Here is a 55,196-nt window from a genome sequence, read left to right on the forward strand (position 1 = left end):
TGGTTTCTAAGAGATGTAATACCAATCATTCAAATTATATTTAACTGACTCGACTTGAATTTTTTTTAAATCAAATTAAAATTATAAAATATGATTTATCAATTCGAATAATTCAAACACTTTTAATCTGAATCAATCGAATGTTTACTGAAATTGGACTTTGACAAGCCTTGTAGAAGCCCACTTAGTTGTACCGACGAAACGAGCCTCCAATCATAGCCCATACGCCCTAGAAGGCGGATAAAATGAAGGAAACTGTCTAGAAATAAACACAGAAAGTAATGAAAAATTTTATGTATCCAAAGATTCAAATGACAAAAAAACTCTAAATTATACCAGAAATTTAGATCAACTAGCTCATGATAGCATGCTGATTTAATAAAAAAAAGTATGGATGAATTTCAATATTTCATTCATCATTAAGTTGCAGGGTTCACTCACTATTTATACAAGTCTAATTAGTTAACTTGTTAACTACTTACCAACAGCCTATAAACAATTAATTTCTAGGATGCACGAATCAAGCAACTTCGGTGGTAAAAGAATTATTGTTAGTCTTTGAGGTCTCGGATAAAAGCACTAGGAATGTCGAGGGTGAGAGTATTCAATGTCAAATGGTAGAGAGTTGTCTGTGAACAAATATTATCTTTTACTTATCTCGTATTAATAAAAAATAATTTCTAGGATTGTTCACTGTTCTATTTTAATCGAGTTAATCGATCAAACTAAAATTTAGTTTGACTAATCGACCGGGTAATCAAATGTTAGATTGATTAACAATAGTTTTTTTTTCAAAGTATAGTTATCAATTAATTCGATTCGAATAAAAAATTTTAAAGTCTAATTATTTTTAATTGAAAATATTAAATATTTGAATGCATTATATATATATATATATTCGAAATCCATTAACACAATTAACTGATTTTTTTCCTTTAATTGTTAATTGAAAATATTAAATATTTGAATGTACTATATATATAATATATTAAGTTGAAAGCCCTTAACATAATTAACTGATTTTTTTCTTTAATTGTTAATTGTACTATTTTTTTAATCATTAGTTGAACAAAATAATTTTTGGTTAATTTGAGTTTAATAGAGATGTTTTTTTTATTTTAAAATTTAATTAGGTTTTGATAATTTAGTCAGCCTTATGTGGTTAAAAATAATTGAATATTAATTCTTGATGAGTTTGAGCTTTATATAAATATATATATATAATATTTTTTATTAATTCAGTTAATTCATTGATTTTATTTCGAATTAATTGTTAATTGAATATTGAAAAAAATTAAACGTTCTCCAATAGAACTAATTTCGTTAGCTAACAGTTTAATCAAACTAATTCAATTCGATCTAATTAATTCGATTAAAACTAAAAAATTAGCATCCTTAATTTTCACTAACTCAATTCAATCAATAACTAAATTAACTGGTTGAACACTCCTACCAAATTCTACAACAACCTATCATATATTTACAAATATCTTTTTATAGATGGGTAAAATACATAATTCTTTATTGAACTTTACTCTCTCCTATTTTACTCACTATACTTTCAAATTTTCTAATTTACTCACTGACCTTTCGAAAATAATAAAATAATTCAAAGTGATCAAAACATGTGCACTTCGAAAGTTCAGTGAGTAAATTAGAAAAAAAAACTAAATTACAATGAGTAAAATAAGAGAGAGAGTAAAGTTCAGTAAAGAATGATGTGATTTACCTTTTATATATATATAGGCTAGAATCGACTTATATAATATAAAATCAAAAAGTTTTACACATTTTTAGGATCTAAGGGAAATCAAAAGTTGAGATTAACACGAAAATGAGAAGATATTCCTTAAAAAACAATGAGTTAATATTGACCTTCGATTTTCCCTCATCCAATGATTAAAAAAATCGATATTTCGGGGGATAGAAGAGGTATAGAGATTTCTAGTGGGGAAAATAATTAAAAGTAATTGACAAATGGGGTATCAGATTCCATTTTATGGAATTCAATACAGGATTATAATCATTTTACCCGTTTCAAAAGAGCAAATATTTAGAGAATATTATCATTATTGCAATTAATAAAGATTCCACATCAGCAAAAAAAGGCTTACGTTTGACGTGCTCTAATGAGATCAGAGAAGTCAAAAGTGATAAAAGTCTAAGGTGGGTCACACATATCGCACCCCATCACAAGCTTTCTATTGAAGCTACCAAATTACACCCAACTCCCTCCTCCAATTTACCCTACTAATTCAACAATCCCGTCACACCCATAACGGCATTTCAGACATTTCACCCACCGTTTCTACAAATATTTATGTACTCTGAACCAATCGGTCAATCAAGCCTCATTATCCAACGTTGTTGTGAATCTTTGGAAGCCGTGAAATCATTGCCAAAATCTCTTTCCAACGCCGTCGTTTTTGTTCCTTTCATCATCGTCGTCGTCATCTTATCTTCTGCTCCATCTGCATTGGCTCAATGTGAAGAGGAGATCGTCGCTGATGGATGCCATGACAAGGGGGAATCCATGAAGCTGAAAGTGATTGCCTTCGTCGCAATTTTGGTATCCAGCGTGATCGGTGTGTCTTTACCGCTGTTTTCTCGTTACATACCGTCACTTGCACCCGACCGGAACCTGTTCACCGTCGTTATGGCGTTCTTTTCCGGTGTTATTCTAGCGACGGGTACATGCACGTGTTGCCGGATCATTTCAACGACCTGACGACTGACGTCCGACTGTTTGCCCAGTAATCCATGGAAGGAGTTCCCTTTCACGACTTCCGTCTCAATGTTGTCGGCTTTTTTCAGCCTTATGGTGGATTCATTTGCCATTAGTGTATACTAGAAACGTTGCTGTCCAGCTAACAATGGAGGTACACAGGAAGATGGGAATAGAACAATAGAGAATCTTGAACACGGACATGGCAGTGCACTGGACACAATCAAAGTTGCCATCTTTGTGTTTAAAATGATATAAATTCCATAAATGCAGGTATTAGAGTTGGGAATTGTGGTTCATTCAGTGGTGATTGGTCTTGCAATGGGAGCCTCTGACAATCAGTGCGCCATTCGATCACTCATTGCTGATCTTTGCTTCCACCAAATGTTCGAGGGAATGGGACTGGGCGGATGCATACTACAGGTGATTCAACTTAGACCATTTTTATAAATTATAATGTTTTTAGCCTACATTATTGATGAACATCATGTTTGATCCCCAGGCTGAATACAAGTTCCAAATGAAAGCAATCATGGTATTCCTCTTTTCAGTCACGACTCCACTTGGAATCGTTCTGGGAATTGGTTTGACGAAGGTTTGTACAGCCAGACGAGCCCGACCGCACTTATCATGGTCGGACTACTTAACGCTAGCTAAGCAGGGTTGCTAAATTACATGGCACTGGTTGATCTCCTTGCAGCTGATTTCCGGGGCCCCAAGCTTCAAACAAATATGAAACTCCATGCTTGGTCATATGTCGCAGTTTTACTTGGTTCTGGGTTTATGTCCTAGAAGGCAAAATGGGCCTAGTCATTTCAACATGCCTGTTTTCCTTTTGTAGGTATTCTTGAATTGTTTTAGGCAACAATAATGGTTGAATTTTGAGCATTATTATTATAATCAAAAACTGTTTAACGTTACATCAGATGTGTCTTTAAGGCAGCGCATACGTCCACAAAGTTTCTTTGGTAAAAGCTCTAAGGATATGCTATAAATAAACAAAGAAATATTGTATTAAAAAATACCCTTTCCTCAAGACGATATGATATCGACAGGCTGCTTTCGGCGGATGGAAGATTTTGCATTTCCTCCATTTACCATCTCTCGTTGCTCATGATCTGCCTTGTTGTCTTAAGTTTGTTAGGCCAAAAAAAAAAAACTTAGAGATCTTCAAGTTGACTTTTCATCCCTCGAGTACTATACAAATTTTATATTATCGAACAATCATGACCGGGTATTTAAGTTGTAGGCGCGTTTTTTATGTTGCGTTGCGTTTATCGCGATTGCGGACATAACGAGTGCTATTGTCGTTATTGCGGGTACCGCAATCATGCAATATTGGTCTCAGGCGGCACTTCTACCTCTATATAACGACCGTTATTCCGATAGTGGACCGTTGTTACTGTAACATCCCAAAATCAGGGCTAGTGACTAAAATGTAAGTTTTGAAATCATACCTACTTAAATGAGAATTTTTTGAAACAGGATTGAATAACAAAGTTTGGAAATGAAAAGGGCATAATGGTTATTTGAGAAGAAAATAATTAAAAATTGTATGAGGAGAGTATTATAAACATGTGGAAAGGGAAAGAAAGAGTAAGAGATATCCAGAGCATTCTTCAGCTTTCTTCTTCCTCTTCACCGTGGGTTCTTCTTGCATAAGGTGAGTATGTTTTCTATAGATTAATTATTTCATTTTAAGGTTGGTTTTGATCATTGGAGTGTTAAGAAAGCTTAAGGAAAGGTTATAGTGGTGTAAAACAAAAAGATGGACAAGTTATGGAGGATTTAATAAAAGGAGGATTTAAGTGAACTGGTGAGAAATAAGTTATAAATGGATTTTTAAGCCATATTTGACTTGTCAATGATCTAATTAAGAAGTTAGAAATGTTAGAAATGAAATTATAACATGTTGAAAATATAGTGAAATTCTTGGTTTCAAGATTAATGTTTAGATATTGAAGACAATGATGTGTTATATGGATATAAATTGATCTCAATAAGTATAGTTGAAGTTAATGGTATGAAAGGAGTTCAAATGGGAGGTTTAAGGAAGTATTGGTAAAATTTTTGGATTAGGGAAGCATAATCTGGGTTAGTAGTATCGGTATCGGTTGAGTTAGTACCGATACTACAAGGTAAAATATGTGATAATTATGCGTAGGGTATCGATACTACATGAACAATATCGATACCGTAAGGCAAAAGTAGGATAAATATTCGTAGGGTATCAATGATGAAGTGGTAGTATCGGTACCATGGGTATCGACACCAATGGGGAGGTATCAGTACCATTTCTTGCAATGAAATTACATAATCAAAAATGGATATCGATACCGTGAAAGGGTATCTATACTAAAAGTATAGAGGTATCAGTACTGTGCTAGTAGTACCGATACTACCTAAGTTGGAATTAAGGAATCAGTGCTTTGTTTAGTTATATTAGTAAGAATCTTTTCGAGTAATTCAAATCCCGATATTTATTAGATTGTATATTCGTGTAGATAACGATTGAGAACAAAGTCCGGACAAGTTGATCAAGTAATAGTCATCGAGGAAAAAGATAAGAGATCAGTATTGACTAGTGAGGCCAGGTGAGTGTATCTTATTTTTGATATAGGATTATATGGAAATTTGGACTTGCGATAAGTCTATTTCCTATAATTATAGTGCATAAAGTTATGAATACAAGCATGTGAATGACATGATTTTTATGTATGCATGATTATGTTGATATGTTCTCGCATGTGCTATATGATTTATGTAAATATACGATTATGTGATAATATGAGAATATAATATAAGTTATGTAATTATATGATCATAAGAGATAAGTCATGTGACAACATATATATGATACATGAAAATATGAGATAAACTATATGTATATATGATGAGCCATGTGAATATATAACTATGAGAAGACATAAGAACAAGTTATAAGCCATGTGATATGCGATATGTGAATTATATGAAAATTTTCTACGTGTAAGTGAACTACGTGTCTATGTGAATATGTGAAATGATATAAAAGATAATGCCCATGTTATGTGACATGAGAACTAGAGGTATAGTTGGCATGCCAAGAGTCGAGGGTTCTACGTGGTCCTTCAGGACATATATGTAATCCTTTGGAATATATATGCAGTACTTTGGTACACCTATTTGGTCCATTGGAATATGTATGTGATCCTTAAGGAGTGGTCCTTCGGGATATATGTGTTATATGTGGTCTTTTGGGATATTTCTACGCGGTCCTTCGGGACAAATTCTATATGCCCCTAGTGAGAACTTATACGAGCTGTGGTGACAACATATGTGCACAACCTCAATGTACTCACATATCTTTAGTTCTCACAAGTGTACATGAGCTATTAAAAGACATAATATAAATGAAGTATATGTGTTGTCATGTGTTTTGCTGTGTGAAATGTATGATATGATGTATATAAGTGTTAAGTACAAGTTTAAATGATAAAAGAGATTAATGAGAATAATATATGATAATGTTAAGAATGTAGAAGATGATATATGTTCATGTATGTATTTGCTACATGAAATAGTATATGATTTTGTATGATATGATAGAATTAAATGTTCATGCATTGTTAGGAATTTTAGTTACATTATATGTTTTATATGTCTCACTAAGTCAACGACTTAGCGTGTGAGTGTTTCACACGTAGGTTTCGAGGAGACTATGGAGCAAAGAGGAGCAAGACAGACCAAAGCTCATATCATAAATGTATTTGAATAGTATGCATTTTGTTATAAGAAATATAGTTGGTATGTAACTAAAAGAAAAGATTTGAATTGTATATGTTCTGATTCGTTTTGTATGCTTTTAATTGAAATTGTATAAATTATGAAGTTTTATTTAAAATAAGTTGGAACTTTCCTTGTTTTTTTCACAAGCATATGATTTAAAATATCAATGTGACACTTCGAACTTGTCATGACCTTAGACGAGAAATTGGTAAGAGGAGGAGAGGAATTAGGGATTACAGATATGAAAAATGGGAAATTGAAAAATGAATTGGGAATTCGGGAGTTACCTGTTATTGGGGCAGATGAGGAGGCTGATAATTGGGTTAAACGGCAGATGGGCAAGGCAGTTGGGCTGAAGATGGTAACTGGGTTGGAAGGCAATTAGCAGATCAGATAAGAAGGCCACAGCTGGATGCTGAGGTGGACCAGGCGGTTATGCTGTTAGAAAAATATACAGCTATCAATAAATAATTACACTATCTGATGAATATATATGAAATGTACCAGAACAATGGAATTATGAATGAAAATTTACGGAATTCCTTTATTAAATCTACAATTCTTCTCTTTTCCTTAAACTTTTTCTCACCATTTTCAGGGAAAACCTGACAATTGGTAATCAGAGCTAGATTAGTGATCCCAAAAAGTTTTTTTAAGCTGGGTAAGACAAAGAAAATGAAGAAGAGTGGAACCATAGAGACATCAGAACAATCAGTGGAAGTTGGAAATGAAGAGACCTTACCGTCTTGGTGGGCTGGTCAGAAAAGTGAGCTGGAAGCAAGGATACAAACATTGGAAACTGGAGTGATTGAGAATAGAGGATATTTGCAGAGAATATTGCAGATGGTGAACCAGGCAGCTGAGGAAAAAGATTCACCTTTATCTGATAAAGGCCGATTGCAAGCAGCTGAAGATCAAACAAAAAAAGGAGGTAAGGAACCATGCTTAATTACAGTTCTTAATGAGCATGAGAAATATACTTTCAGGAATGATGAACCTGAAATATTATCATCTAGACATGTTGTTATTCCTCAAAAGTGTGAAAGTCTATTTAATGATATTATGGATGTGCAAAAATTGAAAATAGAAGAAAATACAGTGGACTTAGGGGAGTCATCTGTTGGTGGAGAGGGTAAGTCAAATTATGTTTTCAGGCCAAAAATAGAAATTCAGATGTTTGATGGAACAAACCCAAGAGGCTGGGTAAGGAAATGTCAGAAATATTTTTCCATTTTTAAAGTACCTGAATACCAGAAAATAGAATTAGCTACAATGTACTTAATTGGAAAAACTGAGATTTGGTTTGATGGTATATAGCCCAGAAGCATAAGTGAACCGGCATGAGTTTGCAGCATATATATGTCATAGATTTGGTGATCATAATTGTAATAACATTGTGGAGGAGTTTAACAAGCTGATTCAAAAGAACTCTGTAGAAGATTATCATGAGAAGTTTGAGGAGTTGAGATCTTATATGTTGCAGTACAACCCATTCTTGGAGGAAGTGTATTTTGTTTCTAGTTTTTTGAGTGGGTTGAAAGAAGAAATTAAGCACAGAGTGAAAGTTCATAATCCAACAACTCTGGCTGCTGCTTTCAGACTAGCAAAATTGGTTGAGTTGACTTGGGAGGTGGAAAGTAAGAAGTTGAGGTTTCAACCAAGAATGACACCTACAGGGCATAGTTTCATCTACAAATCTCCTAACCCTACTCTGAATCAACCTCAAAGAGAAGTTGCTCAGAATACTAATAAGAGTAGACAGTCTTTGGTGGAGTACAGAAGAACACATGGATTGTGCTATAAATGTGGTGAGAAATTCAGTCTAGGACATCAATGTAAAGTTAAGCAGCTGAATTATATGGAGGAGATAGAGGATACATGAGAGTTTGTGAATGTGGAAACAGAAGACAATGAGGCTAAAGTAACAAAATCTATGGAAGATGAACTTGAAATCTTTATTAATGCTATAACAGGACAGGCAGATCATAACACTCTAAGAATTCAAGGTCATATCTCAGGAAAACCTTTGAACATTCTGATAGATAGTGGAAGTACTCACAGCTTTATAACTGGTCAGTGGTCTAAAGAGGGAGTGGAATTAGAGCAGACTCATCCTTTAACCATTACAGTTGCTAATAGAGAAAAATTGTATAGTTTAGCTATTAGTAAAAAATTAAGATGGGGAATGTAAGGTTCTCAGTTTGAACATGATTTCAGAGTTTTAGCTTTGGAAGGTAGTGATATGGTATTAGGGGTAGATTGGCTGAGAAAATATAGTCCATTATTAATGGATTTTAATAATATGACCTTGAGCTTCCAGAAGGATGGGAAAGATGTTACTTTGAAAAGAGGGCCGAGTTCAACTACTGTTAGATTGATATCAAACAGTAAGCTGCAGAAATTGATGGAAAAAAATAATGATATCACAGGAGAAATCTTTATGTTAAGTGGGGAGATTAGTTGTAATGAAGTACCTGCTGAATTAAAAGGGTTACTGGAGGAATACTCAGTTGTTTTTGAAGAACCAAGAGGAATGCCACCCCAAAGGGAACATGACCATTCAATCATATTAAAAGAGGGTGATGAGGCAGTAAACATCATACCTTATAGAATGCCCTACCATCAGAAGTCAGAGATTGAAAATCAAGTTAAAGAGATGTTATCTTCTTCTATAATTCAGACAAGTAAAAGTCCATTTGCCTCACCTTGTTTGTTAGTTTAGAATAAAGATGGAAGTTGGAGGATGTGTATAGATTACAGGCAGTTGAATGCCTTAACTATAAAAAATAAGTTCCATATTCCTGTGGTGGAGGATTTATTAGATGAGTTGAGTGGGGCATCTTATTTTTCTAAATTGGATTTGAGGTTAGGGTACTGGCATATTAGAATTACTCCTGAAGACATTCCTAAGACAACCTTTAGGCTCATCATGGTCATTTTGAGTTTAAAGTTATGCCTTTTGGGTTGACAAATGCTCCAGCAACCTTTCAGGCTTTAATGAACAAGGTATTTGAGGCCTATTTAAGAAAGTTTGTATTGGTTTTTTTATGATATAATTGTTTACAGTATTGATTTGGAAAGTCATAATAGGCATCTCAGAATTATTTTGGAAGTTTTAAAGCAGAATCAGTTGTTTGTAAAAGAACCAAGTGTTTCTTTGGTCAAAGGGAAGTGGAGTATTTAGGCTACATTATATCTAGCCAAGGAGTAGCTACTGATCCAGCAAAGATTCAGGCAATGCAGCAATGGAAATTGCCAAAAAATTTAAAATCTTTAAGAGGATTCCTGGGCTTGACAGAATATTATAGGAGATTTATTAAAGGGTATGGTGAGATTGTTAAACCTTTGACCACTATGCTAAAAAAGGATCAGTTTCAGTGGACATAAGAAAGCAAATCTACCTTTGAAATACTTAAGACTGCAATGTGTCAGACTGCAATGTGTCAGACACCTATTTTAGCATTGCCTAATTTCACTAAAGGTTTCTGTTTGGAAACAGATGCAAGCTCTAAGGGAATTGGAGCAGTTTTATCTCAAGAAGGCATACCAGTGGCCTATCTCAACAAGGCCTTAGGACCTAAACAACTAGATTTGTCCATTTATGAGAAGGAGTATTTAGTCATACTAATGGTCATTTCTAAGTGGAGGCATTACTTGGAAGGGGGTCCTTCATTATTAAAACAAATCATGAGGCTTTAAAGCATTTGTTAGAACATAAGTTAACTACTTCTATACAGAAGAAAGGGCTCACAAAGTTGTTAGGACTGGATTGTGTTATTCAGTATAGAAAAGGCAGACATAATTTGGCAGCAGATGCCTTATCTAGAAGAGATGAGAATGAGGTGGAATTACAACAATTAACAGCTACTGTTATTATTCCAACTTGGGTCCAAGAGGTTGAGCAGAGTTATCAGAATAATTTAGTGGCTACAAAAATGATTACTCAGTTAGCTGTCTCTGTTCCAGATGTAACAGAATGGACTTATTCCAAAGAAGATTTAAGGAGGGGTAAGGTTTACATTGGGCAGACCAGTTCCTTAAGAAAGCATATCATAGAAATTCTACATGACTCACCCCAAGGTGGACATTTAGGAATCCAAGCTTCTTACCATAGAGTGAAGTCCTATTTTTACTGGAAAGGAATGAAGAGGATGATTAAGGATTATGTACAGCAGTGTGACATTTGTCAAAGGATAAATGATGAACATGTTTTGAAACCAGGTTTACTTCAACCACTTCCTATTCCACAACAAGCTTGGGAATTTGTCACTATGGATTTTATTGAAGAACTTCCAACCTCTAACAAGTATAATTGCATATTGGTTATCATTGACAAATTTACTAAATATGTACATTTTATACCCCTGGTACACCCATTTACTGCAACACATGTAGCTAAAGTCTATTTGGACCAAGTGTACAAATTACATGGGCAGCCAAAAATAGCTTTATCTGACAGAGATAAGATTTTTACAAGTCTTTTCTGGACAAAATTACTTAAGCTATTGGGAACTAATACTATCTTCACTACAGCCTACCATCCAGAAACTGATGGTCAAACAGAAAGATTAAACCAATGTTTGGAGCAATATTTGAGGGGGATGTGTTTTATGAAACCTACAAGTTGGAGTAAATGGTTGTCCCAGGCAGAATGGTGGTATAATACCAGCTTCCACACTGCTTTGGGAAAAACTCCATTTACAGCTCTCTATGGGTATACTCCTCCTACTATGACTTGGTCAACAGACTCAAGGGTAGCAGATGAACAAAAATTATTACAGGAGAGAGATAGTATGAATACAATACTATATGAGAAGCTTGACAAAGCACAATAGCGCATGAAGCATTATGCAGACAAAAAACGTAGTGACAGAGTTTTGCAAGTGGGGGATGAAGTTTACCTTAAACTTAAACCATATAAGCAGTCATCTGTGGCACTGAGGAAGAATCTAAAGCTCTCAGCCAGGTATTATGGACCCTACAAGGTTATAGAAAAAATTGGATCAGTGGCTTATAAATTGCAATTACCGAAAAATTTGAAAATACACCATGTCTTCCATATTAGCCTTTTGAAAAAGAAAATTGGACAGGAAGTAGTTACCTCTAGAGATCCACCAGAGCTCAATACTGAGGGTCAACTTCTTGTTTATCCTCTCCTGGTATTAGACAAACGCATAGTGGGAAGAAACAAAACGACAGTCACTCAGTTATTAATTCAGTGGGTGAACTTTGGACCGGAGAACGCTACCTAGGAGGATTTCAACCTGCTGAAGTCGTAATTTCCTGATTTCGATCCTTGGGGACAAGCATCGACTGTAGAAGGGGGCATTGTCATGACCTTAGACTAGAAATTGGGAAGAAGAGGAGAGGAATTAGGGATTACAGATATAAAAAATGGGAAATTGAAAAATGAATTGGGAATTCCGGAGTTACCTGTTATTAGGGTAGATGAGGAGGTTGATAATTGGGTTAAACGGCAGATGGGCACTGCAGTTGGGCTGAAGATGGTAACTGGGCTGAAAGGCAATTAGCAAATCAGACAAGAAGGCCATAGCTGGATGCTGAGGTGGATCAGGCGGTTATGCTGTTAGAAAAATATATAACTGTCAATAAATAATTGCACTATCTAATGAATATATATGAAATGTACCAGAACAATGGAATTATGAATGAAAATTTACGGAATTCCTTTCTGAAATCTACAATTCTTCTCTTTTCCTTAAACTTTTTCTCACCATTTTCAGGGAAAACCTGACAATGTTACAGTTACATCCCTGATCATAACATATCAATTCACTGCAACATCAATTGACAAGTACATTTAAATACTGCTCACTAGAATCATCTATAAGACCTTGAGGGATTATTCTGGGTCTAAAGCTAGTCTTAAACATAGAAAAGGCTTCTACTGTTTCTGTTTTTATCCAAACGTTCAAGTGGATCAATAGTTAAAGCTGATCAGAGAATGAGCAAGTGACTAACATTAGTGACCACGTATCAAAAGAATTATAAAGGAAAAAGTTGAAGAGCTGAGAATTATTGAAAAATTTGAACAATGTGAAAGAAAGGAGATATAAAAGGCAAATAATTTTGTCTTATTCAAAGAATAAAATAAAATGGGGAGGCCATAATAGACTCAAAGTGTCCCCTCATGCATTAAAAAAATGCACTCATTGCTATTCAAGACCTTTAGCATATGGCTTTGGCTCTTTGCGAGTGGCTTTGGTGTTTTAAACCCTGTAAAATGTAAATGGCTACTTATTTACCCCCAGACTTCTCATAGAGAGAATGAGGAATTTAGTCATATTTGCAGAAGTGTGTTTCCTGGATATTTCTCGACCCACTGTAGTCAACAAAAGCAAGGTCATAAGTGGGAATACATAGTTGGATAATACTTTGTTTACTATATATACAACCATGGTTAGTTAACCCTACTTTGGTTTGAAAGTTGAGTTAGTCCCATGAGGAACTTTACCTGTTAATGGAGACACCAAAGTTTTGAAGTTGATATGCGTGCTCTTCTTTTTTGGTTTTGTCCAAAAGTGATTATGATGGTAAACAAAGCATCGCCACATCTCACAAAGCAGGTAAGAGCACGTTTGCTTATGTATTTTGTCATTGGGGCATTGGTTGGTTAATGAGTGGGGCTAATGAGGCTTGTGGCTGAGGGCACTTGAAGAATCAATTTAATCAATCCTATAGGAATGGAAATAATATTAATTTATTTACTACGGACGGTTGCGTACATCGACTTCCTAATGCCGATTGGTTTTCAGGAATATGGTATGAGATCATTAAGCAAGCAAGGGACCTATCAGTTACCAGGAATAACTCAGGTCTTTCTAGTGGCTTAACTGCAGGGCAAATGCACAAGAGACGTGGACTTTTCATCATTGATCAAGCACTCTGATAGATAGTGATTGATCACTGTGGCACGTCGATCGGTTGTGTGTTTGGGAATACAGTGACTTTAAGGATTGTACTACGAAGAAATATGGTGGGAACAGTACCAATCCTTTAATGAACAAAATATCCAATGATTGATCAACGGTTCCTGCAGGAACCCTTTGGAAGCTATCAAAGTTCAACATAAATCACTATTAAACCAGAGCCTTCAGTTAATGAAGATAAACTATATATGATTAAAATCACTAGTTGGACTAGAAAATTTGTTTAAAGCTCCTAAACAACTTCAACATATCCACATTGTTAGTGGCTTAAGACCTTAATGAAGCTAAGGTCAGCGCCAAAATAACAAGCATGCGGGTCACTAATATTCTAATGGCACCTTCCACCATTATTATTATTATTATTATAAAACAAATAAACTATTTGTCATTGACAACAAGGCATTGTGAAGTTTTTGAAAAATATCAGTAAAGACAGAAACTGCAACTTGTTCTTTTTTCTCAGTAAGATGTGCGGAATGAGTTTATCTTGTTTGAACCAATCACAGGGAAATTGATGACCTCACCAAAGAAATTGAAAGGAAAGAAAAATGTAGGGTTGTTTAAGTGGAAGAGAAAGTGGAGACAGTGCACATTTGGTACAGGTGATGTTGCCAAAATTTTGGCATTCCATGATGGAGAAGCCTAAAAAAGTTTGAAACTAGATGCTGATATGGTACCCTTGTGTGGTCACACATTTTCCAAGAGATCCCAACCATTACTAAAGCAACCAGTTGTTTAAATCAATAAAAGTACAAATAAAAACACTCTTGTTACCATTTCCATGGTTGTATTTTCTTTTGAATGACTGAAATTTCACTAAGATCAAGAGCCCGGTGAACCTGCTGGTTTTTAAGACTTTAACAAGAGTTTGCTAGGAGCACTGCAATGTATGTTCTTCTTAACATGTACCATATTATGCCTTAGTTTAATTATGAATTAGGAAATAAATATGTTAATGTAGAGAGAGAGTTGGTATATTGGAGTTGAATTGACTTGCTGTGCAATTGAATGCAAGAATGGTGCACCAGCCACCCAAGGTTACTACTATACAGGACCCACTTGAGCCATTAGGCGTACCAATTCAAATTGTTGCACTCTCAGATGATGTTTGGCACCAAATGGATTAGGTGTTGAATCCAGTCCCCTTCCGTACGTAACACTGGCCCTTCATCATCTGTATATTACTAGCTATAGCAACAACTATAGGGCAGGCATGAATGAGAATAAAGAAAAACCATTTGTGCAAGCCATTTATGGTCCCTCTACTTTTTTTACTTTTCAAAGCTTCTTTGTTGTTTTCTATAATTGGTAGGACCCCAAAAAACTTGGCTCGTCCTCCAATTTCCCAATGATGAATCAAATCAAGGGTATTCTCGTTTATTGTAGAAACAGTTCCAGTTTTAGCCAATACACAGGACGAAACCTGTATGGTGTATATATGCTTGATTCTTGTTTTGTCTCTGAAAGGTGTTTAATCATATGCATGGCATTGCCAGAGCTAAGAAGGATTACAACCTGCTAACATCTATGAACTTAATAGCTTAACATTGTGAGAACCGATATTTCGATATGATAACATTTCATATACTTAATTTTCGTTAATCGGTTTCCATCATGGATGTTCCCTTAATGTGAACGTACCGCCAACATCGATGGACATGGCAAAGTTCATCTTACATCACACAGTATAGTCAAATTTATCAGTGATGTATGTTAAGTTGCTCATATTCGGCACCTGAAATCATGGATGAACAGACAATTTGACCATTTAACTTCACCAAATAGCATATATTATGGCACTCACACGCCATCAACTTGTGGGAATGGGCCTATTCCAGCTCTGTATAGTCTTTTTCTCCCCCACAAAACTTACTATCATTCAATCATGTCTTGTTCAACTCCTTTTCTGGCAGCTTTAATTTTCAGGTGTTGCCTAGAAAGTTTAGCTTTGATTCTTTTTTTCTTTCATTTCTATGAAATATAATCATATTATGTATTTTCATGCATCAAAGGTTTTTCACATATCTTACCATGCATTCCTTCTCGGTCTTCTGCAAATTTAGAAATGTGAGGATAATGGAAGCAGCCTTCATGGATAAAATTTTGTTGCCTTCGGCATCGGCAAAGCCTAGCTAGGAAGGGAATAAGGCATCAACAAATCTGCAAGGACTAGAACATAGGAATGTTAAAGCTATATTCTATAGCTCCAAATATAATATCTGTCATCATTTTGCACGCATGCACATACATCAAGTTTAATGATAAATTAACAGATATAGCAATAGTGCAGAATACTTTTCCAAATATTATTTTACCTAACCTTTCTTTAGAAGCTTTGTATTGACTCTTTATTCCAACAACCCCCCCCCCCCAAAAAAAACAAAACTCCCATCCAGTAATTTGTTTACCTTTTTTAAGAAAATAGCATCCTAGCTAGAGCTAGTCTTTTAGTGGCGAATAACCTAATTAATCTTTTGTTGAGGTATTTTGCACATAAATGTTTTTTTTTTTTTGGATAATTAAGCTTTATTACCCAAAATAGTAGATCCCTACTACAAAACAATACATCAGGATGTCAAAAGAATGGGGAGTCTATTTACAAACAAAATTAATCAATACCCCAATTACGACATAGATCTAAATTGATGCTATCGTTTCTATTGATGGACCTATCACTTAAAACAGTACCTACAATCATCTTAACGTTGTTGACGATTTCCTCATTACTTCGGCTTTTCCCTGTAAAAAACCTTTGATTTCGTTCCTCCCAAATGGTGTAATTAAAACCGCACCAAGAGAGTCTCAAAATAGTCGAAATCAAGGACTTACCCTTCCAAGAAGATGCTGCCCATTCCAACAGATCAGACCATGAGGAGAAAGCAGAATTTAACCCGGACAGTTAGAGCAGAGAACTCCAAATGGAAGCTGTAAACCTGCACGTAGCAAATAGGTGGTCTCTAGTTTCAATTTCATCATGGCAGAATATACAATCAACATTAGAAATAATCCTGAATCGTTGCAATCTGTCCTTGGTTGGGAGACGATCCAGAATGATCATCCAAGAAATAATACTATGTTTCGAGACATGGAGAGAAAACCAGATCAGCTTATGCCAAGAGACTTTTCTATTTTTAGGCCGAATATCTTCCCAGATTTGCGCGGTGTTAGTTGCAGAAGAAAGCGTTAACGTTCTGGTTATGGTTCGTAATTTTAAAATACGCTTAAAAATCCAGCTTGCATTATGCGGTTCAGACATGGTCCAGAAATCCTTGTTCTTGATGATATTACTGTGAGTCCATGCTACCCAAAGAGAACCTTCACCAGCAAAAAATTTTCTGGTGAGTTGAATCAAGCTCGCACAATTCCAGGTTTTAATATCCTTAAGTCCTAAACCACCTTCAGACTTTGGGTTACAAATTTTCCTCTAGCTCACCCTTGCTCCTGCAGCTTTTGAATCTGAACCCTTCCAAAAGAATCTTGAGCACAGTTGTTCAATTTTCTTGATAATAGAAGGAGGCAAAACAAGTTGTCAACACCAATAGTTTGCAACGCTATAAAGAACAGTCTTGATGAGATCCACCCTTCCTGCATAACTCATATTTTTGCTAGACCATTGTTGAATTCTGTTTTTGATATTGTCTATAAGAGCTTGACAATCTTTTTCAGTAAGTTTCTTGGTTACTAAAGGAACACCCAAGTAACGCACGGGAAGTCTTCCTTGTTTAAAGCCAGTAAAACTTATGATAGATTCAATGATGTGATGAGATATACCAGCCGTGCAGAGTTCACATTTTCCAACATTAAGCTTCAATCCAGAAAATTCATAGAAGCAGACCAGGACTGTAATGACACCCAAAATAGATTCAAGCTTACCTTTGCAGAAAATTAGTAAGTCGTCAGCAAAAGACAAGTGAGCGAGCCCAATATTCTTGCATTTAGGATGAAAAGAAAACATCCCTTTAGAAGCAGCAGTGTTGAGAAGATTGGACAGGACATTCATAATCAGAACAAATAAAATGGGGGAAAGAGGATCGTCTTGTCTTATTCCCTTAGGACCCTTGAAATAACCGATCAAAGTTCCATTGAATGTAATAGAGTACCTAGCATTCGAATAGAAAGCAATAATCCAGTCAATGACTTTAGATGGAAATTCCATAGAATTTAGAACGGCCGAAATGAAATCCTAATTTATGGAGTCAAAGGCTTTTTGAAGATCAATTTTTAAAGCATATCGTGGAGATAAAGATTTCCTCCCATACCCTTTGACAATCTCTTGTGCAAGAAGAGTATTATCAACTATACTTCTTCTCTTGACAAATACAGATTGATTTGGAGCTATAATCCCTGGAAGCAGAGAAGTTATCCTATCAACAAGGATCTTAGTAATTGCTTTGTAAATCACTGAACAACATGATATAGGACGGAAATCAGAAACTTTGCTTGGATTTGGCATTTTAGGAATTAATGCAATAGTGGTCGAGTTAAAGGTTGGATAAATAAAAGATTCCTGGAAGAAATATTTGACAGCTTTAAGAACATCATTTCCAACCACCGACCAAGCTTTTTTGAAGAACAAGACGGAATAACCATCGGGGCCTGGAGCCTTATCATTGCCTTGACTGAATATGGCTTCTTTAATCTCCTCATTGGTAACTTCTTTAGCAAGCATTTCCTTATCTTCCAAGGAAGAAATTGAGTGCACCAAATCTTTAAGAATAGAAGGTGGACAAACTCGAGTATTAGGATCTTGAGTACCTAATAATTTTGTGAAATAATCAATAAGTTCCACTGACATATCTTCAAAAGAATCAAGTCTATCCCCCTAATGATTGACCAAGACTCTTATTGTCTGTCTTTTGTTCTTGGAAGCAATGACAGAATGAAAAAATTTTGTACAACGGTCACCTTCTTTAATCCAATGAACCTTAGCTTTTTGTTTCAAAAACATCGATTCAGCTTCTTCTAACAAGATAAAATCTCTCTGCAGTTCAAGTTCTTTCTCCAAAGGTTCATCACCGTTTAAGGTATGGAGTTGTTGCAATTCAAGTTCCTCTCTCTTTTGAATGCTCTAGCAGTAATGTCGCTAAAACAGTCGTTGTTAAGTAGGGGTGTATTCGGTTCGGTTCGGTTCGGTTTTTTACTAAAAATAGAACCGAACCAAAATAACGGTTTTTCAATATTTAAACAGAAACTGAATAGTTAAAAAACCGAAAAAACCGAAACCGATTTTTTCGGTTCGGTTCGGTTTTTTCGGTTCGGTTCGGTTTATCGTTTTTCAATGAAAAAATCACTTGAAACTATAATTTTTTTTACAAAAATTGCCTATTCGGTTCAATATGGAACAAATGGGTTCCATATGGAAAACCCGAACCGAACCGAATCAAAAAATAAAGCCTTTAAACCGAACCGAAAACCGAACCGTTTAAAGCCAAACCGAACCGAACCGAACCGTTTTACTCGGTTCGTGTCGGTTTTTCGGTTTTCTCGGTTTCGTTGCTCACCCCTATTGTTAAGATGTTTAAGACTAGTTTTGAGGCGTTTAAGCTTTGTGAATAAGATCTTCATTGGGTTGCCTTCAATCTCCAAATTCCAGGATTGACTCACAGTATCAAGAAAGTTTGGGTGGAGTGTGCAATAATTAAAAAATTTAAAAGGTTTTGGTCTATTCACATGGATCTCTTTACTTAAATTCACCAAAGTCATGCAGTGATCAGAAGGACCCGGAGCCATGAACTCCACATAAGAAAGGGGGAAATATTCAAACCATAAAGGATTGATTAAAACTCTGTTTAATTTCCGAGCCAAGAAATTATCTCTTTGCTTGTTGCTCCATGAAAATGTAGGACCAAAATAAGGATGATCTTGCAACTGAAGTTCATGAGTTGTTTCTTGAAAATTTAACGTTTCAGAAGAGGTGATCATACCCGTAAGTTCACTGTCAGAGCTCTCATAATTGTGCAGAATCACATTGAAATCACCTCCCAAGATCCAGGGGAGGTTACTAAAATTAGATTCAATATGCCTAAGATCATGCCAAAGCTGTCTTCTAAAAATCCATTGTTACCACCATAGATAGCAGTAATAATGTAAGGAACATCCTGAAATATTCCTTTAACAGTGATGGTTTGAGCCGAAACATAGCATAAAGAGATATCAATATCTTTTCGCCACAGTAACCATAATCTTCCATTCACAGAAAAATCGTAGTTGGTAATGCAATTCCAATTTTCAAAAGTAGTAGCAAGAATGTTTGCATATTTATCCAGTTTCACGCGAGTTTCCATCAAACAGAGAATTGTAATATTATTTTTGACAGCCCTTTTAAGGACACTGTATTGCTTAAGAGGGTTATTTAACCCTCTTACATTCCAGAATGTTAAATTCATGTCCCGAGGAGCACATGTCTCCTCCCTTACTACGTATTGTAGACGATTTGCGTTTATCCAAGTGAGACTTTTTCTTCAATTTGAGGTCTTTAATCAGTTCAGCAACCCCAGATGTAGAAGCTCGGGTTTTTTTAACTTGATTTTTAGAAGAAGGCTGAACCTCATCAATCGAACTGAGTAACTCAAATCTATTGGAAGATCCTGTAAAACCTTTGTTTGCTAAAGGTGGCCTACCCCTACCCCTCTTAGCTTGTTTCGGGGAATTAGAAGAAGAAACAGTTTCCTTGTCAAACTCAGAAGGCTTAATATTTACTTCTTCTCTTAAGTCAGGAGCAGTTCCTGGGTCTATTGCAGCGAGAGAAGAATCTGTGGGAAGATTAAGATTACTAGAAACAACCATATCAGTAACTTGATTGTGCGAATCAGAGCCTAGTACAAGTCCTCCTTCATTATCCTAACTGGGAATAACAGCAGGCTGAACAAGTTCAGAGGAAGTTAAATTTTGAATATCAGCCGTATTAACTTCAGGGTCAAGGGAGGCAGAAATAACAGATTCTTTTCTCCTCCAAACAAGTGAGGCAGCTTGAGAAGAACTAGGAATTTGATTACAGCCTTTTGTACTGTGACCAAACACGTTACAGTTCTTACAACAAGGAGGAATCCACGGTACTCCATTAACAAATAGAAAAAAAACAATGCGTTTGCAAGTTGCTGCTTCTTAGATTTGCCTAGACTTTCTTTTTTATATAATCTTTCCTTTTATTAATGTCTCCCTTACCATGTTTGAAAGTGGGCCTTGAGGAGATATAGATTAGCTTCAATGTAAATTTATTAGTTAACCATCAACAAAACAACTGATTGTGTGCTGATAAAGTTACCCAGTTCAAGTATAAACAATATTACTCTAGAAAGGTACTTTAAGCACTTATAGATGACATGTAATGAAAGAATATAACAAAATGGATAACCTGTTAAGAGACACTGAACTATTCCCAAAGTCTACCATGGTAGATTGAAGTGCTCAATGGGTCATCTCCTTCATAATAAAGTTTTTATTTTTAATAGGAACTATGCTCAGTTTAATGGTTTATCTTTTAAAACCAGGCTTCGTCGTGTCATCATGCACAAGGCCTTATTCCCTGCCGAAGTTTTGAAGTATGAAGACTTATCCTGAGGTTGACCCCAACACCATTTTTCAATTGCCTTTTTCAGCAAGTATTCTCTCATGCATGCATGCATACGTGCATACATACATGCCTGCACATGTATCATTATACAAGAGCAACATGTACATTAATGACAAATGTTTCAATTCTGCTGCTCTTGTAAGCCCTGACATTGTTACACTTGTTGCAGAAACTGGCCCACTTCAAACTTTTTTCCTCTTATAAAGCCTCGTCATTCGCCACGATTTCCCTTACTTTCAAAGGCTCAACCATCACCGCAATACATTATAACAAACAATCCTTAAAGCTTCAGACATCGATTTCAGAGCTTAAAGCATGATTCCGGATGAGCTTACAAGGCTTCACTACCTAGCACCTGAAAACCAGATCCTAGTTCCAGCCTACATAGGCATGATGCAAAATACTATACCAGATTTTCATTCCAATAGGTTCTTAAACAACCTACCGAATTTCCACATCATGCCACCTGCCCACGAATTCACTGCACAGTCCTCAAGTTTCAGCAATAATTCGACTTCAGACGAAGCTGAGGAACACCAGGTCAGCATCATCGATGAAAGGAAACGACGAAGAATGATATCTAATAGAGAATCTGCTCGTCGGTCCAGGATGCGGAAACAGAAGCAGCTAGATGAACTTTGGTCACTGGTAATCAGGCTTCGCAACGAGAATCAGAGTCTCATGGATAAGTTAAATCATGAATCCGAGTGCCACGACTTAGTTCTTCAAGAGAATGAAAGACTCAAGGAAGAAACCTCCAATCTTCGCCAAATGCTGACGTACATAAAGATCGGCAGTCCTTTTTCTCTTGCACTGAAAGAGCTGGAAGAGGTTCCCTGCAACACTGCTCACCTGCGAGCCGAGTCAACAAACCAATCTATTGCCAACTCTGTAGACTTCCTCCATAGAGATGAAAGCTATCTAGCCATATAAAATTATATGAGTTCGGTTTGCAACGGTTGTTAATCAAGCTTTTGCCTCAGTTTGAGATGTATGAGATTAGAGTCAAACTATGCAATAACATCTTCTGATCATTTTTATCCTAACTAAAGCATAATGGTCAGCAAACGTCATTGTTTTAAGCAACTGTTTGCAGCTCTTCTCGCCGCGTAACATTCCAGAGCGGAATATGCGAAAACGATACCTGCAGTGGTCCATCAGAAGCAAATCAAACACTCAATCATTACCTTTTATATATTAATAATCATTTTATGAACCCCACCAACTCTGGTTATAGAATTTCACCCAATATATGGAATAGAGAAAGAATAGTAAACAGCACCAAGAGATAATTTCACCAATTTCACTGCCATAAGGGGAAGTAACATATACATATAAGTAACATATATATATATATATATATATATGCAATCGTTAAGAAACACAAGTTGCATTGCGAGTGAGGCCCCATAGCCAGTACAATTTCCAGTGTTGCTCACAATAACAGGGGCAAGATGACAAATTGTGGTGGAGGTGCTGCTACTAGTGCCTCATCGTTCAAATAACTACCATACCAGGCGAAAAACATATGAAAAGGCTATCCACCAACATAATCAAAATTACTGTTTTTCAGCTTTTCTTGCGAGGTGATTGCATTGTTTCCACCAAAATAGAAGCGAAGCGACTCCAAGCGCAGCCTATGCTTCAGGTGCTGCTGCTTTAACTGTGCCTTTCTTTGCCCCACGCCAGATCCCACTGCATTAGCAGTTCTTATCCATATCTCTTGCTTTCTGTGGCCACTGCGAGTCGGTGCCAGTAACCAGTTTCGACATAAGTGGACAAAACCCGCTGGCTGCAGGCTTTGTCTGGTTCATTACAGAGATAAACAAGTAATGTAACAATCAGTATAATGTGTTATAGTCCTTCAGATTGTTTCATTTGCTATTTTACATGCTAAGAATATGAATAACTTGATTCCTTTATCATCTTCAACAACTTTGCTTTTCATGATTCTCGAATGTTTATGTTTCAGAACGTATCAAACTGTAGTTACTGAAGAACTCGAACAATGTATCTTTGGGGCTCAAAAGAATCAAATTATCTTTTTTAAGGTATCAATGGATTAAGCAGCATATCAGAATAAGGAATCCAAACTAAAGTTTTAATTGCATATGGTGATTAGTGAAGTGATCATTTATAAACTATATTACATATACACATTTGTACAACAAAAACAAACACCAATACTTCCACTGTTCCACATAAGTTCGACTACTTTTTTTCTTTTCTTTTTTCTTTTTTCAGTTGTAAATCAACATTACAAGAATAAACAGAAAAACCTAAACATCATGGTACAATGTGTTGTTGGGTGTAAATATAATCCGTATGAGCAGCCAAGGACCTCTTAACCAGACATTCTTCCCCATCCAAACCTTTACACTCATCATCAACCAAACTTGATTCCTGCAAATATTTTTGTTGTTAACATGCAAAAACCCTGAGAAAAAATGGCCACTGAAGCAACAAAAAGAAACCCAAAATATCAAACAAAACTCACCGGTGAAAATGGTGTTTGAGAATCATCGGCCAGCTGGCCAATACTTGTTGACAGACAGGGGCGGACCGAGGACAAAAATTCAGGGGTGCACAAAAAAATTCTTATAAATTTTTTTAAGGGTTGCGTAATATTAAAGGTGACACTTGTATTAATTAAAAAAAATTAGAAAAAATTAACACTAAGTAGACAATTTTGTTGTATAATTTTTTTTTCTATAAGAATTTAACTGAAATATAGAGATTCTATCTAAAAATCACAAAATATATATATAAAAATACTAAAATAATAACATTTGATCAATGTTCCTCACAATTTGAGGGGTTGCCCGTGCTACCCCTGGCAACCCCCTGGGTCCGCCCCTGTTGACAGAGGTCTAGTTTTTGCAGTAGACATCAGAAGAAGAGCCATGATCAATAAAACGAAGCTCTTTGCCATTATTTTTTTGTCCAGTTTTGAAGTTGGAGAAATGAGTTGAGGATCAATGGTGGCAATATTTTTATACAAGGGTAATGGCAATTAATTAAAGATTCTTGTTTCCATGATTGAACATTGAAATCATGAAAGCAGAGACTGGGAATATCCAGTAGGTGGTGGTCAATGAGTTTACTCACCCATGACTTGTTGTCCTAGTAAACATCGCCATTGATAAGCATCATGGAGAACTGTAATTATTTGTTTTGTATTTATGTTCTTTGAATGACGATGCAGAGAATCTTACAGACAATGTGCTAGCTGTAGCTGTAGCTGTACATGCAGGTGTAAGGTTTATACCATGCTCACTCACCGGCATGTGATGTTGGCCAAACACCTACAATGATTCTTCTTCTTCGTAAACTATAGTTTACCATTTATAAATTAAGTTAAATTACATATTTATGAGCAAATAATTTTTCGTATCATGAAAATTTTAACTATTTAATCTAAATTTTATTTTTAGTTAAATTTAAATATTAATCTTTTAAAAATAATTAAATTTGTTGATAAAATCAAATAAGTTGTGATAGTTACTGGCTGACGATTCATTTCTTTTTATTTTTTTCATATGTTCTAAAACTTTCAATCATCCTGCTACAACCATTGATATTCGAACCTGTGATCTGTAGGATCAACAACGATTCATTTAACTACTGAAATAAATTAATTCGTGAACATTTTATAGACGCTATTGCTTGAATTTAGAATTCTTAAAAAAAATTAACATTATATTTTATCATAAAATCACTTGACGAATTTAATTTATTATTTATTATTTATAATTTATCTATCATCAAATTAAGATGTAAAATAAAAGGAGAGATGGTAAGTTTGATTTAAGTCGTTGATTTGAGGATTTTATTTAGTGGCGCATCTATAATAAGTTTAACAGTAGGTATATATTTATTTTAAAGTTTGAATTTTTTGATTAATTATTTATTTTGTTTATTGAATATAATATAAAATGTTAACAGTTACATTTTACAACGGACGATCAAAACAATAACAAAATATAATATTAGATATAATAAAAAAATAATTAATTAAAATAGAAATATAAAAATAAATAAATGGTCAAATAATTATTTTATGAAGAAAACTAATACTATAAAATCTTGGGAAATTCTGCAGTGGCACTTAAAAAAAGGTTAAAAAATGACGTGATCGGTTAAATAAGTGACCGGTTAAAATTTAGACCGGTTATGTTATATCATTTAACCGAAAACATTATCAAGCGCAATAACATATTAGGTACCGCTTATATAATGTAATATGTAGCGTTTATATAATAAAATAGGTTAATTACTGGAAACGTTATCAAGCACAATAATATATTAGATACCGCTTATATAATGTAATAGGTAGCGCTTATATAATGTAATATGTAACACTTATATAATGTAATAGGTTAATTACTGGAAACATTATTAAGCACAACAACATATTTATGTAGCGTTTATATAACGTAATAGGTAGCGCTTATATAATAAAATAGGTTAATTACTTAATTTGTTATTACAACATATTAGGTAAACGCCTAAAATGTTACCAAGGATAACATAATCGGTTAATTACTGGAAACATTATTAAGTATAATAACATATTAAGTAGCGCTTATGTAACAAAATAGGTAATTACTTACTTAATTTGTTATCAATTATGATAAACTTATTTTAGGAATAAATGTTAACAAAATTTAAACTACATATTACATTAAAATACCTACCGTTTTTTTAAGGTTGTTAATAATGTAAACGGTAAAAAAAAAAATAGGCGCTACCTATTACATGAAACTACTGATTCCATTTAAATAAGTATCGACACTTTTGGAATTTAAAAGAAAAGCAGTAATAGCGCCTATAAAGTATCGATACTTTATAAAAATGTATCGATATTTTACAATATAACAGGTAAAAATATGACAAAACCAGTTTCATTATGACAAAACCGGTAAAATTTACCTGATATGTTGAAAGTATCGATCATTTTTATAAAAATGACCGATAGTTTACAATATAAAGGTAAAAATATGACAAAACCAATTTCATTATGACACAAACGATAAAATTTACCTAATATGTTAAAAGTATCGATCCTTTTTATAAAATGGATCGATACTTTACAATATAAAGGTAAAAATATGAGAAAATCAGTTTCGTTATGACAAAAATGGTAAAATTTACCTAATATGTTTAAAGTATCGATCCTTTTATAAAAAGGATCGATACTTTACAATATAACAGGTAAAAATATGATAAAACCGGTAAAATTTTATCTAATGTTGAAAGTATCGATTATTTTATAAAAAGGATCGATATTTTACAATATAATAGGTAAAAATATGATAAAACCAGTTTCATTATGACAAAAACGGTAAAATTTACCTAATATGTTGAAAGTATCGATCCTTTTATAAAAAGATCGATACTTTACAATATAATAAGTAAAAATATGACAAAATCATTTTCATTATGACAAAACGGTAAAATTTACATGATATGTTGAAAGTATCGATCCTTTTATAAAAATGATCGATACTTTACAATATAACAGGTAAAAAAATGACCAAACCAGTTTCATTATGACAAAACCGGTAAAATTTACCTAATATGTTGAAAGTATATATATTTTTTTATAAAAAGGATCGGTAAGTTTTTGAAAGTTATGTAATTTATGTTTCAAAATTTTTTAATAGTGCTTCATGTTTTCCACCTACAATATTAATTTAATAATTTCATTTACACAAAAAATTATCTGATTGTTTTGATATTTTAAAAAAATATTATTTAGAATTTAAATTTAATAATTTTAACCGAAGATAATAATAATAATTAATATCTATGTTTATTGTTTGTAATTTGATAATAATATATACCGTAACATAAAAATAAATTATTAGACGTGTATAATTATTAAATTAATATCTTAAAACAAACTCAAAAGATAACATTAAATTAATATTTTTCACAGTGAAATAAGTATGGACACTTATATATATGTATCGATACTTACCGATAACCAAAGTTTACCGGTTATCAAATTTTTTAATAATTTTTTATGTTTTCTACCTAAAACATTATTAGTCTGTCAACATAATAAGTAGTACTAAACTAAATTTATTAAATATATTTAATATATCCGATAATGTCGTATATTAGCGCCTCTCCCGATTCAATCCCTAAAATCTTACTGACCAAATATAAAAAAAAAATAGGATTTGAGAGACGGGTAACGCCCAAGGAAGGGAATGATTCATCGAATGGCAGACACAGATACCATTATGGTATGGGCCAGGAGAAACAACCCACCCAAAATTGAAGTGAGAAAAGGTGACTTGCCCAAGAGGTCAGTGCTCGGTGGCTTTCCATTTTATTGCCTTTGATTTGGAACAAAACCACGCCGCTTCTTCTTCTCAAACGCGTCCATCTTTCCTCTCCGGTAAGTCCTTTTTCCTTTGCCTCTTTAATCATTGAAGGCATAAATTTAAAACCCCAAAGGAAATCTTTTGTTTCTTCTCTATTTTTTATCTGTCTTCCATGTAGTTCGTTTTTTCCCCCAGGAAATTATACGCTTTATTTGAGGGTACTGGGCTTAAAACAAATTAGCTCAGTTATTGTGGGGTAGATTTCTTGTTTAGGTGAATGAATTTGTCTATATCTGCGGGTTTCCGGATATAATACATGTGAAGTGTTTGGCAAAATGCCAGAAGGAAAATTGGGTTGCTTTGAATGAGGAGGAAAAGGGCGATTTAATGACTCTATGGGTGAAGGTCACATTAGGGTTTAACATGGAAGTCACCAGTCTTTTATTTCCATTTTTTTTACTGATTTAGTGGATTTTACCATGAAATTTTATTGATGTTGGACTATCTTTCTTATGGGAAATGCAATGATCATGTTCATAGTTTATTCTAACAAAAACCAATAAACTTTTATTTTTAGACATTTATGTTCTTTGTTGAAACTTTGAAATTTCATTAATCTCATACGGCTAGGTTAGAGAACTGAGTCCAACTGAGTTTTTTTATTTTTTACTGGAATATAAAGATTGATGATGATAATCTCTGTTTTGCATAAATTGGTAGTGCAGAACTTGAGTTCTGAACTGTAATAATGGAAGACGTCATAACAGAAATACCTCCACCTTCGAGATTCTTTCAGGAAGATCTCAACAACTTTATAACTCCATCTCCACCTCTTCCATCGCCATTCGTTGTGTTTTCTAATCCGAAGCCCGAAAAGCCCCTTCGCCCATCTCTACTCATTGTTGCGTTATCCTCTCCATCTTTGTATATCTTCCACCACTTGTCACCTAAGACCTTAATTGGAAGTCTTATACTACCCGAGGTCCCTTTCTCTGGCATCTCTATCGAACCCTCCCTCACAGACAAAACATGCAACATTTATTCCTTGAATGATGGGGATAAATCCATTCTACTTGCATCAGTTCAGCATGGCGTTTCTGCCGAGAGATCTCACCTTGTTGCGAGGTTGCTGATCGGTGAGGATATTATTCCTGAGAGGCTTTTGATTTTGGATTCAATTCAGAGTCGGAACTTCAGGGGAAAGCTCTCACCAGATGAAACTTATGCTTTTAAGCTGGAGACGTTAGCCGAAAGGAAAGGATTGGGTGGTGGCAATGTAGTTTCCTTGCTGCTAAAGGGTTTAGACTATATTCCATCTGGTAGCATGATCGATGGCTTGGCTGCTGCTTTACTGAGTCGATGCCAATTGAAGAACATAAAGGGAACATTGTGTGTTTCGTGGCCTGAATTTGGTGGTCCCGTGGTGGCTCTGATTAAATCTCTACTGCAAAGGAATGTGTTGCCTAACTTGGATTCGAGCTTAAAGGGAGACGTGCAGGATCAATACGCGACGCTCAATCTAATTAAGCATCAGCATTATGATACTGAAATGTATACATAGTGAACAAGGTATTTGATTCACACACCGAAAAACAAAAGTTGAAATATGTTCGCTTTTATCTTTTGAAAGAGCTGCGTGAGGACAATTTGTCACTTCTGTTTAGTTTATGGAAAGCCTTTTGAACTTGCTTCTGTTTGATCTTAGAATTGCATGAGTCCCTTATGGAAAGCACTCATCCTGCTTTACAATTCAGAAGAAGATAAAGTCTGGTTAAATTAGCATTTCTTGCTTTATTTACTTCGTTGTTGTTAACATTATACGACGATCATGAAACTATCAGACTAAGATGTAGCATTGCTTTTACTTGGTTTGTAATTGTAGAAGAAAATTTTCTTCTTTGGAGTGGCTCTATGCATGTCTCTTTTGATCATTACGGAGTTAGCTTAGCAAGCCGGGTTTTCCGGTAAAAGGATGGAAAGCATTAAATTCCGTTTGGTTTTAGAAAATATTTGTTATTTCCATTTTCTTTTTTTTTAGAAAATAGAAAACGTTGAAGAAAATGTGTTTGGTTGTAAAATTAAAAAATGATTTTTGGTAAATGAAAATAAAAATAAGTGAAAATATGAAAATATAAAAAAAGATGTTTCCAGTATCTTCATTAAAATTATTTTGAAAATAGGAAATCATGATATCTAGAATTTTTAATTTACACAAGTTTAAATCATTCTAACAATATTTTTTTTTTGATTTAATAATATTTAAAACTCTCAAACTTTTATAAAAAATAAATAAATATGGCCTCTAAAATTTTTTTACACTCGTTATAGTCCTCAAATTAAATTTTTTAATAATTTAATTTTGTAGTGTTTTTATATTTAATTTATTGAATATCTTAATAAATTTTTTTATTTTTTTATCTAAATAAATTTTTATTTTTAAAATTAAATAAGTTCTCGAACTTTTTAATAATCAATTAAGTTCATCTACCACATCATTGTCCATCGAGTACTACCACAATAATATCTTGAACTGTTACATCAAAATTATAGATTGTCATGTAAGTTTATGAACTATCATGTAAGCGTTGTGGCTGTCAACGTTTGATTCCTCTATTTAAACGATTAGATTAATTTTTTCTTCTTCTAAGATTAAGGATCATATTTAGTGCAAAAAACTTTAGAGACTACACTAATAATTTTTTCCCAAAAGTTTGAGGTCTCAATTACACCTAAACATATTTTTTTTATGTTAATGACACTTTTTTGTGCTATTGCTTATAACAAAATTTTGTAAAATTTAATTGATGTCCAATTAAGTATTAACATATTTTTATTATAAGCTAAAATAACTTATGTTATGTAATTTCTTATCAATTTATTATTTTATATTTACATAATTCACATCTCAAATTTATATAATGATTTTTTAATAATTATAGTTTAATTTAATCATTTAATAGATATTTTTTTATTTCTATTTTAAAAAATTAGATACAACATACATTTTTACTATTTTAGTTTTGAATTAAAGTTCTAGACACCTTAATATAAGACTAAAATAAGACACTACCGGTTTTATTATTTAAATAATAATAAAACCAGTAAAAAATTACCTAAAATATTATTATTTTTACCTAAAACATCAATTTTTTAATATTTCTGGTAAAATTGTCCAACAATAACAAAATCGGTAAAAAAATAACAAAACCGGTAGCGCTTTACCAAATATGGTAAAACGCCTAATAATAACAAAATCGATAAAAATAATATTATTTTCGATTATTTTTTATCGGTTTTATTATTTAAATAATAATAAAATCAATAATATTTTTTTTAAATCGTATATTAAGACTGTCGCATGTGAGATTTACTTTTCAATTTCAATGAGTGCTGCCTCGTGGGTTGATTCAAGACTTGAAGATTTTTCGAGGCTCAGATCTTTTAGCAGTTTGAGGCATTTAAAGTCCGGATTGTTTTGGATTTGTTTTATTCGGTCAGTTTCGATCGTAAATTTAAATTTCAATCTGGTAAAAATGGTAATTTCAACCTAATTGTAAAAGTTAAGATTTTTAATTTTTTTAATTTTAATTTTGTATTTGGGAGAAAATTATAATCTTACCCTTTCTAATACATGAGTTCCACTCAATTATGTATAATGTATTTACGTTATATTTTAATAATTTAATATTAACATCTTTAAAAAATTATTTTAAGTACTAACGTTTTTTTATAATATTTTTTTTGTCAAAACAAATATTTAAATTGTTATTTCATAATAATTTTATGTCCACTTGTTAAAAAGTATTGATAATATATTTTTCTTAATAAAATATTATATATATAAATATTATTAATGAGTTATATTAAAATATTTTTTATAGTTTAAGTTGATATATTTTATATATTATATTATTAATAAGTAGGGGTGAGCAAAACTAGACTCGACTCGAAAAATCAAATTTTTTCAATTTTGAGTTATTCGAGTCGAGTTATTTGAGTCAACTCGAATTATAAATTTGGTTTTTGAGTTCGAGTTAAAATTTTGAAATTCGAGTTACTCGAAAAATAAAAAATTTGACAAAGTATTTTGACAATTTTATGATTTAGTCATTGATTTCATTATTTCTTCAATTCCTCTGTCATTTAAAGTCAATTTTTTTCCAAATTTGAATCACATGCTCCTAAATCATAGTAGAATACATGTGTACTTTCAATTCCTCTTTTTGATAACAAATTCTTTTATTTTTCAATTTAGTCATTTAATTTTCCATATTCTTCTTATTTCTTGAATTCGTCATTTATTTTAAGTATTTTTTTACTAAATTTGAGCCACATGCTCCTAAACTATAATAGAATACATGTGCACTTTCAATTCATCTTTTTATAACAATTTTTTATTTTACAATTTAGTCCTTCAATTTTTCATAATCTCCTTATTCCTTCAATTTGTAATTTATTTTAAGTCATTTTTTTACCAAATTTAAACTACATGCTCATATACCACAATAGAATACCTATTTAACTTCAATTGTTATTTTTTTGTTACAAAAGATGTACTCTCTTTTTATTTAGTCCTTTAACTTTTCATTTTATTAAATTTGGTCTTTTAACTTCAATTGTTTGCAAATTCTTTCTTCTCATCAATTCCTTGACTCATTTATACTCTCATCAATATTTTACCCTCAAAATACTTTCTTTAAAATATAATATTATGAATATATTTCATAATTTTAGATTGTATTTGATATATTAAATAACATTATAATATGAAATAGTATATATATATATAGTAATTATAGTTAGATAAAGTCAAAAAATTGGAACAAATCATTGTCATAATAATATAAATAATTATAATAAAATTAGAATAGAAACTCGAATAACTCGACTCGAATTTCTTAAATTCGACTCAATTCGAAAAAATTTCAAGTTAAGTTCGAGTTGTAAAATAAAACTCGAATAACTAGAAATATTTTGACTCGACTCGACTAGATCGAATGCTCACCCCTATTAATAACTGTAAATATAATTTAAATGTTATATTTTTAATTTACAACATAATGTCTAATGAACATTTTATTTATTCAAACTCATTTTTTAACAACAATCTCAAACAATTAAATTCTAAACTGCACTTTTGTACATTTTTAAAAGTCATTTTTCAAATGTTACGCCAAACTGACCCTTAGAACATCGGTTTGTTGTTTTTCTATGATCAAATCAGGTTTGGTTAGCTTGGGTTTATATTAATCTAGGTGGAATTTTATGTTCGAATTAAAATTAACAGGTTCAATTTAACATGTATTTTTTAAGGCGTGATTATAAAATAAGTGTCCAAACTATCTTTTTTTTCAAACAGTTACACAAATTTTTTTCTCGATGCATCTAGGTGTTTAATGTTACAAACATTATCATTTTAGGTGTCTCAACTGTAGTGGTCATTAAAAAAACCCCCGTTATGTGACATGTGTTAGATTTATAATTTTTGAAAATTTATTTTCTAAAAAAACCATAAAATTGATATTTAGAAAAACCTTAAAAAAATTAAAATCTGGTAAATAAGCCCACATTCTTAAAATCTCTTAATCTAGTCTCCTTTACTCCAATTGTCAGTCATCTTCGGCCTCCCATCTATTGATATACGATCATTTATACGTCGCAAACCGCCCACTGGCCAGTCATAACCCTTGTTATTATCTCAAAACCCAAAGTTCTCATATTGTTACACTTAAATTCTTGATCCTTAAAATCTGAAATACATAATCCGTTTGATCGATCCTGATAATCTATCGTTTAGCCGGCTATGACAGTCGGTCATTTGGCCATTTGGTCGACTATTTGACTGTTTGGCCCTGGAAAGACAGGGGAGGGAGAGGGGATGCAGATTGGGGAAGTTTTTTTAAATTTTAATAATATTTTATTTAAAAAATAAAAATTTCAAAATTTTATAAATGTGACACATGTCATTTAACGGGGTTTTTAAATGATCGTTATAGCCGAGTAGGGATGGACACAGGGTGGGTCGAATTTTAGGCCGCCCCGTCCTCAACCCGAAAATATATACCTAAAACCCAACCCCGCCCCGCCCCTATGAATTTGAGATTTTTTTCCCACCCTAGACTCACTCGATGTTTAGACTAAAATCTCGATCTCAACCAGACTCGATATGAATATATTAATATTTAAAAATAATTAAAATAATATATTATATAGTAATATATTTATAATTATTTATTATATTTTAAATGGTTAAATTAGTATATTTTATAATATTTTTTATATTTTAATGATTAAATAATATATTTTAATAATATAAAAATAAAAATTCTTAAAATATTAAATATAATATATATATATATATATAATTAATTGGGTCAGGCTGGGTTTGTATTTTTCACCTTAAATCTGGCCCCGCCCTGAAAGTTTTGCCATATAAACCTCCCCGCCCCGCCTCGAGCATCGAAAATTCAAACAAAAAAAACACCGCACTTATAGGTTCGGGTTAGGTCGAGACCGTTGGGTTTGGGTATTTTGACCATCTCTTCCCTATAATCGAGGCACTTAAAATTGTAACGTTTGTAGCGTTAGACACTTGGATGATTCGAAAAAAATTGGACACCTATTTAAAAAAGGTATAATGCAATAAAATACCTCGATACTACCGACAAATTTACCCATATTCTTTTTTTTTGACACATTTGACTACTCAACGTTTCATTTTGAGTCAAAAAAACCCTTGGTGGATGGAAATCATTAGTCAACTGACGGTTAACGCTTGGAGCTGACTAAGCAAGAATAAGTGGCGGGAAATGCTGACGTGGCATGTCCAGGTCATAGTAAATGATGATGTGGCAATGCCACATCAGATTTTTAAATAAAAATAAAATTATTATGATTTAATTAATTAATTATTACCAATTAGAGAATGACGTGTGTCAATTAGTGTTGGTTTAAAGGAACTATCAAAAGATAGATTGCATGATAAAAGGACTCAAACTTGGGCAAATAGTGTGGGATAGAATGGCTTTTACCACCATACCAAACTATTTACTTGGTAAAATGATGAAACAAACCCTAATTAAACATTTTTTCAATTTAACATGTATTTGAATGTAAGCATAGGACATAAATTGTTTTTAATATATATATATACATGCTTAATTAAAAAAACGTATTTTTTAGTCCTTTAGGTGTATAATTTTTTTTTATCAAGATGGGTATTTAATGTTTCTTCCATTATCTTTTTATGTATTTGGTCTGTTTGCGACTGTTTAAAAGATTCGTCAACCACTTAAAACATGATAAGTGGTGTGTTTATAAATTTTTAAAATTTTTATTTTAAAAACCAAAATGATTTAAAAAAAATTCAAAATTTACTAAAATATTTATCGTCAAACTTTATTGTTGATCATCTTCTTATTGTCATCTTTAAATCCCTAAACCCTTAATTCCCATTTTTAATAGTTGGTTTGGTTCACAAAACAAACCCCTTGCAGGACTGTTCTACGATTGGAGGAACATTCAATCTGCAGTTTAACTTTGGAGCTACAAGGGTGATAGATGTGTGGGATTTTAGGACGATGGGTGGCTCCAAAGATTAGGGATTTAACGACAAGGGTGATAATTGATCAATAGGAGAACACGGACAGTTGAGTGATGTTTGACGTCGATAGCGACAATCGGTGATGACTATTGGCCACTAACGGTAAGGAGATTTGCAATTAAAGATTTTAAGAGTGAAGTGTTTTTTTTGCCATTCTATTTTTTAAAAATAATAGTTTTAAGTTTTTTAAATTTATAAATTTATAAATATGCTACGTGTTATGTTTTGAGTGGTTGATTATTTTTAAGAGTCGTGATAAACTGAACAGTTAAAAGAGTAACGGAGAAAACATTAAGTATTTGAGTTAAAAATTTTAAGTACTTAAAATGAATAAAATATAGGTTTAATGCCCAAATAAGTGCTCAAACTATGCCTTTTGTGTCAAATAAGCGTCTACATTTTTTTGGCTTATCCGAGTGCCTAACGTTACAAACGTTAGCACTTTAGGTGCTCAAACCGTCAACAATGTTAGTTTTCTCCGTTTAGTGACACGTGTCATAACTTGATAATTTTTGATTTTTTTTTTAAAATATTATAAATATTATTATATTTACAAAAAACTCAAACTTTCTTATATTATAAAACAACCCCAACATCTCAAATTCTAACATTAATCCGCCGTTGCCACCCTCTCCGGCCACGACCAAGTCTTTGCGATCATCCTAGTTATATGCCACCGTAGTTGTTATCGATTCACCATCGGAATCACGTGGGATCACGATTTTCATCATAGGGTTCGTGGGATTTAAAACGTTGATTTGTCATTGATCAGACGTCAACCGATCACGATTTCATAGGGGTTTTGATCGTCAGGAAAAGGGGAGGTCGGGTGGAGCTTCTTCGACGGCCAAGGTCAGCGGTTGGTATGGGTTTAGGGGTTGAAATGAAGGTTTTCAAAGTTTAGGGGTTATTTCAAAATTTACGTGTTTTCTTTTAAAAAATATATAATTTTATTTTTTTAATTTTATCTAAAAATTTTAAAATTACCATATTGTGACACGTGTCACTTAACGGAAAAAACTAACGCTGTTGACAACCCAAACATCTAAAGTACTAACATTTGTAATATTAGGCACCCAGATGGGCAAAAAAAGTAGGCACTTATTTAGTGCAAAATGTATAATTTGGGCACTAAACCAAAAATATAATTTGGAAAAATTAAGTTATATATATATATTTTGAACACGAGTTGCATTTTCCTTTATCTAAAGCTTGTGCCTTCTTGCAAGCCAGGGATAGTTCAATTTTGATGAATTTGATTTGTTCCGACTCGTGATACTAATCTCTTGCACTTGAAGAATCATTTTGCTTCTATTTTCTGGTCAGTCTAGGTTTTGCAAATGAAAAATTAAAACACAAGCAACATTGTTCCTCAATATTATTCTTGTTTCCCAAGCAAAACTGCCAGCGGGTTAAGCCTATAACGTGCAAGTTGAACTTTGTTTTTCATTTTTCATTAAAAAAAAACTTTCCTCCTTTTTTTTAACAATAAATCAAATATGAATATTTAAAGACCGGTTTAACCTAATAAATTCAACAAATCAAGTCTACATTATATAACGAGTTAATTACATCACATGTCCTCAAAGTATGACCTTCATTTTAAATTGATCCTTAAACTTTTAAATGTTCCAATTCCAATCCTAAACTATGATCATCATCCTAAATTGGTCCAAAAACTTCTAAACATTTTAATTTCACCCACAAACTATGACATGCATTCTAAATTGGTCCCCAAACTTTTTGAACATTCTAGTTTCATCACAAACTACACGCATGTACTAATCATATCCTTTGTTAATAGAATCATTAGGCCAAGTTATATTATTATATGTTTAAAAAAAATAAAATTATGGTTAAATTATGGTTGAAACTAATCACAAATATGGATGAATTTGGGGATGAAATTAGAATATTCAAAAGTTTGGAATCAATTTAGAAAGAAGCTCACATTTTAGGGATGATGTTCAAAAGTTTAAGGACTAGTTTAGAATGAGATTCATAGTTTGCCGATAAGATTAGAATATTAAAAAGTTAACGTACCAATTTAAAACGAGGGTTATAGTTTGGGGACATATGATGCAATTATCTCTTGTGTAAACAGATTAAAGAAGGCATTACATCATTTCTTATGAATTCCTTTGACTAGTTCCGATTATGACAACCTGTTTTACCAAAAGTCCTTTGGAAATTGAAACTCTCTCTTTAGCATATATTACTTTTGGTTTTGGAGCACTCACCAACCAGGCCAACGTTAGTTGTATCCTCTCTTGACTTTAATTTTTACACAATTTGCGCTAAATACTCAATCGCCTATGCCTCAAGACCAAGCTTCAATCTTTCCCACGCCGTTTCTCCCTTTATATATCTTCCAACTCCTTCCCATTTCCCCATTCCATCTTCCTCGAGAGCGAAAGATTTGATATCGAAGAATGGCCATTTACCCTTCTCTGATCACAATGCAATGCTTCATTGTTTTGGTTTGTATCTCCATTTTCAGCTCCACAGTTACAGCAAGCGACCCTCCTCTAACATTGGACTACTACAAGTCAACATGTCCCAATGTGTTTGATATTGTGAGGAAAGAGATGGAGTGTCATGTCCTCTCGGATCCTCGCAATGCGGCTTTCGTCGTCCGGTTGCATTTCCATGACTGTTTCGTTCAGGTTAATGAAATATCAATGCATCTATGTCTATGAAATGGAGAAGAAAAAGAAAGACGGTAGAGATTTATTGTATGAATATGGTTTTTTGCAGGGCTGTGACGGGTCGATTTTGCTCGATGATACAATCGACTTACAAGGAGAGAAGAAGGCCTCGACAAATGGATTAAATTCACTAAAGGGTTTCAGAATCATTGATAAAATTAAGAACAAGCTTGAATCCGAGTGCCCTGGGATTGTTTCTTGTGCCGATCTCCTCACAATTGCAGCCAGAGATGCTGTGATTCTGGTATTGAGCTTCTTTGTACACTAAAAACTTGATTAAATATTCTAGTTGGCCTCATTTTCTATGTCGAATTATTTGCAGGTTGGTGGACCTTACTGGGATGTACCAGTGGGACGAAAGGACTCGAAAACAGCTAATTCTGATCTCTCTAGCCAAAACATTCCTACTGCAAATGAGGGTCTTCTCGGTATCATATCCAAATTCCTTTATCAAGGTCTCTCGGTGACGGACGTGGTAGCTCTTTCTGGTAATTTGTTCTTATGTATATTCAACAATGGACATAGATAATGCCCTGAATTTCCCAAAGTAATCAACTGGGACTTGATATGTGAATGACTTGCAGGGGCTCACACCATCGGAATGGCGCGCTGCGAGAATTTTCGAGCTAGAATTTACGGAGACTTTGGAGCAACTTCAGGGATGAATCCGTTATCGGGTTCATATCTCGGCAAATTGAAATCAGTTTGCCCTGCAATAAGTGGACCAGGAGACAACAATGTGACAGCAATGGATAATTTCACACCGGATCTTTTCGACAATTCTTTCTACAATACGCTTTTGAGAGGTGAAGGGTTGCTTAATTCAGACCAAGAACTGTATTCCAGCGTATTCGGTATCGAAACCAGAAAGCTTGTCCGTAAATATGCAGAGGACCCTGTCGCTTTCTTCAACCAGTTCTCGGATTCGATGGTGAAACTGGGGAATATTACCAATTCGGATAGCTTTGTCAATGGTGAAGTGAGGAAGAACTGCAGATTTGTCAACACTTGAAGAAGGAAGAACTGCAAAAACACCAGCATTTAGTAATGAATTGTTGGTTTGTGTCAAGAAGAAAGAAATAAACTTTTTCTACAAGTTATTGTTTTCATTGAGTTGAAGAGAAAAAAAAAAGATAGTAAGTTCCCTTGTACACCAAGAAAAGGCGATTGAAGTTTATGTAGAAGATTAATTTCAAACCAACAATACAAATATAATCCACTCTCCCATTGAAAATTTCTTGTCAAAGTTTCTGTTTTTCATATATGTTCATAGGATCATATTTCAGGGTCATTATAACTACTTATGGAATACATGTATTTTAAGAAAAGGGTAATTATAAATTTCATCACTCAACTTTCGTCTCACTCCTATTTCGGTCACCAAAGGTTAATTTTTTTTTAATTTACTCACTAAACTTTCGATTTATTCTTATTTTGGTCATTCCACATTTAAATACATAATAATGTTATGATTGAACATCTTTCTTTTTAAAAATGGCTTAATACCAAAATAAGTGCCGAAATTATACCACTTTTCCCAAATAGGTGCCTCAACTATTTTTTTGACTCATTCAGGTGCCTAACGTTACAAATGTTACCCATTTAGGTGCTCGGGCCGTCAACGACGTTAATTTCCCCGTGAAGTGACACGTGTCACAATCTGATATTTTGAAATTTATTTTTTTAAATATTAAAATATTATGATATTTATAAAAAATACTAATTTTTCTTATATTATAAAATAACCCCAAAATCCCAAATCCTAACCTTAATCCGCCCCCGCCACCCTTTCTGGCCACAACCATCGCCACCAACATAGTCCCTACCATCCTCTTACTCATACGTCATCGTAATTTCCGTCGATTGGCCATCAGAATCGTGTGGGATCGCGATTTTCATCTTAGGGTTTGTGGGGTATAAAACGTCGATCGATCATGATTTCATTGGGGGTTTTGGTCACCGGGGTTAGTGGAGGTCAAGTGGAGCTTCATCGACGGTAAAAGGCGACGATCGGTGTGGGTTTAGGGGTTAAAATGAATATTTTCAAAGTTTTGGGTTTATTTCAAAATTTTTGTTTTCTTTTTAATATATATATGTAATCACCATTTTTTGCCCTGCCAAGCCCTTACCCATGCCCATACTGCTAGGCTTGTAAACAAATCGAACGAACATGAATTGGGGTATGTTCATGTTCGTTCGTTTAAGTTTAACTGAACAAATGAACGAACATGAACATAAACGAACAAAAAATATCTTGTTCGTGTTCGTTTGTTAAGGAATATAGCTTGTTCGTGTTCATTCATGTTCGTTCATTTAAACGATAAACGAACATAGATGAACGAACATAAACGAACACAATAAACGAACGTAAACGAACACAATAATTGAACATAAACAAACGTAAATGAACATAAATGAAAATAGAATTTTTTTCCTAACAATTTTAGGATTATATTTTATTAAATTATTTTGGGATTTTTTATTTGTATTTAAAATTAATTAAAATTTAAAATATTTATGGGTATCATATTAAAATTTATTGGGCTTTAATATTTTAAATGGGTCTAGAGAGATTGGGCTAAACATAAATGAATGCATATAAAAAGAACATAAACGAACGAACATAAATGAACGAACATATTACCGAACGTTCATGAACATAAATGAATGAACAAGTTCTCTGTTCATGTTCGTTCATTTAATTAAACGAACACAAAATCTTGTTCATGTTCGTTCGTTTAATAAATAAACGAACATAAACAAACTTCCCGTCGAACTGTTCACGAACGATTCGATGAATGTTCGGTTCGTTTACAGGCCTACATACTGCTTCACAGCAACACCATCCCGAGCTCACCAACTACTGTTACTCACCATACCCTGCCACCAGCTGCCACATGAGATGGTTCCCTTCTCTGTCAACCAAACAAATTAGTAGTGAGCAGAAAATCAACAACAATATATATATTTTCTTTCTTTGCATGTAAGAGATGGGTGAAAAAACCCCCAAAAATCATATTGTAATGAGGGTCTCTCCCTTTTTTTGAACAAGCAATATAACTAAAAAAAAGAACTTTCAAAGGTATTAAACCATTTCAAAATTTTCATCTTTTTTTGTTTAATTCGAAGTGAAAAGATAGCAAAAAATAAAGAAAGATTTGAGCGTTTTACCTGAGTTGTTTAGCCTTCACCGGAGTCGAGCCCTGTCGTCGGAGCAAAGGGACACCAAAGGTCGAGTCCTGTTTTAGGGTGTTTGGGTTTTGTTTTTGCTATTTTCAGCTTCGATTTGGGTTTAGGTAGATAGATCGAAGGATGTAGGTTAGATTGAGTTAACTTTTGGCCTTCTTAGCCACCGCATATGGTGGCCGGATGCTTGAACCGACAATGGTTTAGTGGCCACCAGTGGAGAGGAAGAGTTGAAGAAAATTATAAAAGGGAAGTTTTTTTATAAAAAAAATTAGGTTAAAAATGAATGAAACAAAAAAAGGAAGTTTAAATATAAGGACTTTAGGGGTCATTTGCGTTCGTACCCCTGAAATTTAACCGTGTATTTGTATCTTGGTAACTAGTTTAGACCATTTTGATTTTATTTCAAATTTGCAGGTCATGTTTGTGTTGTTGTTCCATTTTTATTCTCATAGGTGATTATTAAGGTTTTAAAAAATGATAAATATTCTTTTAGTCCCCCAAGTGTTGCCGTGTTTTTCCATTTTAGTCACCAAATTTTTTATTTTGATTTTCGCATATTAATTTCATTCTTTTACATTATGGTCACTTGTTTATATTTTATTTATTTTAATTTTGATGTGATGATTTTGTTTATTTATATTTTTGACCCTTTTATTTATTTTATTTTGATACATTGTTTTGCTTATTTACAATATGGTCACTTGTTATGCTTCTTTCTTTATTTCGAATAAACTACTAACTTTTATTTTATTGCATATTAACCACTGTTATATTTGTTTATTTATTTCTATTATTCGAATTGACCTTGTGATTACCCGATCTAGGGTATGATCTACATTATTATGGTCCGAACTCTATTAACATCTAATCGCTAACTTGTTATTTATTTTTTATGTTTGAACCATAGTACGACCTTATGACAAGCCGCCCCGGGGTCGACTCGCATTATTTACGGTCCGGGTTAAATATTAAAAATTAACACTAACATTTTATTTTTATTTCTATTTTATTTTTGTTATTTAATTTTATGCACATTTAATTTTCTACCTTTTACTTTTTATCTATTTAATGTTAGTCTTTTAAATTCGTAACTTTAATTTTTTGTCTTTTTATTTTTTGCTTTATTTTTCAGTACTATAATTTTATTCCTTTAATTATTGTGCTTTATTTTTTGTTTATTATATTCTAGTCCCATGAATAAAGAGAGAGCATTCTTTTATATAAAAGAAATCGATGAGATAGCATTTCTAGTAGTTGGAGTGCAAATCCCGTGGTCTATTCTCAAAGTATGGAATGCTCTTTATTAAATAATTGGAAACAAATTAATCAATGTTAAATAAATTGATCACAATTTAATTTTCTATTCGAATTTTAATTTCCACTATTAAGACAATGTATAAGCGACTAGGTACCAATTTTGGGCGCAGTGGGGTGCTTACCCTTCCCCTACGCGTAATTGACTCCCGAACCTAAAATGAATCTTTGACAATCGCAGATCAGTTTTTTGTCTTAAAAATGATTTTTCTTAAAATTGATTAAAATACGTTTTTAGGTGTTCGATCTACTAAACCCAAAGGTTGATGGCGACTCCAAATCAATTTAATCAAAATAAACATAAAAATTCAAATTTTCCAAATAAGTCGTAAATTTGAGGTTTTCCTCGAAAACTTATTCGTTCGTCAAAAAAGACGTTACAGCTTGACGACTCCACTGGGGAAACTTTAGAGAGTCAGGCTGTTAGTTGCTTTTATATTGTAGTAGTGGTGGAAATTATGAGTTCGAGTCTATAGTTAGCTTATGATCCTTTTATTGAAATTTTGGATTACTATACATTCTTTATGTAGATAATTGTACTAATGTTTAAATTTATGTTTTCAGCTTCACTGAAATTTCTCTTGAAAGTTTTTCTTTATTTTTGTTGTTTTAATTGGTTGAAGGTTTGTGTGTTCCTCCTCACACACTTAACATGTATTTCCAAGACATAAGCATTATACCCGAGCTTCGTCTTAGGTAAGTAAGGGTGAACGCTTTGCTCTCGTAAGAATTTATTCTTCGTATGAGCTTTAGCAAATAACCTTTAGGGTACACATATCTTATACATTCGTAGGGATTTATTCCTTGTATGGGTATAGGGAAGTGAATCCCCTCGAATTGAACTCAATTCGTTTAAACCTATGATGGTTGAGGATTGAGGGTTTGACAACCTAATCGGGCACTGACAACAAGGACAATTCGAGTATATTTCCCTGTTAGAATCGAAATCATACATATAGTGAACCATAGAATGGTCACCCTAGATAGAGATATGCAAAACCTTTGTCTATTAGTAGGCACTAAAATAAGTACACAAAGTAGGAACGACTCTAAACCTTTACATTTTGCTTTAAATTAATAAAATATATTTCTTTTGAAAACTGTGAATTAGATAACATACGATTAGGATCAATTTATTGAAAATAAAGCATGTCGGCTAGAAAGCTTGTATGGGTAGGATTACTATTTAATAAAAGCATGCTCAGGTACATACCATGATGGGGTAGGTATTATATTCATCTCTGAATATCACTTTTATATATATTAATTATCTTACCTGTACTAACTCATTTTTTACTAATTTTGTGTGTGCCATTTTTCATCATTTTTTGTATTGCATCATCATAACATAATGTGAAAGTGTTGATCTGTAAGGGGATATTTAAGTGAAAAATTTTACAATGAGAGATAAAAGTTTTCAATGAATCAGTCGCGTACACAGACATGCACCGAGGACTAAAAGAAGTTTAGAGAGTACAAGAAGGAAACTTGCTTGAATATTATGCCATATTCGAGACTAAAAAGATGATCCATTGATCCGAGAAGTAATCCAGTAGTCGAGTCTTACCTACGATCGTTTCATCGCTAATCACCAAGGAGTGACGCGTGACTTCAGTACCTCAAGGGCATTAATTGAGTTATGTTACAGAGCGTTTGAGGCGCATAATTTTCAAGGATGAAGCTCCAAGATGAAGCATCGACCTCTTTCAAACTCAACATATAGGTAAAATCATATATGTAAAAGGGATTATCTTATAACGTGAATACTTTTATCTTTGATGAAAATTGTTCCACGGTATTTGTCGTTGGGATCCATATTTTTTGTATCTATATTTGCATCTTTGCATTTCACACATGCATTTCATTTATTTAAGCATTTTCATATGCATCATTCATGAAAATGTGGGATTAATTCATGGAGAATTCATTGGCAGTGGTCCTAATCATGTGGCATGATGCAAGCAAAATTTGAAAAACTGAAGAAAGATCTGGAAAAGAATTTACAAAGGATTCAAACATATTAGGAAGTTCAGGGAATTCCACTGAGAATTGTGGGGCATTGAAGTGAAAGGTCCAGAATATGATTGATTCAGGGGGCATGGACGTTCAATGAATGATAGGGCATTCTGATGCTAATCAATAAGAGATCTTTGCCTCTACCATGAAGATTTCTTGCACTTGCATTAAGAGCATTGTTTTGTTTGAACTCGTTTTTTATTTCTTTAATATTTGCTTAAATATTTTTTAAATCTTTTGATGATTGAACTTATGTTACATTCTAAGGTTGTGAACAATTGAACGAGTTTTAATCTTGTAGTTCTTTGAATAACGAATAAATTATAGATTCTTTTAGTTCTTCAAGAATTATAGATTTTTGACATGTGACAAGATTAGACCTTTCTTATACCATCCAAAACCAAAATTAAGATCTCCCGATTCTTTACCCGGAATAATCCATGGTCACTACCAAAAGACCTTTGACATTACCTCTCTTTGAACTTTGAAATATTGCCTTTATCTTTTTTTAAGACATAAAAAGTCATACCCTTACCTTTCGTTGAGCCAATAAAGTCACACCATCATCTTCTTAGACACAAAACCAACATTTTTCTACCAATAAAACATGAAGGCATTGAGTACAAGATTTTCACTTGAACATGAATCTTTTTACAAGAAGAAACAATATGGGACATCTAGAATCAACTTCTTGAAGATGAGCCTAAACAATTGAGACATTATAGAAGCAGGAAAAAAAAGGAAATTAATTCAAAATAATTCTATTATGCATTAATTACATTGTTTTCATGTGAATAAAATTAATCCTGAAAAGCTATCCCCCCGGTGATACCTCTTCTGCGAGGACTTCCATTTATGGAATGATGAACAACTTTCTTTCATTATCCCTTGATAAAATGAGAACATATATATCCTGTGTTGTCCCCATTTGAGCATGAATTATATTTTCTTCAGATGCTTCTTGATGTTTTAAAATGAATTTTTAAAGAAGTTAAGCATATTTTTTAGGGTTTTCTTAATGTTTGCAAATGAGCTAAGCCTAATTTTTAGGGGTTCTTCATGATAATGGTAAACGAAAGTTTTTAAGAAACTAAGCTTGATTTTCATGGGTTTCTTGATGAATAAGTCCATTGGGCCATCAGTAAGTCTTTCGAGCATGATGCTTAAATCTTTCGGGTAATCTATAAGTCTTTCGAGCAAGATGATAAGTCCTTCAGACCTCCATAAGACCTTCAAGCTGGATGTTTTCACATGATTTTCGATTTCCAAAGTTTCTCATTTAAATATTTTCTAAAAATTGATTTTTAAAAGTAAGAAAACGAATTCCAAAATTTCTTACAAAGTAAGTCCTTCGGGCCATCAATAAGTCTTTCGATCATGATGCTTAAATTCTTCAGGTCATCTATAAGTCTTTCGAGCAAAATGATAAGTCTTTTGGGTCATCCATAAAACCTTCAGGCAGTATGTTTTAACATGATTTTCGAAAAATGAGAAAGTGATTTCCAAAGTTTCTCATTTAAATTTTTCAAAAATTGATTTCGCAAAATTGATTTTCCAAAGTTAGACCTTCGGGCCATCAATAAGTCTTTCGAGGATGATGCTTAAATCCTTCGGATCATCTATAAGTCTTCCGAGCAAGATGATAAGTCCTTCGGGCTATCCATAAGACCTTTGGGATAATGTTTTCACATGATTTTAAAAAAAAAATAAGAAAGCGATTTCCAAAGTTTCTCATTTAAATATTTTCTAAACAATTATTTTTGAAAAGTAAGAAAATGATTTCCAAAGTTTCTTACTTAGTAAGTACTTCGGGCCATCAGTAAGTTTTTCGAGCATGATGCTTAAATCCTTCGAGTCATCTATAAGTATTTCGAGCAAGATGATAAGTCCTTCGGGTCATCCATAAGACCTTTGGGCAAGATGTTTTCACATGGTTTTCGAAAAAAATGAGAAATCGATTTCCAAATTTTCTCATTTAAATATTTTTTAAAAATTGATTTTTGAAAAGTAAGAAAATGATTTCTAAAGTTTCTTACTTAGTAAGTAGTTTGGGTCATCAGTAAGTCTTTCAAGCATGATGCTTAAATCCTTTGGGTCATCTATAAGTATTTCGAGCAAGATGATAAGTCCTTCGGGCCATCCATAAGACTTTTGGGCAGGATGTTTTCACATGGTTTTCGGAAAAAATGAGAAAACGATTTCCAAAGTTTCTCATTTAAATCTTTTCTGAAAATTGATTTTTGAAAAGTAAGAAAATGATTTCCAAAGTTTCTTACTTAGTAAGTACTTCAGGCCATCAGTAAGTCTTTTGAGCATGATGCTTAAATCCTTCAGGTTATCTATAAGTATTTCGAGCAAGATGATAAGTCTTTCGGGACATCCATAAGACCTTTTGGGAAGGATGTTTTCACATATTTTCGAAAAATGAGAAAGCGATTTCCAAAGTTTCTCATTTAAATCTTTTATGAAAATTGATTTTTGAAAAGTAAGAAAATGATTTCCAAAGTTTCTTACTTAGTAAGTTGTCATAACCGTTTTTAGGTGGAACAATTATTTATTGTTTTAAAAATAGTTACGACTTTTAATTTTGGAAAATGGGTGATTTTGAATTAAATTAGATAAAATTGGATAGAGTCGCCATCAACCTTTGGGTTAGGTAGGTTGAATACCTAAAAGCGTCTTTTAAAAACAATTTTAAGAAAAATCATTTTTAAGACAAAATTTGGTCTGCGTTTACCAAATATTCGATTAAAACGGGTTCGGGAGTTGGTTACACGTGGGGAAGGATTAGCACCCCCACAGCGCCCAAAATTGGTACTGTGTCGCTTACACGTTGTCGTAATGGTAAAAATCATGAATCAAATATCAAGTTAAAATATGATCCATTTATTGAATATTGTCATTTCGTTAAAACGTCATATCAGATTATACTATTTCTATGAAGTGATACTTTCTACTCCCTGTTATACAAATACATGTTCTTAAAAATATTCAGATAAGTGATATTAAACATATTTGTAAGTAAAATGAGTACTTTGTTATTTTTCAAAAATATCAGTTATAAATAATACATACATGAGTATATGAAGCTCAAAATATGGTAAATAAATATATACATAATCATAAAAATGAGAATATATTATATATGTATATAACTACTCAATATGTAGAAAAACATATAAATGTTTAGTAATTATATATAATAAAAATGTATAAAATACATTACTATATACAAACTAGAAGACATTAATATATATATACTATAAGTCATATATATATATTCGAATATGCGTATATATGTAAAAAACACAAATGATAATATGGAAACTTTAAACAAGGTTACAAATAAAATTAATTACCCATAACAAAATCAATAAAAAAAATTCCAACGAATTATAGTTTATAACAAGAGGCAAAAGACCAAAATATAATTACACTGCAATTGAACATTACATGTGCTAAAGAACAGTATATAAGCAAGCTAAGTCCAACAGGAGCTTACATGGAAAGCAAAGCAAAGCAAAGACAAAGAATGAAGCATGAAACGAGATGGTTACTAATGGGTTCTTTTATTTTTTTTATTTTTCGGTGATTAAAAATGCTAAAGGATATTAATAATAACTTGTAATTCTAAATTACAAAATTAACAACAAATCAGGGTAATAATTAAATATCAAATAATATATATATACACTAACAATGAAAATAACTCACAAAACAATATTCTAGATTTAAATAAAATACACACCAGTAATTATAAAATGATCAAAATCAAATAATATAAAAAACTAAAATAAATTGACAAAAAAACTTACAATACTAAAACATGAATAAATTAAAGTAAGATAGTTAGATCTTAAATATAAGCATAATTATTCATATAAACAAGTAAGGACAAAATTAAAACTATCAATAACTAATAGGCTCAAAATGAAAATAATGAAAACTTCATTAATGACCAAATTAAAATAATACAAACCAAGAGGGTCTTAGCCAATGAATCTGCGTGAGAACCCTCTCCCTTCTTTCTTTTTTCTCCTCCCTGATCGATTTACAAGCCAACCTCCCCTCTAAATCTTTGTATCCCCTTCTCTCTGTTCGAGTCCCTTCAGTTTTAAGGCCCCCGAATGCATTCTTTCTTCTATGTTTTTCCTCCTTGATTTATGGTTGATTGAGCATGTTTTATTTTCGGTAGGATGCTGATGGGCTTAGGTAAAATTTAGGTGAGATTTTGTTTTTTCGTTTTTGACTTTTATTTTCGAGCAATATGATAAATCTTTCAGGCCATCCATAAGACCTTTTGGGCAGGATGTTTTCACATGTTTTTCAAAAAAATGAGAAAGCGATTTCCAAAGTTTCTCAAAAGTTTCTCATTTAAATCTTTTCTGAAAATTGATTTTTGAAAAGTAAGAAAATGATTTCCAAAGTTTCTTACTTAGTAAGTACTTCGGGACATCAGTAAGTCTTTCGAGCATGATGTTTAAATCCTTCGGGTCATCTATAAGTATTTCGAGCAATTCGGGCCATCCATAAGACCTTTTGGGCAGGATGTTTTCACATGTTTTTCAAAAAAAAATGAGAAAGCGATTTCCAAAGTTTCTCATTTAAATCTTTTCTAAAAATTGATTTTTGAAAAGTAAGAAAATGATTTCCAAAGTTTCTTAGTAAATCCTTTGGGCCATTAATAAGTCTTTCGAGCATGATGCTTAAATCCTTTAAGTCATCTATAAGTGTTTGGAGCAAGATGATAAGTCCTTCAGGCCATCCATAAGACCTTCGGGGCAGGATGTTTTCATATGGTGATAAAAAATGCTAAAATGAAAAAAAATGTAAAAAATAAAAGAAGTCAAAAAGAAAAAAAATAATAATAAATTCCTAGATGTGATAATTAATGGTACATGTATTCTTCTCAGGTTCGTCATTTGTGAGGATGGAGCGAGGCAGATGATAAGATCTTCAAACAGTCATATAGGCGATCCAGTAAATTATAAGATAAAAGGATGATTCGATATAGGGTCAAGGAAGAAAGCTAGTGTGAGATCAAGCTTGAAGAACTGGAGATGAAGACTCAACCAAGAGAACAAAGCAAATATGACATCATTTGCAGCAAGGACTTGACGATTCCACGTAAGGAGTTGGATCAATATCACCTTGGGTCAACTATCGCATATGGAGTTAGATCAGCATCATCACTCAGTTCGATTCCATCACAGAATGAGGTAGATTGACATTCCCAGCGAAGAGTTCATAGCTTGACAAGTAGAGACCACGATGAAAATTGAGTTTTGTGTGTCTTTGCTCTATTCCCGTTTCACTGCAATGAGTAAAGAGGGGCAACTGTAATCACCATTTTTATTCTACCTATATTATTATTATTATTATTATTATTATTATTATTATTATTATTTTTATTTTATTATTATTATTATTATTATTATTATTATTATTATTATTATTATATAAACAAACCAATAACCAAATACATATATTGCAAGCCCAAAATAAAACCCGAGCCCCTTTACAAAATAATACCCATACCCGAAATACACAAAACATGCCCCAACCTAAAGCCCAAACAGGCCCAAACCTAAAACCTAAACAGAACTCGACCTCGAGCTCAAATCAAACCTGGCTCGTAGCCCAAACCCGACCCAGAGCCTAACCTAAACCTAACCCTAGTGTAGCCGCCCCTAGTCGCCACTCATCTTTTATCGTTATCTACCCCCAAGCAGAGGGGTTTGCTGCTCCAGCACGCTACCACCTGCTGCTCCAACAAACCACCACCAGCCCCAACGTTCCATTCATCATCATCAGCTATACCAAATCAACATTTGGTTTTTGATGTCATGCATGTAAAATGGGTTATAAAAAACCCTTACAAAGATATGTAAAGGGGCTCTCACCCATTTTTTACAAAAGCAATACGAACAGAGATCATTCCCAGAAATTTTACGCTGGAAAACAAAGCAACATAAATCATTTTTTTGTTTTTTAAAGCTAATTTCTTGGTCTATTCCGAAATATAGAAACAAGATCTTTCTATTCTTTTTTTCTTTTATCCCTTACGAAACCAAGCAAAGAGAGAATGGTTTAGTGCGAGTTTACCTGAGTTGTGAGAGCACTGGTGGGGTCTCATCGGCTCTGTCTCGTAGCCGCTTGGGGTTTTATTAATCGGAAATAAGAAATCGAGGTTAGTCTAGGAAATCAGTGGGTGTTCAAACTAAACCAAACAAAAGGTAGAGAAAAGAAAGAAAAAAAGAGGTTGTAGTCTCATTCGTTGGTTCGTCGGGGAGAATGATCGTCGAAAATTAGGAGATTCGAAGTTCTTCTTCTAGATCTACGTAGATCTAGTTTGCTTTTGAAAAAGCCAACGTCATATCCATGTTCGGGGTGAGAAGAGGCTTCGAATGATGGCTTTTTATTTCTTCTCTGATGCCAGTGAACGACGGTCGGAGCTGATTAACGATGTCTGGCGCGATAGCCTACCACTGGGTTGTGAAGGGAGTGACGCTTGGGAGTTTGAGAGGATGTTGAACTATGTTTTGATATAATAATTTAAGGTAAAATGGTTTTTGGACTTGAATTGAATTTACAAAATGTATTTGGACTTAATTGAATTTATTCAAAATTTACAAAAATAATTCAAAGTTCTTTTAATTTAAAATTGAGCACAAAAATATTTTTATGAATAGTAATTTACTATTTGAACAGTAAATCACTGTTTGAACAGTACCTCCGAGGCTCAAAAATTCCAGTATATAAAAGGGGTACCGATTCCCTCACTGTTCATCAGCCCAACGGTCATAATATTTGAATATTATGAAGGGGTATTGATTCCCTATCAAGGGGTACCGATTCCCCCATTCTGGGCAGCCTATTTTTGCAGAAAAATCATTCCCAAACGGCTCCAAAACATCCCCAACGACTAGATATGACTTCAAACACATTCCAAGCTATAAATACAAGCTAAGGACACTTGAAGAAGTAAGAGAACAACTATCCAATTAATCAAACACAAGAGAAGAGTTTTTCATTCTTATTTCATCTTTCTCTTGTAAATATTTTGTTCTTGTGAGCTCAATCTTGTAAACACCTACCTTAGAGAGGTTTTCTTGTTTACATTTCTTATCCTTTTGTAAAAGGGAAAGGTTCTAGCTAATCTCGTGTAAAAGCTAGGGAAAGGTTCTAGTTTAGCCCGGAAAAACTAGGGAGTTTGTAAGGTTACTCTTTATCCTCAAAAGAAAGAACAAATTAGTGAATTTGTTGGAAAATCCTTGGTGAGGAGCTAAGGTAGTGGACGTAGACTTTGATTGAGAAAGTCGAACCACTATAAATCGCTGTGCAATTCTCTATCTTTCAATCTCCTTACTCCCTAAACACAAAACCGTTCCGACCCCTCTTTGCAAATCGTTCCGGTTGTCGTTTCGAGCTTCCGAAAATCCCAACAGAGGATTTCATAGAAAAGATGAAAGCTTTCCAGGTTTTTAGGTTGAAAATGAACTGAAAAAAATATAGGTTAAATATCAGAAGTTTAGGGGTAAATTAGCACAAGGTCCCTCTACTGTTATCGTATTTTTGCGTTTTAGTCAAATGATATGACTCTTTCACAATTATTTCATTATTTGTGGCCTAATTTTGTTATTTTACCTATTATGATTATTAGAATATTTCAGGTTGAAAAAATACACATAAGTCAGCGATAATTTAATATGCTTTTATGACTTGGTAACTAGTTTTAAGGTCAAATCACCATATACCTCCGCTAAACTTTACCAAGATTTTACATTTTAGTCACCAAGTACACTCTTTTCATTCTTTTTGATTTCGATATTCAATTTTTATTTTATTTTAATTTAATCATTGTTTTATTTTTCCATTTATTTGAAATTGATCACTAAGTTTGATATTATTTCATTTTAGTCACTAATTAGTTCTATTATCTTTATTTATTTTGGAATTGGAAGTGATACCTTTAATTTATGCATTTTGGTCACTATCTATTTTTTATTTAGCTACTATTTTTTTTTATTACATTTTAATCCTTTACTTAATATTTTAATTTCATATTTCCATTTTTATTTTTATTTTCAATTTAGTCCTTTTGTATTCATTAATTTTTTTTTATTTTACCTTCAATTTTAAATTCGTTTTAACTTAGTCCTTGTTAGATCATTCGTGTTTTTAAATTAAACCCATTTTGATTTACATTTTCTAATATTTTAATCCCAATCTAGATTAATTTTATTTTAGGTTTAGTCCTTAAATTGAGAGAATTCCTATTTTGGTCCTCATTTTTGTTCGAGGTTCCAATTTAATTATTCTAATTGCAATATTGATTAATTAAATGAATATAAAATTCATTTAATACAAAATTACAATCTTACCCTTTAAAAATATGACATAATCTTCCTTACATCATTTTTAAAGTCAAATATGAACAAACTATTTTCTATTTTTCCCATTTTACCCTTTTAATTTCCAAAAATTACAAACTAGTAACCATAATTAACAATTTAGGTTTAACATGGAAAATCAATCTAAATTCCAAGGACTCATTTCAAATTTTACCCTTCTAAAATATAGAAATAATATTTCTAACTTTTTTCTATCATACTTCAATTTTTTAATTTACGGATTCGATTCAGTTATTTAAATATTTTATCGGAATTTATCTCTTCATAGCTTTTTACAAAATATCTGAATCAAAATATAAATTACATATAGAATCATTCTTAAGGATTAACTATTCGTTTATAGAATAAATTTCTTTTTTGGAAAATTACCACTTTGGTCCTTGAAATTTTCCTAATTTTCTACTTTGGCCACTTAACTTTCAAAAATTATATTTTAGTCACTAGTCAACGTTTGGGGTATTACAGTTTCTGCTGTGGGTATACCGGTCACTTTATTAGAGATTATCCGTTAGTGGGAGAGAGATTATTACAGATAGAGAGATCTGCGACTATGACTTAGAGAGGTGGCCAAGGCAGAGGTAGAGGGGGAAGATATTCAGAGATAGTTTCCCATTCCGATTTACTTTCTCCAGCCAGAATCTACAATATCAATACTAACGAGGATCGCGATGACCCCAAGATTATAGAAGGTACTTTTTATCTTTTTGATAAGCATGCACTTGTTTTGGTTGATCCGAGTTTTACGTATTCCTATGTTAGTTCAGAATTGGTCAGAAATAAAAATGTTATGTTTGAACCATTAACAGTTATATGATAGCTATAAATTCGATGGGTCATAGTGCTAGAGTTACACGGATTAATAGAAACTGACCAGTAAAGATTAAAGGGTTTTTCCCCCCGACGAATCTTATGGAGTTGTCTTTTGACGAATTTGAGATCATATTAGGTATGGATTGGTTATCTCGACATTATTTATAAATGATGCAGCGGGCTCTAAAATAATAGTGATCGGAGAAAAAGCGAAATCATTACCCAACATGATATCAGCAGTGACGACAAAGAAATTGATGGGAAAGGTTGTACAACTTTTTTGGTAAATGTGATTGATACTCGTACATCTGAAGTTCGATTGGAGGATATCCCAACAGTTTAGGCATTTCCAAAAGTATTTCCTTATGAGTTACCCAGATTACCTCTTGATTGAGAAGTAGAGTTCAAGATTGATATTTTTTTCGGGTATTGCGCATATTTCGATGGCCCCTTATCGAATGGCTCTGACTAAGCTCAGAGAGTTAAAGGCGCAACTACAGGAGTTACTTGATCGAGGTTTTATCAGACCGAGTGTGTCTCCATGGGGTACACTGATATTGTTTGTTAAAAAAGGAAGACAAGTCGTTTTGGTTACGTATAGACTACCATCAGTTGAATAAAGTGACGATAAAGAATAAGTACCCACTTTCAAGGATCGATGATCTGTTTGAACAACTCAAAGGTGCTTCAATATTTTCAAAGATTAATCTTTGGTATGAATATCATCAGTTAAAGATTAAAGAGGAAGATGTTCTGAAGCTGGCTTTTAGAACCCGATGTGGTCATTATGAATTTATGGTTATGCCATTTGGATTGATTAATGCTCCAGTGACATTCATGGATTTGATGAATCGGGTGTTTCAGGCATATTTTGGATCAGTTCGTGGTCGTGTTCATTGATGATATTTTGGTGTATTCTAAGACTAAAGAGGAGCACGATGCGAATCTCTGCACTATACTTCAGGCGCTGCAAGATAAAAAGCTTTATGGCAAGTTATCAAAATGTGAATTATGGTTGTCGAAAGTTGCTTTTCTTGATGTCGTAACCGTCTTTCGGTTGGGCCCCGTAATTGGGCTTCGACTTTGATTAAACGAATTGGAGTCACCACCGACCATTTTAAAACGAATTTAGGTGGGTCGGACACCATCTTACTTGATCTGCGTTTTACCAGAAATGTGTCGGGTTCGGGAGTCGGTTACGGTCAAGGAAGGATTAGCACCCTTGAACCGCCCTTTCGGTACCAATTAATTTGCCGGTTGTCTTAATTGCGAAAATTTAAATTTAAATTAAAACTTAAAATTCAATTTGAATTAATTACCTTTGATCGATTGAAAATATCCCTAAAAAGTCAAAAATGTTAGATAAAGAATAATAAATATTAAATAAATAAAAGGAAGGAAAAATAATAAAAATAAGAAAATAAAAAAAATAAAAAGCATTAAATAAATCAAAAGGGAAAAAATAAAATAACATAAAAAAGTAATAAAATAAATGAAAAAAGGAACCTATAGATGAAGGACCATATGGTGAATTTACCTAAGGTTCAAAACCATGGGGTTTATTTGATTTTCACAGCAGAAGCTTCCTGTAGTGAGTTCAGATGGCTCCTCTAGCAAAGAGATATCACTGTATTAGATGGAAATCCTCTTCTCTTTTGCAAACAGATGGTCGTGCTCCATTGGAAAACCAACGAGCCAAAACAGAGTGATCGTGCCGCCTCGGAGATCCTTGCTTCCGATCTTTCGTTTGAATAAGTTGAGAGAATCGTGACCCAAATAAGTTCTACGTAG

The 55,196-nt window shown here is 33.1% G+C and overlaps 4 protein-coding genes and 1 pseudogene across 4 annotated transcripts; 4 read left to right on the forward strand and 1 right to left on the reverse strand.

The window, feature by feature from the left end:
* Window positions 1-2,320: 2,320 nt before the first annotated feature.
* LOC120178963 lies at window positions 2,321-3,535 on the forward strand (annotated as a pseudogene).
* A 13,437-nt stretch (window positions 3,536-16,972) lies between these two features.
* On the reverse strand, window positions 16,973-19,727 carry LOC120178964. The gene is made up of 5 exons (XM_039184711.1): window positions 19,422-19,727; window positions 19,138-19,311; window positions 18,349-18,511; window positions 17,703-18,198; window positions 16,973-17,543 (listed from the first exon to the last, which is right to left on the reverse strand). The coding sequence occupies exons 1-5, from the start codon at window positions 19,725-19,727 to the stop codon at window positions 16,973-16,975; spliced, it is 1,710 nt and encodes a 569-aa protein (XP_039040642.1).
* Window positions 19,728-21,267: 1,540 nt separating this feature from the next.
* Window positions 21,268-21,967, forward strand: LOC120178891 (ocs element-binding factor 1-like). The gene has a single exon (XM_039184664.1). It carries the CDS (start codon window positions 21,332-21,334, stop codon window positions 21,947-21,949), a length of 618 nt encoding a protein of 205 aa, XP_039040595.1. The 5' UTR covers window positions 21,268-21,331; the 3' UTR covers window positions 21,950-21,967.
* A 5,368-nt stretch (window positions 21,968-27,335) lies between these two features.
* On the forward strand, window positions 27,336-28,938 carry LOC120178846. The gene is made up of 2 exons (XM_039184622.1): window positions 27,336-27,425; window positions 28,077-28,938. Exon 2 carries the CDS (start codon window positions 28,100-28,102, stop codon window positions 28,910-28,912), a length of 813 nt encoding a protein of 270 aa, XP_039040553.1. The 5' UTR covers window positions 27,336-27,425; window positions 28,077-28,099; the 3' UTR covers window positions 28,913-28,938.
* A 2,549-nt stretch (window positions 28,939-31,487) lies between these two features.
* LOC120178844 (peroxidase 11-like) lies at window positions 31,488-38,946 on the forward strand. Its single transcript, XM_039184619.1, has 5 exons — window positions 31,488-31,499; window positions 37,364-37,620; window positions 37,712-37,906; window positions 37,985-38,150; window positions 38,247-38,946. The coding sequence occupies exons 2-5, from the start codon at window positions 37,387-37,389 to the stop codon at window positions 38,672-38,674; spliced, it is 1,023 nt and encodes a 340-aa protein (XP_039040550.1). The 5' UTR covers window positions 31,488-31,499; window positions 37,364-37,386; the 3' UTR covers window positions 38,675-38,946.
* Window positions 38,947-55,196: the final 16,250 nt, after the last annotated feature.

The sequence above is a fragment of the Hibiscus syriacus genome, unplaced genomic scaffold (assembly GCF_006381635.1).
Source record: "Hibiscus syriacus cultivar Baekdansim isolate YM2019G1 unplaced genomic scaffold, ASM638163v2 tig00112383_pilon, whole genome shotgun sequence".
Classification (NCBI taxonomy): Eukaryota; Viridiplantae; Streptophyta; class Magnoliopsida; order Malvales; family Malvaceae; genus Hibiscus; species Hibiscus syriacus.

Excerpts from the sequence above, each read along its gene's own strand:
- LOC120178964 (XM_039184711.1), bottom strand. The coding sequence starts at position 19,727 with ATGGAAACTCGCGTGAAACTGGATAAATATGCAAACATTCTTGCTACT. Across the intron at positions 18,199-18,348 it reads GGTTCATTGGATTAAAGAAG|GTACTCAAGATCCTAATACT; the intron begins GTGACCGTTGTA and ends CAAAATTATTAG. Across the intron at positions 17,544-17,702 it reads GCACAAGAGATTGTCAAAGG|GTACTCTATTACATTCAATG; the intron begins GTATGGGAGGAA and ends TTCGAATGCTAG.
- LOC120178891 (XM_039184664.1), top strand. The coding sequence starts at position 21,332 with ATGATTCCGGATGAGCTTACAAGGCTTCACTACCTAGCACCTGAAAAC.
- LOC120178846 (XM_039184622.1), top strand. The coding sequence starts at position 28,100 with ATGGAAGACGTCATAACAGAAATACCTCCACCTTCGAGATTCTTTCAG.
- LOC120178844 (XM_039184619.1), top strand. The coding sequence starts at position 37,387 with ATGGCCATTTACCCTTCTCTGATCACAATGCAATGCTTCATTGTTTTG. Across the intron at positions 37,907-37,984 it reads CCAGAGATGCTGTGATTCTG|GTTGGTGGACCTTACTGGGA; the intron begins GTATTGAGCTTC and ends AATTATTTGCAG. Across the intron at positions 38,151-38,246 it reads GGACGTGGTAGCTCTTTCTG|GGGCTCACACCATCGGAATG; the intron begins GTAATTTGTTCT and ends AATGACTTGCAG.